At 38.0% G+C, this 72,089-nt stretch overlaps 1 protein-coding gene across 2 annotated transcripts; it reads left to right on the top strand.

The window, feature by feature from the left end:
- Positions 1 to 21,878: 21,878 nt before the first annotated feature.
- CD200 (CD200 molecule) lies at positions 21,879 to 42,429 on the top strand. 2 transcript variants are annotated; one of them, XM_059064916.2, is made up of 6 exons: positions 21,879 to 22,026; positions 25,985 to 26,066; positions 28,992 to 29,312; positions 32,199 to 32,471; positions 34,434 to 34,541; positions 40,461 to 42,429. In XM_059064916.2, exons 1-6 carry the CDS (start codon positions 22,015 to 22,017, stop codon positions 40,466 to 40,468), a joined length of 804 nt encoding a protein of 267 aa, XP_058920899.1. In that variant the 5' UTR covers positions 21,879 to 22,014; the 3' UTR covers positions 40,469 to 42,429. The 2 variants fall into 2 exon arrangements, with proteins under 2 accessions (XP_058920899.1, XP_066890752.1); XM_067034651.1 differs by lacking the exon at positions 25,985 to 26,066.
- Positions 42,430 to 72,089: the final 29,660 nt, after the last annotated feature.

Genomic DNA, 72,089 nt, shown 5'->3' with positions numbered 1-72,089 from the left:
GAGATCTTTGTTAAACATTTCTTGCATCTTCTCATTCTTTGCCTCCATTCTTTTTCTGAGATCCTGGATCATCTTCACTATCATTATTCCGAATTCTTTTTGTAGTAGGTTGCCTATCTACACTTCATTTAGTTGTTTGTCTGAGGTTTTATCTTGTTCCTTCCTCCCGTACATAGCCCTCTACCTTTCATCTTGTCTATCTTTCTGTGAATGTGGTTTTTGTTCCACAGGCTGCAGGATTGTAGTTCTTGCTTCTGCTATCTGCTCTCTGTGTCTTCTCAGCATGCTACCATCCTGTTCTGATCAACTTCCACTTCTTGCCTGGATTATGCAGCAGGCTTCTCACTAACCTCCTGCCTCCAGCCTGGAGATCTGTTTTTCATCGATATTAAAAATTTTACCACTTGTGTTTTAAGAGTGCAGGCCCTGGATTCAGACAGAACTGCACTTGCTTCCAAGTTTTGCCACCAAATCACCGTGTAGTTTTGGGCAATTTTCTTACATCTCAGAGCCCCCATTTTCCATTTTGTACCAAATAATTGTGCTCACCTAGTTGCTGTAAATTATAGGGGTGGAAAATTTGTCCCTTCTTCCCTTTTAGGTTCTTTGTCTAGTCTAATAATTAAAATGGTATGACCAATTAACAGGAGAAAAACAAGCAAAAGTTTAATATATGTATACATGGGAGAGACCCAAGAAACCCGAGTCTTTGAAAAGATTGAAGCCATCACCTTAAGTACCATCTTCAGCTTTTTAAAGAAAGGTGTTAGGGGTGGAGAGTCAGTTATGGGAGGTGACCAGAAAAAGCACAGTAAACAAGGGTAAGGTTGTTATGCAGATTTAAGTTGTTGTTTTCCCAATTGATAAGAGTTTCTAGAGATTTAGAGTCATCCCCCTCTTCCTGGTACAAATGGAGATCTCTCTTATACATGAACATGTCTCTTACAAAAGGGTAACTTCCACTTGGTTTTCAATGTTTCTCCTGTGTTTGTAGCTTCTAAAAAATATCAGCCTGAAATAATCCTTAGGTGAAAGAGACATATTTTGACATGGCAAATACTGCTACCCTACAAAATCCTTATAAAATGTTTATCACATTACTTAGAACATTAATCTTAAATACTAATTATTGTTGTAAATTTGTTTTCTAAGGTTATTACAGACTCTTTGGAAATTCCATTTAGTAATTGGATAATATTTCATCAAGTGACTATATTATATTTTGCTTAATCACTTTTAAATGGTTATATCTAAGTGGATATTTAGGTGGCTATACTTTTAAAAATTCCTGAGAGTAGCAGGATAATAATAAATATTGTCTGTCTTCAATTTGAATATATATTATTTTACAAAATGAAATGTGACAAATAATCTTACAGTATCAATTTGCATGTCAACAAAGCAATGGTAAATCAAAAGAGCATTACGGATTAAAGGTACCAAAATGTCAGTACAGTGTACAAAAAGAAGTATAGTACCAAACAACATGTTTCTGGTTTGTGTTTTTTAGATACTGCTGGTTTTTCTTATACTTGGTTGTATATAGTTGGTGCATTCATTACTGTTCCATGTATGCTATTTATCATCATCTGTATTGTTCAGAGAAAGAAAAAGTAAGTTGTATTACTACCTGTTTTGATAGAAAAGATGGATTAAATAGGTATAGTTTCAAATCTGAAGAAAAAAACCCCAAAAAACAGAAAAATTCCAAGGGCTCTGAAAGAATTCATCATGGAAAGACTCATCATGGAAAATTCCTTTGTATATCCCCAGTAATTTTTGCAGTCAAGGGTTTATCCTTATTAAAATGATATGCTACTTGGGATTGTTATAGAGGTAGACTATTAGTAATCATTCATGCTTATGGTAAATTGAGTTTGAGGTTCTTTCTTGAGGACAGATTTTGATAGGAGAGAGCATATGGACTTCAGACAACTGGTGGGAGGGTGACCTCTGGTTAGTAAAAAAGGTTGAGATTGGAAACTTGAGATAAATGTACCTGAAAAAGCCACAGTAAGATGACAGTGGTCTTACTTTACAAGACTAATATAATAAAATATCGATTCAGTTATTCAACAAATACTTCCTGAATGCCTATACATTGCTATGCATTGTTCTCAGTGTGGGAGACAGAGTCACAACTAAAACCGACAAGTTATTTGCCTTCAGAAGCTTATGTCCCAGTGAGGAGAGGCAGTCAAGGAAAGATACAAGGAAATGAGAAAATACTGGGTAGTGATAAGTACTATTAGGAAAATAAAGTAGAATGATATAATTGAAAGAGATGATGGGGCCAATTTATGTTGAGTGATCTCTTTGAGGAGGTGACTTTTAAAATGAGAAATGGGTAAAGAACAAGTTGTGAGTAAAGTTCCTGGCAAAGAGTATTCCAAACAAAAAGGAAGTGTTAGTGTATGTCCCAAGGTGGGAATGAGCTTGGTGTGTCCAAAGAAAAATGAGAAGGTCAGTGTGACTAGAACAATAATTTTGAGATTGAAGCGAGGGCCAGAACACATAAGACCCATAGGCCTGGAAAGGCATTTGGGCTTTTAAGTGTCTGCAATATAAATCCATTGAAGTAATTAAAGCAAGGGAGTAGAAGGATCCAGATTTATGAATATGGAATTTACAGAGCAGATAAAGACCAGAGGTATCAATGTGGGAATATAGAGGGGATTTTCTCCAAGGAGACAAATCATATAAAAATATTATTAAAGGCCATTGATCAAAAATATTATTAAAAAGATAATTTGAGCAGAAGCAAGAAGAACTACAATCCTGCAGCCTGTGGAACAAAAACCACATTCACAGAAAGACAGACAACATGAAAAGGCAGAGGGCTATGTACTAGATGAAAGAACAAGATAACTCCCCAGAAAAACAACTCAATGAAGTAGAGATAGGCAACCTTCCAGAAAAAGAATTCAGAATAATGATAATGAAGATGATCCAGGAGCTCAGAAAAAGAATGGAGGCAAAGAACGAGAAGATGCAAGAAATGTTTAACAAAGACCTAGAAGAATTAAAGAACAAATAGAGATGAACAATACAATAAATGAAATGAAAAATACACGAGAAGGAATAAATAGCAGAATAACTGAGGCAGAAAAACGGATAAGTGACCTGGAAAACAGAATGGTGGAATTCACTGCTGCAGAACAGAATAAAGAAAAAAGAATGAAAAGAAATGAAGACAGCCTAAGAGACCTCTGGGACAACATTAAATGCAACAACATTCACATTATAGGGGTCCCAGAAGGAGAAGAGAGAGAGAAAGGACCTGAGAAAATATTTGAAGAGATTATAGTTGAAAACTTCCCTAACATGGGAAAGGAAATAGCCACCCAAGTCGAGGAAGCACAGAGAGTCCCATACAGGATAAACCCAAGGAGAAACATGCCCAGACACATAGTAATCAAACTGGCAAAAATTAAAGACAAAGAAAAATTATTGAAAGCAGAAAGGGAAAAATGACACATAACATACAAGGGAACTGCCATAAGGTTAACAGCTGATTTTTCAGCAGAAACTCTACAAGCCAGAAGGGAGTGGCATGATATACTTAAAGCGATGAAAGGAAAGAACCTACAACCAAGATTACTGTACCCAGAAAGGATCTCATTCAGATTAGATGGAGAAATCAAAAGCTTTACAGACAAGCAAAACCTAAGAGATTTCAGCACCACCAAAACAGCTCTACAACAAATATTAAAGGAATTTCTCTAAGTGGGAATCACAAGAGGAGAAAAGGACCTACAAAAACAAACCCCAAACAATTAAGAAAATGGTCATGGGAACATAAATATCGATAACTACCCTAAACGTGCATGGATTAAATGCTCCAACTAAAAAACATAGGCTTGCTGAATGGATACAAAAACAAGACCCATCTATATGCTGTCTACAAGAGACCCACTTCAGACCTAGGGACACATTCAGACTGAAAGTGAAGGGATGGAAAAAGACATTCCATGCAAATGGAAATCAAAAGAAAGCTGGAGTAGCAATACTCATATCAGATAAAATAGACTTTAAAATGAATAGTGTTACAAGAGACAAGGAAGGACACTGCATAATGATCAAGGGGTCAATCCAAGAAGAAGATATAACAATTATAAATATATAAGCACCCCACATAGGAGCACCTCAATACATAAGACAACTGCTAACAGCTATAAAAGGGGAAATCGACAGTAACACAATCGTAGTAGGGGACGTTAACACCCCACTTTCGCCAATGGATAGATCATTGAAAATGAAAATAAATAAGGAAACACAGGCTTTAAATGATACATTACACAAGATGGACTTAATGGATATTTATAGGACATTCCATCCCAAAACAGCAGATTACACTTTCTTCTCAAGTGCTCATGGAATATTCTCCAGGATAGATCATATCTTGGGTCACTAATCAAGCTTTGGTAAATTTGAGAAAATTGAAATCATATCAAGTATCTTTTCTGACCACAATGCTATGAGACTAGATATCAATTACAGGAAAAAAGACTGTAAAAAAATACAAACAAACACATGGAGGCTAAACATTACACTACTAAATAACCAAGAGATCACTGAGGAAATCAAAAAATACCTAGAAACAAATGAAAATGAAAGCACAACGACCCAAAACCTATGGGATGCAGCAAAAACTGTTCTAAGAGAGAAGTTTATAGCAATACAATCTTACCTCAAGAAACAAGAAACATCTCAAATAAACAACCTGACCTTACACCTAAAGCAATTAGAGAAAGAAGAATAAAAAAACCCAATATTAGCAGCAGGAAGTAAATCATAAAGATCAGATCAGAAATAAATGAAAAAGAAATGAGGGAAACAATAACAAAGATCAATAAAACTAAAAGCTGGTTCTTTGAGAATATAAACAAAATAGATAAACCATTAATCAGACTCATCAAGAACAAAAGGGAGAAGACTCAAATCAATAGAATGAGAAATGAAAAAGAAGAAGTACCATCTGACACTTCAGAAATACAAAGGATCATTAGAGATGGCATGTTACTACAAGCAACTATATGCCAATAAAATGGACAACCTGGAAGAAATGGACAAATTCTTAGAAAGGTATAACCTTCCAAGACTGAACCAGGAAAAAATAGAAAATATGATCAGACCAATCCCAAGTAATGAAATTGAAACTGTGATTAAAAATCTTCCAACAAACAAAAGTCCAGGACCATTTGGGTTCACAAGTGAAGTCTATCAAACATTTAGAGAAGAGCTAACATCCATCCTTCTGAAACTCTTCCAAAATTTTGCAGAGGAAGGAAAACTCCCAAACTCATTCTATGAAGCCACCATCACCCTGATACCAAAACCAGACAAAGATACTACAAAAAAAGAAAATTACAGACAAATATCACTGATGAATATAGATGCAAAAATCCTCAACAAAATACTAGCAAATAGAATCCAACAACACATTAAAAGGATCATACACCATGATCAAGTGGAATTTATCCCAGGGATGCAAGGTTTCTTCAATATACATAAATCAATCAACGTGATACACCACATTAACACATTGAAGAATAAAAACCATATGATCATCTCAATAGATACAGAAACAGCTTTTGACAAAATTCAACACCCATTTATGATAAAAACTCTCCAGAAAGTGGGCATAGAGGGAAACTACCTCAACATAATAAAGGTCATATATGACAAACCCACAGCAAACATCATTCTCAATGGTGAAAAACTGAAAGCATTTCTTCTAAGATCAGGAACAAGACAAGGGTGTCCACTCTCACCACTATAATTCAGCACAGTTTTGGAAGACCTAGCCACAGCAATCAGAGAAGAAAAAGAAATAAAAGGAATACAAATTAGAAACAAAGAAGTAAAACTGTCATTGTTTGCAGATGGCATGATACTATACATAGAGAATCCTAAAGTTGCCACCAGAAAACTACTAGAGTTAATCAATGAATTTGGTAAAGTAGCAGGATACAAAATTAATGCACAGAAATCTCTTGCATTCCTATACACCAATGATGAAAAATCTGAAAGAGAAATTAAGGAAACACTCCCATTTACCAATGCAACAAAAAGAATAAAATACCTAGGAATAAACCTACCTAGGGAGAAAAAAGACCTGTATGCAGAAAACTATGACACTGATGAAAGAAATTAAAAATGATACCAACAGATGGAGAGATATACCATGTTCTTGGATTGGAAGAATTAATATTGTGAAAATGACTAGGCTACCCAAAGCAATCTACAGATTCAATGCAATCCCTATCAAATTATCAATGACATTTTTTACGGAGCTAGAACAAAAAACCCTTAAAATTTGTTTGGAGACACAGAAGACCGCGAATAGCCAAAGCAGTCTTGAGGGGAAAAAAACGGAGCTGGAAGAATCAGACTCCCTGACTTCAGACTGTACTACAAAGCTACAATAATCAAGACACTATGGTACTGGCACAAAAACAGAAACATAGATCAATGGAACAAGATAGAAAGCCCAGAGATAAACCCATGCACCTATGGTCAACTAATCTATGACAAAGGATGCAAGGATATGTAATGGAGAAAAAACAGTCTCTTCAATAAGTGGTGCTGGGAAAACTGGACAGCTACATGTAAAAGAATGAAATGAGAACACTCCCTAACACCATACACAAAAATAAGTTCGAAATGGATTAGAGACCGAAATGTAAGACTGGACACTATAAAACTCTTAGAGGAAAACATAGGAAGAACATTCTTTGACATAAATCACAGCGAGATCTTTTTTGACCCACCTCCTAGAGTAATGGAAATAAAAACAAAAATAAATAAATGGGACCTAATGAAACTTAAAAGCTTTTGCACAGCAAAGGAAACCATAAACAAGAAGAAAAGACAACCATCAGAATGGGAGAAAATATTTGCTAATGAATCAATGGACAAAGGATTATTCTCCAAAATATATAAACAGCTCATGCAGCTCAATATTAAAAAAACAAACAACCCAATCCAAAAATGGGCAGAATACCTAAATAGACATTTCTCTAAAGAAGACATACAGATGGCCAAGAAGCACGTGAAAAGCTGCTCAACATCACTAATTATTAGAGAAATGCAAATCAAAACTACAATGAGGTATCACCTCTAACCTAACACCAGTTAGAATGGGCATCATCAGAAAATCTACAAACAACAAATGCAGGAGAGGGTGTGGAGAAAAGGGAACCCTCTTGCACTGTTGGTGGGAATGTAAATTGATACAGCCACTATGGAGAACAGTATGGAGGTTCCTTAAAAAACTAAAAATTGAATTACCATATGATCCAGCAATCCTACTACTGGGCATATACCCAGAGAAAACCATAATTCAAAAAGACACATGCACCCCAATGTTCACTGCAGCATTATTTACAATAGCCATGTCACGGAAGCAACCTACATGCCCATTGACAGACGAATGGTTAAAGAAGATGTGGTACATATATACAATGGAATATTACTCAGCCATGAAAAGGAATGAAATTGGGTCATTTGTACTGATGTGGATGGATCTAGAGACTGTCATACGGAGTGAAGTAAGTCAGAAAGAGAAAAACAAATATCGTATGTTAGCGTATATATGTAGAATCTAGAAAGATGGTACAGATGAACTGGTTTGCAGGGTAAAAATTGAGACACAGATGTAGAGAACAAACATATGGACACCAAGGGGGGAAAGTGGTGGGAAGGTGGGGGTGGTGATGTGATGATTTGGGAGATTGGGATTGACAGGTATAGACTGATGTGTATAAAATTGATGACTAATAAGGACCTGCTGTGTAAAAAAAATAAATAAAATAAAATTCAAAGGAAAAAAGAAAAAACTATTTTGATCTCTCAAGAGAGTTTTAATCTCCCAATTTTTTAATTGATAGCATGCTCTTACAATATACTGCCATTAGGGGGAGTGTTTGGGTTGTATTCATTTTATGTATAATCTCAATCTTTATATGTCTAGGTCTGAGAATGTGCTTGAAATCCCACCCCAGCTGACACAGCCTGGCATGGACACCCTAGTGAACCACACACCTTAATGAACACAGGTAATTGGCAGATGTGTGATTTTTGCTGTCATTGTGTATACTTCAAATTTAAGACTTACCCTTCTATATTAAATCATCCATTTGGTAGCAGCAATTATTATTTTAAAAATAAGTGGAGGGCTTCCCTGGTGGCGCAGTGGTTGGGGGTCCACCTGCCGTTGCAGGGGACATGGGTTTGTGCCCCGGTCTGGGAGGATCCCACGTGCCACGGAGCAGCTGGGCCTGTGAGCCACGGCCACTGTGCCTGCACGTCCAGAGCCTGTGATCCACAATGGAAGAGGCCAAAACAGTGAGAGGCCTGCATACCACAAAAAAAAAAAAAAAAGGAAAAATTTGTTTATATATCCAATTTCATGAATTACTAATTTCAAATGATGTTATATTAATATTACTGTCTTAGAATGTTTCTATTCATTCACTGTCTATTCACCCCTCCCACTGTCACCAATTGAATGGCTACTCTGATTTGGGGTGTGTTTTTTTCTGATTATTAACAAGTATGAGCCTGTTTGGTTTTTTGTTTGTTTGTTTGTTTGCTGTACGTGGGCCTCTCACTGTTGTGGCCTCTCGCGTTGCGGAGCACAGGCTCGGGATGCGCAGGTTCAGTGGTCATGGCTCACAGGCCCAGCTGCTCCGTGGCATGTGCTATCTTCCTGGACCGGAGCACGAACCCGTGTCCCTTGCATCGGCAGGCAGACTCTCAACCACTGAGCCACCAGGGAAGCCCAGAGCCTGTTTTATATATATTTGTTATGCACTCCCCTTCTGTGAAGTTCTTGTCTACATCTTCATGTGACTTCGGGTAGGTGGACTATATTTGTAGAAATTGTAGAATATCATAGATTCTGTAAATACTAGATATTGATTTCTTCTCCCTATTTGGCATCACTCCATTAAATTTCTCAGTTATATCATTAAAAGAACAGGGGTCTTTAATGCTTTAATGTTGTTAAATCCATCGCTTTTTTACCTACTTTTGAGTTTGGGGTCTTATTTAAGAAGTCCTCATCCATCTAAATTCACAAAAATATAATCATATTTATTAGCTTTATATTTTCTATTTAGGTCTCTAAACCTTTATACATAATGTAGACTTGATAATGTAGTGTTAATTTTCATCATATAATGATCCAGATTTCCTAACATCAGCTACTATATGATCCTTTCCTTAGAGCTGTTTCCAGCTCTCTCAGGTGGAACTTTTGCTCCATTGTTTAATTTTTTTTCATGGATGCATAGTTTTTATTACTATGGTCTTGTGTTAGGTGTTAAAATGTGGTAGGGAGAGGTTTCCCTTTTTTCTTTTCTACCTTGATATTTCAATTCAGGGATACAAAAACATACACATGTATCATGAAATAAGTTTATTAAGTTCTTTAAAAAATACAGCTAGAATTTTGCTTAGTCCCACATTGAATTTATAGATTAATTTAATTTTGGAAGTTTAGTATCTTTACAGTGTAATTTACTCCACCTATAAATATGTTACCCATTTACTCAAGTCTTTCGGAATGTCTTTTAGGAAAGTTTAAAAATTTTCTCTCTGTAGGTTTTGTGGAACTTTTGCTAAGTTAATTCTTTGGTACTTTTTATTTGTGTGCTATAATTAATGGTATCATATTTTTTAAATGAAATCTTCTAGCTTGTTACTAGTGGTTTAGGAACTGTTATGGATTTTGTGACTTAACCTGTGGCTGGAAACTTTGCTAAACTCTTTATTAACTCAACGTTTTTCTGTTGATCTAATGATTTTCCACATAGATAACCATCTCCCTTGCACATAATGACATTTTTGCTTTAAAGCATTTCTGAATTTAAAAACTATGTCTAAAATTTCTCTAAGTATGATATCTGCTGCAGTGTTTGGTCTTTAAGCATATTATCAAGTTTAGGAGATGTTTCATTATTTCCAATTTCTGTGGTTTTAACATATATAGGTTGTTGAACTTAAGAAGTAATGTTTTTGTACCTGCTGAGATAGTGAGATGAACTTTCCAAAGTGGTTCACTAACATGATAAATTACATTGACAGATTTGCAAATGCTAAACCATTCTGGGAATTTTTGCTGCTTTACAAGTAAAACAGACTATACTTTGATTTTTTTGAATCATCTTTCCTTGCTTTGAAATAAAATTTCAAATTAAGGTTTTGAAATTAACACTCAAGGAAAGAGCTTAGTCATACAGTATTTCTCTTTTTAGAAACAGGTATAAGATAGAGATTTCTATTCCTTAATAGCCATCCAGATCTATGGATTTTTTGGCAGGGGAATTCTTTGATTTCAGTTATTTCCTTTCAAAATTATTGGATTATTCCATTTTAAAATTCTTATAATTTGTATAATATTATTTCTCTTTTTATCATTTTATTTTATTGTGATAAGAACATTTAATATGACCTTACCCTCTTAATAAAAATCTTAAGCCTACAATATAATATTGTTGATTATTAGTACAATGTTGTAGAGCAGATCTCTAGAACTAATTCATGTTGCTTAACTTGCGCCGACTGACTAGTAACTCTCTACTTCTCTCTCTCTCCAGCCTCTGGCAACCACCATTTCACTCTCTGATTCTCTGAATTTGACTATTTTAGATACCTCACATAAGTGGAACTGTGCAGGATCTGTCTTTTGTGACTGGTTTATTTCCCTTAGCATAATGCCCATGAGGTTCATCTATGTTGTCACATATTTCAGAATTTCTTTCTTTTTAAGGCTGAATAGTATTCTACCACATACACCATATTGTCATTATCCATTCATCTGCAGGTGAATATTTAGGTTGTTTCTACCACATTTTCATTATCCATTCATCTGCAGATGAATATTTAGGTTGTTTCTACACCTTGGCAAATGTGCATAGTGCTGCAATGAATACAGGAGTGCTAATATCTTTTTGAGATCCTGATTTCCGTTCTTTTGGATAAATAGCCAGAAGTGAGACTAGATCATATGTGGTTCTATTTAAAAATTTTAAAGAAATCTCTGTACTGTTTTCCATAGTAGCTGCACCATTTTGCATTCCCACCAATAGAAAGCAAAGGTTGTCACTTCACCACATCCTCACCAACACTTGTTGTCTTTTGTTTTTAAATAATAGCCATCCTGACAGATGTCAGGTGATATCTCATTGTGGATTGATTCATATTTCCCTGATGATTAGTGACATTGACTATTTTTTCATATACCTCTTAGGTGTTTGTATCTTTGGAGAAATATCTGTTCAAGTTCTCAGCCTATCTGTTCATTGGGTTATTAGGGGTTTTTATTGTTGTTGTTGTGTGTATTTTTTTTTTTTTTTTTGCTCTGAGTTATAGAAACTCTTTATATGTATATGTTTTGGAGATTAACCTTATCAGATATATGGTCTGCAAATTTTTTTTCTCAGGATCATGTTATCTTTTATTACTAGCACTGATTAATTTAAAAACACATTTGGAACCATGCTCTAAATAAAATGAAAACTACTTTTAGAAACTCATTAGGCCAGATGACGTGACTATAATTGGAAGAAATTAGGTGCAGAGGGTCAGGACAGTTTCCTGTGCAAGCACTTTGGAGCTGATGCAAGACTTCCAAGATTCACATGGAGGACAAACCCTGACAGTGACCAAATGTCATTGCCTATCCTGGAGCTACTTGTCTGTGTATGTGAGTAATTGTTTCCTGTTCCATATCTGGAACATACATGAATAAGTTACGGTTTTAAATGTCATTAATGACATTGAGAAACCAACATTTGCATGCTTGTGATGATTTTATGACTCTTAATGACTCCTGGAAATATTTCTCATATTCTTTAGGTTGCCCTTTCATGCTGTCATTGTTTCCTTTGTTGTGCAGAAGCTTTTTAGCTTGATATAGTTCCATCCATCTGTCTATTTTTTCTTTTGTGGCCTGTGTTTTTGGTGTCACATCCATGAAATCATGCCAAGACGAATGTCATGAAGTTTTTCCTCTATGTTTCCTTCTAGGAGTTTAACAGTTTCAAGTCTTACATTTAAGTCTTTAATTCATTTTGAGTTGATTTTTCTGTATGGTGTAACATAGGGTTCTAATTTCAGTCTTTTGCATGTGGATATCCAGTTTTCACAACATCATTTGTTCAAGAAACGATCCTTTCCCCATCATGTGTTCTTGAACCCTCCCTTGTCAAGAACCCTTGTCAAAGATCAGGCAACTATATACATTTGGATTTATTTCTGAGTTCTCTCTTCTATTCCATTGATCCATATGTCTGTCATTACCCCAGTTCCATACTGTTTTAATTAATGTAACTTTGTATTATATTCTGAAACCAGGAAGTGTTATACCTCCAGCTTCATTCTTCTTTCTCAAGATTGATTTAGCTATTGATGTTTTTTTGTGTTCGATATGAATCGTAGATTTGTTTTTTTCTATTTATGTAAAAAAATGCTATGGGAATTTTGATAGGCTTTGCATAAAAAACCCTAATTATACTCCTTAGAGACCTACAAAATGAAGAAAAAACTGAGCGCAAAGTTAGCAGAAGGAAGGAAGTTACAAAGATTAAATGAAATAGAAAATTAAAAAATAATAGAAAAAATAATATTAATAGAAAAAAATCGATAAAACTAAAAGTTGGGTTTTGAAAAGATAGAAAAATGACAAACCATTAGCTACACTAAGAAGAAAAGAAAGAAGAAAACAATAAAAATCAGAAATGAAACAAGAGACATTATGATTGATGCACAGAAATAAAAAGGATCATAAGAGACTACTGTGATATATTATATATTATATATATATAATATATTATATATTATATATTATATATATATTATATATTATATATATAATATATTATATATTATATATTATATCAAAAAATATATTATATCAAAAAACTAGATAACCTAGAAGAAATTGGTAAATTGTTAGAAACATACAACTTATCAAAACTAAATTATGAAGAAATAGAAAGTCTGAACAGACTGATAACTAGTATGCAGATTGAATCAGTAACAAAAAATGTTCCAGTAAAGAAAAGTCCAGGACTAGATGGCTTCATTACTGAATTCTACCAAACATTTAAACAGGATTTAATGCCAATGCTTCGCAAACTCTTTCAAGAAATTGAAAGGGAAGGAACAGTTCCAAATTCATTTTATTAGGCTAGATTTACCTTGATACCAAAGTCAGACAACGAAAACACAAGAACAGAAAACTACTGGACAATAGCTGTAACAAATATGTATGCAAAAGTCCTCAACAAAATATCAGGAAACTGAATTCAATGGCACATTAAAAGGCTCATATAGGCTTGGACTTGGCCAAGATGGTAGAGGAGGAAGACCCTGAGTTCACCTCCTCCCATGGGCACACCAAAATTACAACCATTTTAAGAGCAAATATCAATGAGGACAACCCAAAGACTAGCAGAAAATATCTTCTACAACTAACGATATAAAGATGGAACCACAACAAGATGGGTGGGGGAATGGAGACTCAGTATAGTCAAGACCCACACTGCCAGGTAGGAGACTTGCAAACAGGAGGATAATCACAATTGCAGAACTTCAGGAGTGAGGGGAGGAGTCCAAGTTCCATATTGAGCAACCCAGCCTGTAGGTCCTGCACCAGGAAGATGAGCACCTAGAAAATCTGGATTTGAAGGCCAGTGGGGTGTGCTTTAAGGAGAGCCAGAGGGCTGTAGGAAGTAGAGACTTCACTGTTAAAGGCTGCACACAAAAATCTCACACAACAGAGACCCAGGGCAGAAGCAGTAATTTAAAAAGGCCTGAGTCAGACCCACTTGCTAATCTTGGAGAGCTTCACGAAGAGATAGGAGGCAACTTGGTCTCACCCTGGGGATATAGATGCTGGTGGAATCTGACCCCAGCTACACCACGACATGGCCCTGCCCACCAGCAGGCCAGCACCAGTGCTGGGACTTGGCCTCACCCAACAGTGGGCAGGCACCAGCCCTGGGACTCCTAGGCCACCACAGTCAACCATACCAGAACCCAGCCCTGCCCACAAGTAGGCAAGGAGCAGCCCACCGACTCTGGGGTGCAGCAGTGGACAGACACCATCTGCAGCACCCCATGGGCTCCAGTCTGGCACACCAGTGGGCCAGCACTAGCCTCAGGACCCCCTGAGCCCAACAGCCAGCTGCAACAAGATTGAAACCCAACAATCAGTGAGTTGGCACCAGCCCTGGGACTTAGCTCCACCCACCAGTGGCCAGCAACTTCTCTACTAGGCAGTGCCTGACGACCAACCATGCTAAGGACAAGCCATGCTCATCAGAGACCCACAGTAGTCAGTCCCACACCAACAGAAGGGCCTATGCAGTCCACATAGGGGAACCCCTAGAGCATATACCTCTGCTGAACAGAGAGGACTGTGCTTCAGGGGTCTATAGGACATCTTCCTCATAAGGCCACTCCTCCAAGATCTGAAAATGTAACTACCTACCTAATATTAGGTTTACCTAATACATAGAAATAAAAGCAGAGTATCAGACAAAATGAAATAACTCAAGAATATTTTCAAAATAAAGAAGAGGTTACAACCTTAGAAGAAGAGGCGGAAAGTGGAGATAAGCAATCTACCTAATAAAGAGTTCAAGGTAATAGTCATAAAGATGATCAGTGAACTTGGAAGAAGAATGGATGAACACAGTGAGAAGTTTGACAAAGAGTTAGAAAATATAAAGAAGAACCAAACAAAGCTGAAGAATACAATAAATGAAAATTTAAAAAATACACTAGAAGGAATCAACAGTAGATTAGATGATACAAAGAATGGGTCAGAGAACTCAAAGACAGAGTGTGGAAATCACTCAAGCTGAACAGAAAAAAAGAAAAAATAATTTTTAAAATGAGGACAGTTTAAGAGACTTCTGGGACAACATCAAGTGCACTAACATTGTCATTATAAGGGGTCCTGAAGGAGAAGAGAAAAAGAGACAGAGAACATATATGAAGATATATTAGCTGAAAACTTCCCTAAGTTGAGAAAGGAAACAGACATCCAGGTCCAAGAAGAACAGAGTCCCAAATAGGATCAACCCAAAGAGGAACACACCAAGACACATTGTAATTAAAATGGCAAAAATTAAAGATAAAGAGAGACTTTTAAAAGCAGCAAGGGAAAAGTAACAAGTTATGTGCAAAGGAACTCCCATAAGACTGTCAGCTGACTTTTCAGCAGAAACTCTGCAGGCCAGAAGGGAATGTCATGATTATATTTAAAGAGATGAAAGCAAAAAAACCTACAAACAAGAATACTCTATTCAGCGAGACCGTCATTCAGATTTAATGGAGAGATCAAAAGTTTTATACACAAGCAAAAGCTAAAAGAGTTCACCACCAAACCAGCTTCATAAGAAATGTAAAAGGAATTTCTCTAAGCAGAAAAGAAAAGAACAAAAACTAGAGGTATGAAAATTATGAAAGGAAAAATCTCATTGGTAAAGGCAAGTATACAATAAAGGTAGTAAGTCAACTAATAAACTTAGTAGAAAGGTTAAAAAACAAAGGTACTAAAATCAATTATATTCACAATAAGTAGTGAAGGGATACATAAAAGAAAAAATAAATAATATAATGTCAAAACAGTAAACTTAGAGGGATGAGTAAAAATGTAAGGCTGTTAAAAAGAGTTTGAACTTAAGAGATCAGCAACTTAAAATAATCATGTATATATAAATAATCTATATATAGATTGCTATATATAAACCTCATGGTAACCACAAACCAAAAATTATGATATATACACACACAAAATGGAGAAAGAAATCCAAAAATAAAACTAAAAAGTCACCATATCACAAGAGAAGAGAGCAAAAGAAGGAACAAAAAAGGACTACAAAACAACCTGAAAACAATTAACAAAATGGCAATAAGTACATACGTATCAATAATTATGTTAAATGTAAATAGACTAAATGTGCAAATCAAAAGATATAGAGTGACAGAATGAATAAAAAAACAAGACCCATATATATGCTCTTTATAAGAGATTCACTTCAGATCCAAAGATACACTAGCCTGAAAGTAAGGGGATGGAATAAAGTATTTTTCACAGAACTAGAACAAATAATTCTAAAACTTGTACAGAAACACAAAAGACCCCATACAGCCAAATCCATCTTGAGAAAGTAGAACAAAGCTGGACGTATCACACTCCCTTATTTCAAACAGTACTATGAAGCTACAGTCATGAATGCAATATGGTACTAGCACAGAAACAGGTACATAGATTAATGGAACAGAATCAGAGCCCAGAAATGAGCCCACACTTATATGGTCAGTTAATCTATGATATAGGAGGCAAGAATATACAATAGGGAAAAGACAGACTCTTCAATAATTATGTTGGGGAAAGCTGGACAGCTATGTTCAAAAGAATCAAACTGGACTACTTTCTCACACCATATACAAAAATAAACTCCAAATGGATTAAAAATGTAAATGTAAAGCTTGAAACCATAAAACTGCTAGAAGAAAACATTGGCAGTAAACTCTTTGTCATCAGTCTTAGCAATATTTTTTTGACTCTGTCTCTTCAGGCAAGAGAAACAAACAAACAAACAAATAAACAAATGGAACTACATCAAACTAAAATTGGATATTGTAAATAATGCTGCAATGAACACAGGGGGAACTAACAAAATGGAAGGGCCATCTACTGTTTGGGAGAAGATATTTTCAGACAATATATCTGATAAGGGGTTAATATCAAAAGCATAAAAAGAACTCATATAACTCACCATCAAAAAACAAACAAGCCAATTTAAAAATGGGCATAGGACCAGAATAGACATTTTTTCCAAAGAAAACATACAGATGGCAAACAGGCACATGACATCAGGATCAATATCACTAATCATCAGGGAAATGCAACTCAAGACCACAATAAAATATCATCTCACACTTGTTAGAATGACTGTTATCAAAAAGACAACAAATAACAAGTGTTGGCAAGGATGTAGAGAAAACAGAACCCTTTTGGAAATGTAAATTGGTGCAGCCACTATGGAAAATAGTATGTAAGTTCCTCAAAAAATGGAAACTAGAACTATCATATGATCCATAAATTCTACTCCTGGTTATTTATCCAAAGAAAATGAAAACACTAATTTGAAAATATATATGCACCCCTGTGCATTGCAGCATTATTTACTATAGCCAAGATATGGAAGCAACCTAAGGTCCCACTGATAGATGAATGGAAAGCAGATTTTGTATATATATACAATGGAATACTACTCAACCATAAAACAGAATGAAATCTTGCCATTTGTGACAACATAGATGAACTTAGATGGTATTATGCTAAATGAAATGTCAGACAGAGAAATATAAATATCATATGATTTCACTTATATGTGGAATCTAAAAAACAAAACAAAGGAACAAACATAACAAAATAGAAAAAGTCATAGATAGAACAGATGGTTGCCAGAGAGGATAGAGTGGATGGATGAGAGAAATAGATGAGGGAAATTAGGAGGTACAAATTTCCAGTTGCATAATAAATAAGTCACAGGTATGAAAGGTATAGTGTAGAGAATATAGTCAATAACTATGTAATACCTTTTTATGGTCTAGGAGGTAACTAGACTTATTGTGGTGACCATTTTGTAATGTATAGAAATATTGAATCACTATGTTGTGCACTGGGAATAAACATAGTGTTGTAGGTCTATTTTACTTCAAAAACAAGCAAACAAACAAACAAGTTCATAGCAAAAGAGATCAGATTTGTGGTTACCACAGGCAGTGAATGAGGGGAGGGGGAATTGGATGAATCTGGTCAAGAGGTACAAATTTCCAGTTATAAGATAAATAAGTACTAGGGATGTCATGCACACCATGATAAATATAATTAACACTGCTCTATGTTATATATGGAAGTTGTTAAGAGAGTAAATCCTAAGAGTTCTCATCATGAGGAGAAAAATTTTTTCCTTTTTATTTTATTGTATCTATATGAGATGATGGATCTTCACTAAATTTATTGTAGTAATTATTTCATGATGTATGTAAGTCAAATCATTATTCTGTACACCATAAACTTATACATGCTGTATTCTATTATATCTCAAGAATACAGGAATAAATAAATAAATAGATAAATAAACAAAATAAAAATAAATAAGTAAAATGCTCATACACCATCTGCTATACAACACAGGGAACCCTATTCAGTAACTTGTAATAACCTATAAAGAAAAAGAATCTGAAAAAGAATATATATGTATGTATGTATAAATGAATCACTTTGTATATACCTGAAACCAACACAACATTGTAAATTAACTATACTTCAATTTTAAAAAAGTTATTGGCATATAGATGATTTACAATGTTGTGTTAGTTTCTGCTGTACAGCAAAGTGAATCAGTTATACATATACATATATCTATTCTTTTTTAGATTATTTTCCCATATAGATCATTAGAGAGTATTGAGTAGAGTTCCCTGTACTATACAGTAGGCCCTAATTAGTTCAATTTTTAAAAAATGTTAAAAAAAGAATTGTAAAGTGAAAATTATAAAATATTAATGAAAGAAATTAGAGAAGACACAACAAATGGAATGTCATTCCATGTTCATGAATTGGAAGATTTTATGTTGTTAAAATGTCAATTAAAATGGTAAAAATTCTTATGATCAATCTGTCACTTTCAGAATTTTTTAATTGATATGATTGTTTATAATACTGTCTTGTTATTTTTTTCTATTTGTTATACTAGTATTATTTCTAACTTTCATTCTATATTGTTTCTTTTTATTTTCTATTTTTCTTAGTAAATTTTGCCATAGGTTTGTTCAATCAATCTCTAGGAAAAAAATCCTTTTATGTTTATTCAATTTTGTTCCTTTTTATTGATTTTTGCCTGTAGTTTTATTGTATCTGTCCTTCTTATTTTGTTGAGTTCACTGTTTGCTTCTTTTGCTCAACATTGGTATCTGATATATATATTTCAGGTGATAAATTAGCTCTGAGTGCTCCTTTAAATTTGTCCAAGAATTTTAAACATCATTTTTTCCTTTCTTGCAAAGTGTTAAATTATATAAGCACATTTCTTCCTTTCCAAAGAATTTTTAAACAATGTTTATGCTCCATGACGGCAGGGATTTTTTTTTCCCTCTTTTGTTCACTCTTCTGCATCCCAAGTCTCTATCTTTTGTGTTTTTAACTTATTTGTATATGTCATAAGTACTAATATAATAGAACATTTTTTCCATTTTATTTTTGACTTCCACATTTCATACTGGTAACATTTTTCTCTTTTCTCCTATGCTGTCTTTCACTAGGTTAAATATTCTTTTGCTAGTTTGAATCATATTTTATGCTATTATTCTGGTGTTTTGCCTTAACTTACTAAGGACTTATATTTTTATGTTTATTTCTTAAACATACACATCTTGGCATAATTCTCACCTACCTGTCATAATCTTATTATCTAAACTCTTACCCCCTTCCATGCACATTTGAGTTATTGAATTATGAACATACAATTTGGGGGATCTTGCTTTTTCTAGGCAGTTATAAGTTTTGATGAGTTTATTTACCCTTTCTGCATATCTTTCTATGAAGCATCCTCTTGGATTAATTTTTCTTTTTTCTAGAATACTTCTTTTGAAAATATTTTCAAGGAGAGTCTTGATGTAATAAATTTTCTGAGATTTATATACTTAACAAAATCTTTTTTTATCTTGTCATTTTATAATATTTTGCTAATAAAATTTAGGACAGAGTCAGTAGATTTTTTTAAATGTCAAAATATAATCTGCAAAATATCATCTATATACTTGGGGGGGGAAGCAATAGAGAAAATTTTTAAGTAAAGTGATAGAAAAAGATAAAACTGGCAAAAACAAAAAATAATCTAACAGCCTGGTGTACATGTGTTTAGGAAAAGCCACGTATAAGAATGTTTATAACATCACTATTAAAAATAACCCCAAAATGGAAACAAACAAATGTCTAGTAACAGCAGAATAGATAAATAAATGTGGCATTTAAAGAATGGGATAGTATACAGCAGTGAGAATGAATGAACCACAACTACTTACAATAACATGGATGAATTTTTCAAATCTGTTGAGTGAAAGAACCCAGATACAAATGAGGACATACTCTATGATGCCGTTTATGCAAAGTTTATGAACAGTCAAGTCTAGTCTATGATGTTGAAAGTAAGAGTGGTGGGAAGGTGGCAGTGACAGGAAGGGTAGGCAAAGAGAGTAGGACAGTTTCTGGTGAGCTGGGAATAGTCAGTTTTTTATCTGCTTCTGGCTATGCAAGTATGTTTACTTTATGACGATTCATATTGGGTAGTTATGATGTATGCACTTTCCTCTATGAATAACACATTTAATCAAAAAATTAAATGTATTTTAAAAATATTCCTTTGTAGCAATATTTATAAAAGACAAAGTAGAATTCAAAGTTATTTTTCTTCAATATTTTGACAGTTAACTCATTGCCTTCTTGCATCCAGCACTGCCTTGTGACATTTAAAGTCACTTTGGCGACTTCCCTGGTTGCACAGTGGTTGAGAATCCGCCTGCCAATGCAGGGGACACAGGTTCGATCCCTGGTCTGGGAAGATCCCACATGCTGCGGAGCAACTAAGCCAGTGTGCTGCAACTACTGAGCCTCTGCTCTAGAGCCCGCATGCTGCAACTACCGAGCCCACGCACCACAACTACTGAAGCCCGCACACGTAGAGCCCGTGCTCCGCAAGAGAAGCCATTGCAATGAGAAGCCCGCGCACCACAATGAAGAGTAGCCCCCGCTCACGGCAACTAGAGAAAGCCTGCGTGCAGCAATGAAGACACAATGCAGCTAAAAATAATAATAATAATAATTAATTAAATAAAACACAGCTGTTTAAAAAAATAAAGTCACTGATTCTCTTTCTTGGTGTCTCTACTTGTCATTTTTGAAGCTTTAAGAATTTTCTTTCAATTTCCTTAATTTGATCTTAATTCCACTATGTCTATAAGTTGGCTTTCTTTTATGTATCCTGTTTACCACTCCATGAATATTTTAGTCCTTTCAATATGTTTGTGTTTTTCTGAAAATCAGTCATTATTTTAGTTACCACCCTGGAATATACAGCCCCATGGATCCTTAGGAAAAAGCTCTGTCCCAGCACCTTGTCATAGGGGTGGTGTTAGGAAAACAGAAAAGGCTTTAGGAATTGCACACTTCATTGATCTGTTTGTCTGTCTTTGTTTAAGAGCCAAGAGCTCCGGAAATTGTTAAAATGAGAAGAATCCTCATCATCAATACAAATGAAAGAAAACTCCTCAAATAGAGAAAAAAACCCCGTCACATCATGAAAGATCATTACAGCAGTGATGGCTTCAATATATAATTTGGTTCTGGATAAAAATAAATATACATTTGTTTTGTAAAGTGTCTATTGGTTAAATTCAGCTTCAAAATATTTGGATTTTCCGAGGTGGTAATTGTGGAAACTGTGTAACGTTTCTCAAAAATCATTTCGCACTTGCCAGCTGCACAGTGTAGATTGCCATTCCTCGAAGCGCCAACGCAGTGAAACAATTCATGTCTTCCCACCTCTCCCTGTTTCCTTTCTCTGTCTGTACAATGAAAATGGAAACGGTGTATATTTTTTTCAAACATTTTCTGTTTCCCCAGTTGCCACCTCTGAAAACTAAGAATCGTTTTGAAGACAGGAAAAGAGGAGTACCATTTATTTTATTTTATCCCCTACAAGTGAACTGGAAAAAAACTGGCCTTCACGCCTCTGTTTGGGGGGCGGGGCGGGGGTGGGGAGGAGGGGTATTTGTGTTGGAGGAGGAGTGAGGCAGCTCTCCCCAGGCGCTGGCGGGGCGCATCCTTGCTCCACAGAACTGGACGATCTCTGTCTGGTCCGGTGTGAGATCCCATCGGGCTTCCCAGCTGAAGCCCAACACCCCGCGCGGCCAGGAGCGAGGATGGAGTGGCTGGTGAGCCGGGCCAGGCGTGGGAAAGAGGGCGCAGGGTGGACGACATCGCTCCGGGGGCCCTGGGGCGGTGGCGGGCTGAGAGCGCCGGGCTGCGGCTTTCCCCAGTCTGGTTCGGAGGTGGGATTTCTGCTAGCGCTTTCCTCTCAGCTCTTATCTTGCTGAGAAGCGGATTTTGCCTTCCAAAGGGTGGTTTACAGGCCATTCCTGGCGTTCTGGTTCTCCGTCCCAGTGCGCTGGAAAAAGGATGCTGCCAGGCACGGGCTCCGGAGTCGCTTCTCCGAAGATCCTTGACATCCTCAGACAGGAACTGGGCTGGGAGGCGGGCGCTGGCGGCCGGGATAGAGGGTGCTGTATTGACTCCGTTTTGGCCCTGAAACCCGGGGTGGGGTTGCAGAATTTCAGGCTCAGGCTCTCCAGGAGAGCTGGCTCCCTCTGTGATGCTCCAGCCTCTTTCTGCATCCTCTGGGCCTTTGCCTTGGGAAGCCATAAAGGATTGGATAAATCAGGGTTAAAACCCAGGGTATCCGCGAGAGACAGACATTTTGTTTATTCAGGACCTGTGTATATGACAAAATGCAGGAAGAAGAGGATTTTCATTTACGTTGGTAATTGATAAAAATAATAAAAATTAAAATCTAAATACAAGTAATGCCTGAAGGTAATTTTTTTTTTTGTATATAGTTTATTGGCAGGATCACACAGCCAGTTATTTCACTATTTTCCTTAACAAAGGAGAATGGTGGTCTTAGAGCTAGTGTTTACTGAGTGCCAGGTGCTGTTAATCTTCACCACTACCCTTCAAAGGAGGAGTTATTACCCAATTTTACAAATAAAGAAACAGGCAGAGACGTTAAGTTTTCCAAGTCCATGTGACTGTATGTGGCAGGATCGGGATTTGGACCTAGAAATTTTCAGGGAAGAGGTACGTATAGGGGCAATGTAGATGGGCAGCGGTCAGGTAAGACCCAGGCCGCTGAACCCTGGCCCTCTGGACAAAGGTTATAAATGGACTTCTCTATTTCCATTATTGTGTGATCTGATTAATGAATTTTTTAAGCTACCTAACATATATTGGCTTTTACCATACCTTAAGCACTGTATTAAATACTTTAAATGATTAATTAATTCTCATAGTATCCCAAAGAGATAACAGCAACATTGATTTAGTGCTTATTTGTATCAGTCACTGTTCTAGGAGCTTTACATATACTATCTCATTTAGTCTTTTTAACAGAGAGAAGGTTGGTACTATTATTTTTCTCTGCATTTCAGAGAGGTAAAATGATTTGTCCTAGCTTACACATCTAGTATTGGTGCTAGCCTGAACTCAAGTCAGCCAGAGGAAATGTGTATATAATTAATAGCAAAGCTTTCTTTCTAATTCCCTTTGCCTCAATCACTGTGCTTCTGTTTCTTAAACATTGCTGGCCCCCAGTTCGTACGTGTTTTGGTGTATGTCTGCTTTCTCTCTTATCCTAAAAGACAGATTTTTACTCTGAAAGCCAAACTATTTGCATTCCTCATCACAGCCTTTGCTAGAGCCTGGATTTCCATGTGGCATGATGGTGTGGAGTTAGAATGCCAAAGAAAACTTTTTAGTTTCAGAAGCCAGAGTTTTTTTGGTTTTTTTTTAAACATCTTTATTTGAGTATAATTGCTTTACAATATTGTGTTAATTTCTGCTTTATAACAAAGTGAATCAGCTATACATATACATATATCCCCATATCTCCTCCCTCTTGCGTCTCCCTCCCTCTCACCCTCCCTATGCCACCCCTCTAGGTGGTCACAAACCACCTAGGTGATCTCCCTGTGCTATGCGGCTGCTTTCCACTAGCTATCCACCCTACGTTTGGTAGTGTATATATGTCCATGCCACTCTCTCACTTCATCACAGCTTACCCTTCCCCCTGCCTGTATCCTCAAGTCCATTCTCTAGTAGGTCTGTGTCTTTATTCCTGTCTTGCCCCTAGGTTCTTCATGACCTTTTTTGGGAGGGGGGGGATTCCATATATGTGTGTTAGCATACGGTATTTGTTTTTCTCTTTCTGACTTACTTCACTCTGTATGACAGACTCTATGTCCGTCCACCTCACTACAAATAACTCAATTTTGTTTCTTTTTATGGCTGAGTAATATGCCATTGTATATATGTGCCACATCTTCGTTATCCGTTCATCTGTTGATGGACACTCAGAAGCCAAAGTTTTGAAATAGCAGGAGCCTAAACATTTGAGGTTTTTGTTTGTTTGTTTGTTTTGCGGTACGCGGGCCTCTCACTGTTGCGGCCTCTCCTGTTGCGGAGCACAGTTTACAGACGCGCAGGCTCAGCAGCTATGGCTCACGGGCCCAGCCGCTCCGCAGCATGTGGGATCTTCCCGGACCGGGGCACGAACCCGTGTCCCCTGCATCGGTAGGTGGACTCTCAACCACTGCGCCACCAGGGAAGCCCAGCATTTGAGTTTTAAAAGCCTAAATGCTGAAAGACCAAGGACAGGCCTTCATTCCAGAAAAAGTTGATGGGAAGAATACAAGGGGATGGAGGAAGCAGCTTCTTTAACCCTAGGCTGGGAGAGCAAAGAGGGACTGACTAGTGTCGGTTTGTGTCCTGAAAAGGATGCTCTGTGCCTGGCCCCCGGGAGTAGGGAGTCCAGGAGGGTGGTGAATAGAACTTACAGGTAGGTGTTGAAATCAAAGAACAGAAAACACCTGTGCCTTGCTTTCTTGTGGGGAACTGTGGGAAGAGGCAAGCCTGCCCATCATGGCAAGGGAACTGTAGAACAGAGATGGACAGATACACGGGAGTCTAGTCAGAGAGCCTTGTAGAATTCTCCTTTGCTCAGCACAGAAGAATCCAGGAGCACAGAATCTGGAGAATCAGGAAACAAGAGAGAACATCCTGTAAGCACAAGATTTAATTGCACAAACCGATGATCAGGATGACTTGAGGGGAACACAGTGCCAGCGTGGATAGATGGTTGTAACCAAGGGTTAATGGTCCTGTCCTACGGCTTGGCATTCCCAGGACTGTGGATGCAGTGCCAGAGTTTGGGACAACTGTGAAGTGTTGGTGGGTTAAACTGACAGAGATTATGTGATATTGACTGAAATTAAGTCTCTACCTCTAGTTGGAATGGCAACATGAAATAAAAATAAAGTTCAGTTAAAGAAAAATACAGAGAAACCTATATTTCTTACACACCTCAATTATAGAAAAAAAATAGAATATAGGAAAAAATATTGGGAAAATTTACATTCCTTGCTTGTACCCCCTTACAGTGAACACACTAACGTAGACCAAAGCCAGCCATGGGGCTGCTGCAGAGTAAGGTTATTCTGTCTCCATTCCACTCTCTCATTTTATAGCAAAATTATACCCAGAATTATATTCCCTTAAATACCACCATGATTTGTAAATAGGCCAAGGATTTCTGCCAGACTCATGAAAATAAAGCAATGAAGAAAAAATAAAGCCATTACTGGTTTTTAAAAGGTAAAATTTACATAAACTGTGCAGAATTTGCAGGAAAATCTACCTCAGCAGTCACATATTCTGCCAAGTGGTTACAACCTGAGTTACATCTTTAATCTTAACAGATGTGGATTATTTGGGGAGTGAATGTTCTTCAGCATTTGCAGTCTCTATGTTTTCTGGGTATACTTATGGCAGTTTGTTTTCCCAGCAGTCTTGACAGTGGTGGCTTTGGAAGCAAGGCCTCAAATTGCTTATTGATGGCCATAATGAAGGAACCACACTGCTGCTTTTCCCTTCCCATATCCTGAGCACCCTCTGTTATTTCTTCCATTTATAGTCTCTGGTTCTGCTTCCACAAAACCAAAGGTTTCCGGTGGTTAAAACTTTAGCTGCAACATTTCCTGAAACAACGATTACATTGAAGCTTCTTTAGCTTTGTCCACATCCAAATGCCCATTTCTGTACTTTGCTTTCTGTCTTCAGGTGTTGAGGAGGCTCTTCTGTCATCTGTCTACCTTCCAACTGATTTGGTTCTTGGCTGCCATGATGTTATGCAGGGCACAAGGTAAAGATCCTCAATTCCCCTGCGTGGAATCCAGGAAACACAGTTTTTGGAGTGGAGACATTTGGCCACTCTTGTTTGTGCTGTGTTAGTTCATCTGTCTGCATGAATTATTTAAATGTGTAATTCATTTGGAGGACTGCTTTCCACATTTTTTCCAATGTTTTCAAAGACTTTAATATTAAGAAACTTTTCATAGATAAAACCAGACATGAAAAAATTCTTCCTAAATTAAGATATCATTTTTCACCTATCAAATTGAATAATGTTTAAAGTAATAATTCCTTATGTTTGTAAAGATATGGGAATGCCTAAGGGAGTGTGAATGAATATGACCTTTTGGGAAGGTAGTCTGGTAATAAGCCTTAAATTTGGGTGTGTCCCTCTTACAGAAAAATACTAAAAATAATGAAATATGGAGGTCACATAGGTTCACATAGTCTATCATATAAAACATACACCTATGCTCTCCACTCATCTGCTGAGTTTCCTACTCATGCCAGTCCCTTCTCCTCGGTTCCATAGGAGACCACACCTCACTTTGCTGCTGGCCTTTTATCACCTTCTGTGTGACGTTGTACTACATCAGCCTTCACGGGGGTAGGAAAGGGAAGTTTCATACCATGTACAACACAGGATTTACCAACCCTAAATGGAGTTTCATATATGCAGTGATGAATTGTAAGCTTTCCACTAAATTATTAGTCAAAGAGAAAAGTTACCCAAGAAGTTAAAACTCTAGTTTTGATCCCTTTTCTACTCTCTATTCTAAAAGCAGCAATTTCTTCAGATCTCTGCTCTGCAAAAACTCAACAAGCCTTTTGGAAACCCCAGTCCTAACAACCGGTATTCCCCCCAGAACTTTTCACATCTACCAAGAATACACCTCACTAAAATGGAATTATGCAACACTTGTGGGTTCCAATTTGTATTTGTTGCTATGCCCATCTTTTCATTCTTGATGTTGTTGAGTGGATATTGTTTGTTTGTTTATGCTGCCTTCTTTTTTTCTAATTACTCAAGACAATTTATCTGTGTTATTAATCTTAAAAAAAATAGCAGATTTTGGTGTTTTAAGTCAAAATTTTTTGTACCATTTTATTAATTTGTGCCTTTAACTTTATTAATTCACTCCTTTTTTCATTTCTTGGGTGGGGTGGGAATTTTGGATATCTGTGTGTATTCATTTTCTTCAATCTTTCTTGTTTCCCAATAAATTAAGTTAGGATTAAATATTTCCTTCTGAGAACTGCTTTGTAAATTTCTACAGATTTTAAGATATGGTATTCTTAATGTCATTCATAGTGATTTATGATTCTTGTTATGATTTCTGGTGTAATTAAGGAGTTAAAAGAAGCATGTACATTTCTAATTTTATTGCATTATGGACAGAGTTCAAGGTCATTTTTTTGTATACTATTTCAAGTTCAATTTTGGGGTATGTTCTACATGTTGTTTGAAAAGATTGTATGTTTTCTTTTGGGTAAAAGTTTACAAATACATGCTCATGTGCACATACTACACATACATATATAATAATTTATAAAAATTTGTTTTTGAATGTTCTATATCCTTATATTTGATTTTATTGCTTTACTTATTTTTTTAATATATGGAAGTGAAAATTCTAAGAGAACAATGAAAAACTCTCCCATTATGATTATGGATTTATGGATTTTTCTTTGTAGTTCTATTAGCTTTTTATATATTTCAGAGTTATGTTGTTAGGTGCATGAAGGTTCATGATTAGTATGTCTTATTTTGGATTCCTCCTTTTATCATTTTGAAAAATACATTTTTGTTCCTTACAGTGTTTTTGACTTCTATTCTTCCCTTTCTCTCCTTTTAAAATTCTTAGTGGACTCATGCTGAAACATTCTAGTCTTTGAATTTTTCTTTAATCCTTTCTATATCTTTATCCCTTTGTGCTACATTCTGGAAAAATTCTATGACCTGGTCTTCCTACTTACTAATTTACCCTTCAGTGATATTCATTCTGCTACGTTTGTTAAGAGTTTACATTTCTCATTTTCTGCATCTCTAGTTTCTACTGTTTACAGTGCTGGTTCCTTTTCACACTTAAGATATCACATTTATTCACATCAAAATTTATTTATTTATGATATCTTTATTCATTTGGTGAGTTCTTGGGTTTGTAGAGTTTATTATTCCTCTGTCCTTGTGTTAACTTTCTCGAATGTTTGGCTATTTGTTTTATTGAGATCTCCCATTGAGCCATCTATCATATCAATATGACTAGCCAGCATTGGAGGGGGAAGAAATTATTGCCATACCTTATATTCTGCACTGCATACAGTAAAAATGGGGGAATGTGTAGATTGTCATTTGATGGTCAAATCTCTCTGGTACTATCAGCCTCCTGGAGGACTGTCCTATATATCTCTCTATCTTGTGTTCCTATATTCACCACTGCTTCCTGAAGGCAGACATCACTACTGCTGCTCCTTCCTTTGCAGGTATGTGAGTGGAATGTATAAAGCTGCTATACCTTCTTCACTTAAACTAATCACTCTGCCTATTGTCCATTGGCCCTTTCTTATCCCTAGCTGTTACTGCTCCAGGCATAAACTCACTTGGTGATGCTTCTATCCTATTTGGCACTTTCCATCTTCAACCTCACTTCACCTAATTTCCAGCCTACAGGGATTCTTCATGTAATTTCTGGTCACTGGGAGTTTGCTTTCTTATTTTTCTACTCTGCTACTCTTAAAGACTGAACAAATATTTCAACTTATATTTCTCTAGCAACATCAGGAAGGTAGGTAAATGTTGTTTTCTTTTTTTGCATTTTTCTGTATCTTCTCTAAATTTGACTTTGAACATGCATTGTTTTTAATCAAAAAATGTATATTTGTGTATGTATTAAAATTTAAAATATAAATATTTTTTATAATTCCATGATGAAAGTGGAGACCCAAGATGTAAGAGAGTTGCTGAACACACCTGCTTCTTTAAGATGCTCTCTGCAACATCCCCAGGAAGTTTTGATTGTGACATGGCAAAAAATCAAGGCTGTAAGCCCAGAAAACATGATCACCTTTAGCCAGAACCATGGGGTTGTAGTCCAGCCTGCCTATAAGGACAAGATAAACATCACCGAGCTGGGACTCATGAACTCAACCATTACCTTCTGGAATACCACCTTGGAAGATGAAGGGTGTTACAAGTGCCTCTTCAATACCTTTGGTTCTGGAAAGATCTCAGGAATAGCCTGCCTCACTCTCTTTGGTGAGAGTCTCTGAGAATACATTGTCTCTGGCTTGAAATGTTATTTTGCAGAATGTTTGGAATGTAGTGGTAGTGCCTAGTTTTTCAGGATCCTAACCCCAGAAAGGCTCATGAGAGGACACTTGGCCTTTCATGTCTACTGTAACTGTGGTTACTGTTATTTGGAGAGTTCAAAGGACTATGTTGAATCTCTACCTGGAGTTATCTTTGCCCTGACAAATACTGTTGTCAACAAGAGTAAATTAAGGACCATAGTGAGGATAAGTTCTCCATAAGCACTAATGTGGTTCTGACCTGGCTTTGCAATTAGCAGTCATGTGACCCTAGAAGAGTCCTGTCTCTGTACCAGAGTTTATTTATCTGCATCAGAAGTGTGAAGTAGATCATCTCTAGGGTCTCTAACAGCTTTAGTATTTTTGGATCTAAGGACAAAGCCAGACTGGGCTAAGCTGGAGCCAGTTATGGGGGTCCCTCTCATTTTGTTTCAATGTAGCTGTATCAGGATTGATAAGGAGACATGCAGCAGAGGCTCTTCATTCCTGATGCCTACTAGGGATTTAACTGAATAATAAGCTGCCGCCAGCCGCGGCGAGTCCTCAAAGTGCAGCAACGATAGACGAGAGGGGGTAGGGAACTGAAAGCACCAAGGTATGGGATCAGAAGGGCACAAACAACTGATGGTTGCAAGGCAAATTTAATAACAAATCATAGCCATATATATACCCCTAAAGCAGGGACTTTGCATAGTCATTGTAAAGTAGAAACTTTGCATAACCTTTGTTCTGTGGAACTAGTCTTTCATCTTAGGCTTAGTCGCCACCATAACTGCATTAGCGGGTTTGTCTCTTGGTTTAGTCGCCACCTTATCTGCATCAGCGGATCTATCGCTTGTTCCACAAAGGCACCAATTTCCCCTCCAGGATTGCTTTTCCTAGCTTTAGAGAACAAGCAGGGACTCTCATTAACTGAGCAGGTCCCTGGAGCGATCTGGCCAAAGGCCATCTCCTTTTTTACGTTCATACCATAAAGTCCAGGATGCATACCAAGGAGAGTACAATCGGGCCCTGAGGCTTATGAGGGTCTTAATGGCGCCTTCCTCAGAGGGCAATGCTTGCCACAATAAGCATTCTTTTAAAATCCAAGAGGCTTAGTTTGACAAGATTCCTTTCTGCTTAACTGAAGCTGAAATCAAGAATTGAGAATTAAGAATAAGGGGTAACTTCGGAGGATGGCACACTTGGTGGTAGTTTTAGAAGGGAAATGACAAACTTAGGGTTATTAGGAATGTTAAAATGAGAATTCACACACACCAGGAATATTGGACAAGGGATAAGAAGAGGCTCAGTAAATAAGAATGCAAGGGAGATAAGACAACACCAAATACCAGTTTCTTTCACTTATTTTGCCTGTAATGAGTCCTCTCTGCAGGATCTTGCATCAGGCTTTCTTCTTGATTTCTATTTCTTTCATTCCTCTGTCTTCCTCTGTCTCCCTGTCTTTCTCTCTCTCTCCCCTCCTCCAATCCTTCCTTCCTCTTTCTTTTCCTTTTTTCCTCTCTTGCTCTTTTTTTCTTCCCTCCCTCCCTCTCCTTTCCTTCCTTCCTTCCTTCCACCATTTTTTCTTCCTTTTCCTTCTTGTGTCATATTTTTCTCATTTCTGTTCTGTTTCCTTTTCTTTTTCTTTTTTTGTTCATCTTTCTCCTACTCCCCCTTCTTTACTCATAATCTTTGTATTATTCTTTTGCCTGAAAAGCAGACTCCTCTGCATCTTCTAGTGAGTAATTCTGTAGTTCTTTTCCACACTGATCCTTTCCAGACACACCTTATAACTTTCATCTAAGTCATTCTTTGATACACCAGAGAACCCTGCTGCCAGTCTGGCCATGTCAACCATACTCGTCTTCCTTTACCTTATGTCTCTTCCTCCAGGGCTTATTGATGTTAGTAATCTGGGCACTCTGGACAGAGCCACAGTCCTATAGGCTCATTTCCTCCAGCCTACTGCCACCCATCCACCTCTTGAACTTCTGAACATAGACAAGCTTTCATTTATCATTGCCCTTTAATTATCTCGTGGGCTCCAAAGCCAACCACAGAAAGGCAAGTTTGCAGTTGCTCAGCAGAGATAAACTGTATATACCAAGGAAAATGAACTCATTGATCAAGGGACTTTTGAAAGGGAACAGGGTACAGCTGACCTAAAAATAATGCCCTTTTTTCATAAGCTAGTTATTTTCTGTTAACTCCATAAGGTGATCTCCACGGTCCTTGCAACTGTCATTCTGTGATTTTCTGACTACTGACTATGAATTTCTAATTGACATTTTGTATAGGTATTTCAAACAGGGACTTGCCAAGTCTGCTTCATGCATCTTGCTCCCTGGCCCAGTTCCAAACAGAAAAAGGCTTTCTCTAAGCAGCAGCCCCCCTACGGGCTCTCTGTTCTGAAACTGCCCTCGTGCTTCTGAGAACTGCAGACTGCTTGTATGGAGATGCTGACTGGTGGTCATTGTCAAACTATTTGAGAGGGGCACCCAGAAGAAGGCAGAGATATTGCATTGCCCATGGAAGAGAAAAGAATAATTAGGCTCTGCACTGTTTGGGGGAGAAGGTACCTTCTGTCCATCCAGCTAATTCTCCTAGAGGCAAACTACAGGGAAGATCGTACTTGTCACAGGGTTGTACTAGGCCAGTCTCCATCCTGCAGTTCAGAGAATTAGACCCAGGAAGAACCCAGAAGGCCCCAGTTTGGATTGGATGTGCTACCTTATCTTTCTAGCCTCCACTGCCTTTCTGTAAAGATCTTTCTCTCGTCTCTCTGAGGAGAGTGTGGGACTCACACCATGCTTAACTGATGGCAGATCATTTTTTTTTTTTTTTGTCCCAGTACAGCCCACAGTTTTCCTTCACTATAAATTATCTGAAGACCACCTAAATATCACTTGCTCTGCCAATGCTCGCCCAGCCCCTATGATCTCCTGGAAGGTCTCTGGGTCAGAGATTGAGAACAGTACTGAGATTCTCTCACACCCCAATGGGACAACGTCTGTTACCAGCATCCTCCAGATCAAAGACCCCAAGAGTCAGGTGGGGAAAGAGGTGATCTGCCGGGTACTGCACCTGGGGACTGTGACTGACTACAGGGAAACTGTGAACAAAGGTAAGAGAGAGGGCAAGATTTACCATGGTCCTGTTTGTGGACACACATCTGCAAGGTGGTGAATGCTCTGCAGAGCCTCTTGGCCTTTAGCAAAGGAGCTGATAAGGGAGAGAATGGGCTAAGTAGGGAAAGAAAAACAGAGTTGAGGAAGCCAATAAAGCTGATTTTACCTTGGCAAATGTGGTATGTTGCCCACATACTGAACGCTTTTGCTGAGATCCAGCCATTGATTTATTCTTCCGTGCTACTAACTGAGCATTGGTTATGCCAGAAATGCAACAGTGAAGACTCAGTCCCTGCACACAGGGAGCTTCTAGTCTAGGAGGGAATGCAAAAGGAGCTGGGCAATTGTAAAACTTCATGTTAAATGCTTCAATAAGAAAGCTATAGTAGGAGTTCGGGTTTTTGAGCATGAGCCACCTGTTCTTTGGCCCTGCAGTAAAGCTTTCTCTACTTAAAAAGAAAAAAGACATCTGTGGTACACCATGGGAGGCTTAAGAGGGGAGAGGGAGCATCAGCCCAATCTGGAGGGATTAGGATGTTTTCCTGGAAGAAGCCATGTCCAGGATGAAACCTGTGCATAATCTACACTGTGGGAAACTGTTCAGGATCTCTTTTGCTGCCCTGCGTTTCGATCTAAACCGCTGTCTCTGGACCTCATCAATGCAAGAGGTAAAGATTATGGGAGAGAGAATAAAGAAAGCGGTGGTTTTAGAGACAGGACACTTTAGTGATAACAGCCACAGTTTTCTTTCTGTAGTCTTGAAGCACTAACTCTGGATGAGGCACTCAGGAATAAGCCTCCTATAAAAAGATATTGCTGCTTTTTTCTGGGCGCATTGTAAACAATAAAAGCTGGAAAAGTTTAGACCTCATCGGTATGGTGGCCTCTAGTGAACATATCCTGTAGTCATTTCTGAGGTCCTTGAAAAAGCAGACGAATCAAAAAGTCAACATTTAGGTAAATTTGCTCAAGCGGTTTGCAGTATTATATTTGGACATTTGTGAAGAGATCCTCAAATTCAGCCATGGTGAAGGGTAAATTGCCCTGAAAAACAAAAATCTGAAAAGGAACATGTCTTTCCAAGAGTGCCAAAATTGACTTATATCATTTATAATGTTTATACATCATTTGTATAATGTTTGTTCATTCTGCGAACATTTACTAAAAATCTTTCATGCTTAAAGCGTTATGTTGAGCACTAGAACTAGTGAAATTAGACAAATCTGAAGGTGCTCAGTTAAAGTAGGATGTGACATATTCCATTATAAAGGTATGGAGAAGATGCTGGAGACTCCCAAATCAGGGAGTGCTTCTTCTGCCTTTGTATTACACAGTGACACTGAGGAGCTGATATTCAGGCTAAGTTGCATCTATTGACTATTGGAAAGAGATTTAATAACAAAGGCATAGATTAGAAGCAACACAATAAAAACATTGAGATGAGTTATTCCTGGGGGTTTGAATCACGACATTCATTATTCTTTTCCTTTATACTTCTCTGTATTTTTCAAAAATTCCTCAATAAACGTATTACTTTAATAGGCAGTATGGCAAAGAATATGTGCTTTGAAGGCAAACAGACCTCTGACCAAGCCTTACTACAATGATTTGGGGCTTACTTAACTTCTCCGAGCCTCAGATGTTTGTTTTTTCAATCTGTTAGATGATTATAATAAGACCTAACTCTTGGGCTATTTTGAGGATTAAATGAGGTAACACATTCAAAGCTCCTACTACCTAGTAACTACATCAAACATGTTAACGATTATTATTATTTAAATGTTATTAAAATAATGTGAGGTCATGAATATAGACCTCAGTATATATCTATGTGAGAATAATTTTCATCGAAAGCTCAGCTCTAGTAAAAACTCATCACAACTGTCTCTTTATCGCTTTTTGCCTCTACAGCTTCCACTTATGACTTGTTTTTCCTTTTCTCCCTTCAATATCCACAGGCTTTTGGTTTTCAGTTCCACTACTGTTAAGTATTGTTTCCTTGGTAATTCTTCTGGTCTTAATTTCAATCCTACTATACTGGAAACATCGTCGGAACCAAGACCGAGGTGAGTCTCCATGGGAAGTACAAAGAAGGAAAAAAATGATTGTTTAATGACAATTTGGGGGTCAAAGGAAGATATAAGTAAAGGGGTGACAACCATGTGTTTGGTTTGGTGTTTCCAGAATACATAAATGTTGATGGTATTTTAAAACACTTCAATGTCATTTTCTTGAAATTGGACATTAGTTTCTGCATTTCATTTGCCACGATGGTTTAAAGGCCAATTATTTTATAAATTGAGAGTAATGATTGATGAGAGGAAATGTGGAAAATGTTTATTCAATCACTACGGAATCATCTAATGGCAAAAGCAAGGAAGTCTTGGCATCCAGGCTGTGTTCATTCTACCCAGGACAATCTCTTCTCTTTTTACAGCATTCCACAGGTCAGCTACCCCACTTAAGAGACTGAACTTGTCTGATATGATCACTAATTGAGTAGTGCTTTCTATGTTATACCCTCACTATGGCTCAGACACTCTAGGCAACATACAGGTGATCCATACTTATAATAACTGTATCATGTCATTCTGCCCTTATACACTGTTAATTTCTCTCCATCCCCTACAACAACTATCACAGTGCCTTATGTATACCAGGTGGTCAATAAATGTTAATTAAAAGAATGAATGAGTGAATGAATGGAAGGGTAGATTTTCAAAGGGATTTGTTCAATTCCATTTTTTTTTAATTGCAAATTCAGTACCTCATAGATCCTGAGTCTTAAACACCGTGAGACAATATAAAACAAGAGATGCTATCAAACAAGAGGAGTTAGCCAGAGGGGAAGAATTAAATTTCTTTGATTTCTGAAGACAGTGCATAATTTACGAAAGCTAATGCAAAGCTGCCATTTATGTTGTATGTAATGGGAATTTCCCAAGATGAAGGGGTGGTGTGGGAGTTTTCTGCAGCTCACATGACTGACAGAGAGGGAAGAAAAAAATGTTGGCTTTGAGTGATATTTTACATTTCTATTTAAAAATATCACTCAAGTGCTACCTTTTTTCCTTTTTATTTTATGTCTCATAGACTAATATCTTTCACCTTCTAAATTTTTTGAACATTTAATTTTGCATAAGCCTTATATAAACACCTGATTAATTCTTGTGACTTTATAAGAAAAGCAACAAATCACCAGTGTCAATGACCCTTTTGCAAAAGTAGATAAAGGGATTTGTTCTGTACGGGACAGGAGATTGCAAATCAGATAATCTTATTGCACATAAACCTAAACCCATAGAACTCCTTAGCACTCTGCAAGATGTCAAAGGCAGAAGGCTGTTTGATTCCACTTTTTCCAAACATTTCACTTTTCCAGTTAGGAACTGAAGTTGACTTCCTTCCCTAAGGTCACACAGTTAGTTAACAGCAGGCCTAGGATTAGAATCCTGGTATCCTGACCTCTGACAGAATGTTCTTCCAGTTATAGTTTCCTGACTTGGAAGGTGCTGGTGTTAGGTGCATTTATTTCTGTCTGTGCTTGCTGATATTACTGTATTCTTCTGTAAAGTACAAGCAGAAAAGTATGAAGTGTTTAAATTCATTTTAAAAAGTCCCCTTGGACAAGAATCTTACAATACAACCTATTCAAGCCCAAGGTAAATTTCACTAGAAAGGGGCATTTGCAAAATAATTGTCCTTTGTTCGTGAAGTCTTGTATTTTCTGGGAAATATGATTGTTCAATGCCTTATTCAGTTGCTCAAGTGAAGCGAGTCAGCTTAAGATTATTTGGTTCCATATACTTAAATAGCTAGTAAAATCAAATGTCAATTATGCTGGAGACAGACCCTCAAGGCTGAGGGAATACTGGCTTGTTAAGACCAAAACTTAAGTAATACAAAAAGCTGGGAGAAAGGGAAGAAAATCATCAAAGATAGAGACATTTTTTATTTCTTCAAGTAACAAATTTTGATTGTCAATTTGTGGTGAAAGTGAATAGTGCCACCACATTTGCTTACCATCTTTCTTTTTTTAAATTTTTATTTTATATTGGAGTATAGTTGATTTACAATGTTGTGTTAGTTTCAGGTGTGAAGCAAAGTGATTCAGTTATACATATACATATATCTATTTTTTTTCGAATTCTTTTCCCATTTAGGCTATTACAGAATATCTTTCTTTACCCTTACTTTGTGTTTTTTTTTTTTGCTTTCTCTCTCTCTTTTACTTTCTGTTATCTTCTGAAACATAAAACTTTTGGATGGGTGGGGAAACATGATCAGTCTAAAATGATACCAAGATTCTGGACCTTGTGATCTGAAAAATGGTGATATGAACAGAAATAGAAGTGGAGAGGGGGAACTGAGTGTGACAGTGTGTGTGTGTGTGTGTGTGTGTGTGTGTGTGTGAGTGTGTGTGTGTGTGTGTGTGTGTGTGTTCAGAGTTTGTGGGGAGAGAAAGAGTAGAGATGAATTAGTTCTCGAGCTTACTGAATATGAGTAGACAAAGAGTCATCTCCTTGCAGCTGCCCAATAGTAAGACAAATCTGGTAAGTAAGAAAAGTCTGTTGAGTAAAGTTCAACTCTTTGTTAGATAAATGACCAAAAAAAGTTTATTTTAGATTAAAATCACTAATTTGTTGCTCACAAAAACATAAGCAAATTTGTAGTTTGTAGACAGAAGGGTAATCTCTAATGACAGATGTTATTTTCATAGAGAAGTCAGGCTCCCTGCAGTTTTCCTGTGATTCTGTATAATGCCAGAGAGTGTGATGTTGGGTTTTTCAACTGTAAAGCTGTACTAGTGATGAGCTAGAGGTGACTTCTCTTTGCACCATTCCTAATAGAATCATCACAATTACTTCCCATGAGACTACAGCAATACAATAATAGGTTAATAGGTTTTCAAAGAACGTTCTTTTGTTCTTTTTTTCTTTTATGAATCAGTACTTTATTACTAAATAGAAAATGGGAAGAAATTAAAATTTCCTAGGGAAATTTTCCACCATTTCATGATAGTTCTTTCTAGTAAAGCCAGTTGTTGCCCCTTCCACACATACTACAGTGAAGTAAATTTTGAGGTTGAGGATAATCTTTTATTTCTCATTAGCCAACCCACCAATGATCACAAGCTTCTCAGAAACAACAACTTCACTTTGGGGCACATCATCATAGATAATCACCTAATTTTTAGAAATCTTTATTTTTTATTTTTATTTTTATTTTTTTAACATCTTTATTGGAGTATAATTGTTTTACAATAGTGTGTTAGTTTTTCCTTTACAACAAACGGAATCAGTTATACATATACATATGTTCCCATATCTCTTCCCTCTTGCATCACCCTCTCTCCCACCCTCCCTATCCCACCCCTCTAGGTGGTCACAAAGCACAGAGGTGATCTCCCTGTGCTATGCAGCAGTTTCCCACTAGCTATCTAATTTACATTTGATAGTGTATATATGTCCCTGCCACTCTCTCACTTCGTCACAGCCCACCCTTCCCCCTCCCCATATCCTCAAGTCCATGCTCGAGTAAGTCTGTGTTTTATTCCCGTCCTACCACTAATCTCTTCATGACATTTTTTTCCCTTAGAGTCCATATATATGTGTTAGCATACGGTATTTGTTTTTCTCCTTCTGACTTACTTCACTCTGTATGACAGACTCCAGGTCTATCCACCTCATTACAAATAACTCAGTTTCAAAGAAATCTTTATTTTGAGTAGCAATCTTCTTGTGTTTGATTGGGTCAAGGCTGAACTGGAAACCAATAGAAGATTTAGACAATCATATGAAATGCATATTCCAAACCTCACTTTTCTTCAAATATCTAACTATTTCAGGTAAAAGTGGGTTTTTTAAGCCCACATTATCTATATAATTGCCTTGATTTTTTTCAGTTCGCTTCACAATAATCTAACCTTATAAATAGGTTCTTTGCAATGCTAATAATGGTAATGTTGGTAAAACACTATATCTTGGGTGGAATCATGTCACTTTCTCCTATTTTTTTTAAACATCTTTATTGGAGTATAATTGCTTTACAGTGGTGTGTTAGCTTCCACTGTATAACAAAGTGAATCAGCCATACATATACATATATCCCCATATCTCCTCCCTCTTGCATCTCCCTCCCACCTTCACTATCCCACGCCTCTAGGTGGTCACAAAGCATCAAGCTGATCTCCCTGTGCTATGTGGCTGCTTCCCACTAGCTATCTGTTTTACATTTGGTAGTGTATATATGTCCATGCCACTCTCTCACTTTGTCCCAGCTTACCCTTTCCTCTCCCCATGTCCTCGAGTCCATTCTCTATGTCTGTGTCTTTATTCCTGTCCTGCCCCTAGGTTCTTCAGAACCATTTTTTTTTAGATTCCATATATATGTGTTAGCATATAGTATTTTTTTTTCTTTCTGATTTACTTCACATACAGATTGCCAACAAACACATGAAAGGATGCTCAACATCACTAATCATTAGAGAAATGCAAATCAAAACTACAATTAGGTATCACCTCACACCAGTCAGAATGTCCATCATCAAAAAATCTACAAACAATAAATGCTGGAGAGGGTGTGGAGAAAAGGGAACCCTCTTGCACCGTTGGTGGGAATGTAAATTGATACAGCCACTATGGAGAACAGTATGGAGGTTCCTTAAAAAACTAAAAATAGAACTACCAAATGACCCAGCAATCCCACTACTGAGCATATACTCTGAAAAAAACATAATTCAAAAAGAGTCATGTACCACAATGTTCATTGCAGCTCTTTTTACAATAGCCAGGACATGGAAGCAACCTAAGTGTCCATCAACAGATGATTGGATAAAGAAGATGTGGCACATATATACAATGGAATATTACTCAACCATAAAAAGAAATGAAATTGAGTTATTTGTAGTGCGGTGGATGGACTTTCTCCTATTTTAAGCTTAGTACTACATCAAATAACAGAGGTGCTCAGTAAATAATTTGTGTTATGGAAATTGGTGATTATTTGGAAGGATAATACAAAAGATATATGTTTCCAAAAAAATGAGAATCTTTGCTTTGCTAAATAATTGTACTTACATTTCCCAGATGAAGGCTGGATGACTGGTAACCCTCACCTCTATCCTAGTGTCCTCCTAGTTCCAAGCAGAAGAAAGGGTGCTTTATATGAGAAAAGTGTGAAGCAATCTTTATTGAACTGACTAGGTTAGAATTGCTTGGAGGAATCTTGCATTCCAAGGCTACTTGTCTACAAAATTTCACCCTTGAATGGATGCAAATGCCACCCATGATATCAAAATGTTATAACAAAATCCAATCACAAAGTAGGTGGCTAACAGACCCGTAAACCTGGGCATTCTTGCCTGAGCTGTTCTGTCTTTCACGGCTGGACAGATCACTGATACTGGAAATGTTGGCACAGTTAAAACATGCAGAACTTTTCAGTTTCTGGTAAAGAATTACTTAAGATTACACGGAGAGTGAGATGTGGAAGCAAGATGATATCCTAGGTCTTTTACTTCACTGTTTACATGCCTTGTAGAGAGGCCCACATGCTCCAAGTTTAAGTGCTAGAAAGCTAATAACCTTGAAAGGACCTCTATCTGTCGACTTTGTGACCATTCACAACCCGATCTCCAGTAAGTGAGTATCCACTGGAAACAAAGCCCAAGGTCTTATAAATAAAATACATGTAGATCATTTGGAATTCTTGAACGTGTTCTTTTACTTGTAGTCTTAAGTGTATTACTGAGCAAGGAATAGAAAAATTATTATTTCCTACAATTACTCATGTCCTTTTAAAGAGAGTCACAGTTGCCTCACATCATGTTGGGTCAGGAATGTCTACTTCCTTCTCTTGACTGATGAAATATGCACAGGAGAATTCTGTGTTTATTGATCCTTCTGTTATTTATCTTCTTAAAATCTATTAGAATAGAAATTGTAAATGTTCAAAGTTACTATCTTTATCTTTCTTTTACCCAGAGCCATAGAGGAGTCACACAGAACCCTGAAAGTTATTCCCTGGTCTACTTGAATCTGACTCAGGAGGCAAGCAGGAGAAAGAGGGTAATTCTCCAAGGAGCCTAAAAGAGCAAAAGAAATTGGAGTCAAAGGCCTAAGAATTTCAAGACTTTCTACTGCCATCTAGGCTACCCAATGCTTCTGTGAGTTCCAAGAGGAAGTCATTTTACCTCTCAGGTCTGTTGTAGGACTTGATTTTGTAAAACAATGCAGTGTTGTGCTGTTGAAAGGGTACTGGACTTAGAATCAGGAGCCACCACTCAGAGGCTGACTTTGACTCCGACTGGTGGCAACTCTATGTTAATCACTATCTCAATGAGCTTCCACGTTTGCATACAGAAGAGTAAGGATTTGGACCAAATAATTTGCCATTCTGCTCCAAAAATGGTTGTAATTCCAGGAAAAAAAAAAAAGGAATAAACAAAGAGAAAAGAAATGAAAAAGGGAGAGAAGAATACAGGAAGGTAGGGACCAAAGAACTTTTCTGAGACTACCTTTTGCCTTTCTGTGGCTATTCCACCTCTTCTTCCCTTCTTCTTTGGTCCATAAGTCTATTTCCTCATCACTTGGTATCTAGTCCACTGCCTGCTTACTGTTTTGCTAATAACTGGTCTTTCTAGAACCCTCAGTTTCACTGCTATTCTTCATGTACTTCTGTGATATTTACCACAGTGGAAGTGGAACTGAATTTATTGTGAAGTAACATTGGCAACCTTAACTTTACTTACCTGTTTTTATAGCAGACTAAATATTATTAGTCTTAGCAGGTCGCATTTTTAAAAAGGCATGCATTTCTCATCCATTTGTTTAATAATATGACCCAGCCCCATTTTAGTCATTCTAAATTCAGCCTAGTATAATGAAGACATTTAGAAAATATGGCATTTAGAAAGTTTCCTGAGTAGCAGTCAGCTAATCCAAATGCTTTGTCTGTCCCAGCTTCTTTTCTCATGAGTTAACTTCTCACAATAGCAGAGGAAGCATGTATGGGTGTACAAATCCCTTTGTTGTAAACATATGTTTCTAACTAGTGGAAAAATTTTGAACTCTTAAATAATCATAGGACCAAGTTGGTGACTTTTTCAGTATCTTTTGCTTTCTTGTCTCTATCCAGTGACCTAGGAACTAAAAACTAAAACTTAAGTTGTTTCCACTGTTGAATTGAATATTTATATATTTAGTAAGGTTTTTGTATGTAATTTAATTCTGTATTATTTCGTATATTTGTCTTAATATACTGAATAATTAAAAGTGTCAACTCTAAATATTTGGTTCATGATATTCTCGTAGGGAATGTGGAAAATGTGGGCATTAATGATAATCTGTATATTTTTCCTCTGTGTGTGAAATCCTTCCCTCTATCTCTTACCCCCTAAAAGATGCTATTGACATTTATGATTTGTCACAATGTCACAGATCAGATGTTCTTGATCTGACCAGTGAAAGCTGCTTCATGTTGGTGCTTGTGTCCTTTTGATATGACCTGGTCAATTTTGGAGTACTTCCTTATATGTGCTGTTTTGATTTTGCTTTTTTGTTTGTTTGGGAATTTTTTAAAATTTAATTTTATTTATTTATTTTTATACAGCAGGCTCTTATTAGTTATCTGTTTTATACATATTAGTATACAGATGTCAATCTGATTTTACTTTTAGATACCAACCTTCGCAAATGGATTAGCTCACACAGTTTTGAATTTAGTAGGAATTATCATCCTGCTTCTGGTTTTGCTGTTTTTTCTGGTATCTCAGCTGCCAGATCAGACAGGGTAAATTAAAGCAGCAGTTCTCAAACATTTAAAGGTCTCAGGACCCCTTTACACACGTAAAAACATTACTGAGAACCCCAAAGATCTTTCTTGTAAAGTGAATTATGTCTGTTGATATTTACCATACTTGAGATTAAAACTGATAAACTTTAAAAACAAAAATCTACAAGCATGCATTTCATTAGTCATCAGAGTGATAGCAACATCACACATCAGGGAGCTTCTGGAAAGCTCCGCAGCACACTTGTGAGAGAGTGAAAATAAGGAATTGATGTGATTATGACAGTAGCTTTGACTTTGTGGAACCCCGGAAATGGTCTCAAGGACAATTTTGAGGACTGCTCACTTAACGTATAGGCAAAGAAGGAGACCATCTTATGAGATTTCATGAGTCTCTCCCAAAGGCTCTCCTTTACGAAACAGCTATCTTCACAGTGCCTAAACATTCCACCATTCCACCGTAAGTTTAGTTAGGCCATTATCTTTCTGGGAGTTCCCCTGAAAGTGCAGAGAGGCCTAGGTCTACTCCTTCTTCCTCACTAGCAATTCAACTTAAATTGGCTTATTAAATGGCTTATCATTTACCTTCCAGGGTATTGAGAGACTTGGACTTAGAATAGGTAGGTTTTGATGGGAAAGACTTGGGAGGGTCATAGAGAGCAAAGAAAGGAGGTGGAAGGTGTGACTCAGAGCACATGGCTTTGTCTGACAAGGCAGATCCCTGGGTAGCACCAGTCTTGCCCTGGGACTCCTGCACTATCACCCCTGGGAGGGGCTCACCAACTGCTCCTTACTCATCCTGAACCTTTCAATTAGGGGATTTTCTTCCGAATCTATGAATTGGAAAGCGACAGGCTTTGTATGCTTCAGCAAGGGTGGGAAAGTTGTAAACATTCGAGTCACTTTGAATAATTCAATCACAATGTTTTCTTGGCAGTAAAAATTTAGAAACTTTCCAGGGTGATGGTAAATGAGCTCAGAGACAAGGGAAACCAAAAGAAGTTTTTTGTGCTTAAATAGAACTAAAACTGAAGGTGAAGATTTGGGGAGAGCGGTTGTAATTTATTAACCACCAACATTTCATAAATACAAGTTCAAAGAGTACAAAATCCCATAGTATGACTAGGGATTATGAGGCTTTGGTTAAAATAGTTCTCTTGGGCCAACTCTCTTCTATGGTTATTTAGCTCATCAAGAAAGATTTAACTTTCTAAAAATAAAGGTTCCTAAAGTAATTCTTCACAACTGTAATGTTTTTGTTTATAATATTTGCTCTCAAAATGTTCCAGATAGGACTTCAGTCTCCCTACCACAGTCACTTAGGATAATAAACTTGAACAGCGTCACAGAGAGCTGTGATTCGATTGTAAGCAATCCAGCTTTTGCATAGACATCATATTCATTTGAGCCTTGTGAGGTCGGGAAGGTTTTTAAGCCCATCTTTATAGGTGCGAAAAATGAAGCCTTAAGGTTTTCAGTGATTTTCTTTGGGTAACACTGAAAACATGACATGGGACTAAAACTCCAACTCAGAATCCCAGACTTCCTGCCCAGTGCTCTCTCTGTTCCCTCCACTCTTACTGTCATTCTTCCCAAATCCTACTTGTCAGTATATCCTATTTGCTCTATCAATATATTTAGAATCCAACTCTTACCCCCAATCTTTCCACCTAGCGCAAACCATCATTATCTTTCTCCTAGATTGTTGACATAGTTTTCTAATTAATCTCCCTGCTTCTGCATTCTCCCCTTTTTAGTCTATTCTCACATCTGTTTTAAAATATAGGTTAAGACAAATCGTGTCATTCTTTTGCACAAAATCTCCAAGTGCTTCCCATCTTATTTAGAGGAGAAGCCAAGGTCTTTACATGGGCTCTATGGCTCTACATGATTGGGCTCCCTGATACTCTCTGAAATCACTTCCTGCTGCTCTTTCTCCTGTTCATGCTTTGCCAGCCACACTAGCCTCCTTGCTGTTTCACTAATGTTCAGACAGGTATCCACCACAGGACCTTGGCACTTACTTTTCTCCCTGCCTGGAATGTTCTTCCCAAAGGTGGCCACATAAGCCTTTTCCCCAACAAACCCTTTCTGTCTCCTTCTCCTGCTTCATTTTTCTCCCTTGCATCCATCACCATCTAGCATGCTACATGCTTTACTTGTTTATTTTATTATCTGTCTCTTTCCAATAGATTGTAACCTCTGCCCTTCATAAGGGCAGAGGTTTTTTAACCTGTTGGCTTGCTTGCTTGCTTTTCCCTAGCACCTAGTATAAGCAGTCAAGCAATATTTCTTGAACAAATCAATTTTATGCCAATACATTATGGAAGGGAGGAGTAGTTCAAACAGCTTTGTACTGGAGCATCTCTCCTGCTCTGTGGGAGAGTATGATTGAACTAGAGAGTAGAAGAGGACTTTTAGAAATTGTTGTTCATAAGGCATAGAGACAAGCATAATGGATTTAGAACCAAAAGAATGGGATTTAAGTTCCATCCCTGATATTTAGTAATGTGTTGATCTTGGACCAGTCACAATCTCTCTGAATTTACATGTCCTCAATTTTAAATTGGGTGCGCACCAAGTCTGTCTTCTGTAAAGGTTCAAGTATGAAGGGTTATAGCTCCCAGCATGTGCAAGTTTATGTGCTGAGGCATGTCTGCCCTGTGACCTCAAAACCCCCACTGAAACAACACAGGCCTCATGTCCTTCCCGGTTGCTTCTCAGTCAGCCCCACCCTTGTCCAGAAGTGGATGTGGGGTTGAGGTGGAGATAGGAGTACAGGCAGTGGGAGCTGCCTTCTGGCTGAACAGAGAGAAAACCTACTGTTCTTTGCTTCAACAGAAGCAGGGACCCTAATACATCATCCAGGATGATTTGGGCTTTCCTTGTGCTGAGGATAGGACCAAAGGAATAAAACACACAAAAGTTGGTGTCTCAGCAATTTGGCTTGCTAAGTGCTGGGCAAAGCAAACCTGGTTAGCAAGAAGGTGCTGTCTGCAAACCAGGAAGAAAGCCCTCCCAGAACCTGACCATGCCGGCACCCTATAAAACCAAAACCAAAACCAAAAAAATCCCACAAAAGTTAAAGTCCTCTCTATTGAGCATCAGCTTCTGAATACAGTTTTGCCACCTTGCTCCAGAGTATTAACAGCCACCACCTGCCATAAGAGATGGCAGAGAGCTCTCCAAACACTTAAAGAGGATGCAAAAATTGATACTGCTGAAAGCTCTCCCTAGAATTGTGTTGCTTTACCAGATTTGATATGTCACGATAGAAGGACCTTACCAGAATTTGAAAGGTTCCAGAGGATTCAACAGATACTTAGGTACTTTTCATCTAAATCATAGTAGCCTAGAGAGTGGAACACTCAACTCAAAGAGTTGGAACTCAAAAGGAGAGTTGTGTTTTTCTGGAAGTAGCTTTCACTTTCTAGTCCAACAGCAAAAGGCACTGAAGACCAGCTGCTCAGATGACGCATTTCAAATACCACATGATTCTGGATCTGTCATTGCTGTTTATGTTTAGCTTTGTATATAATTCCCTTAACTTGTACACACATTGGTTTCCCTTCTTATAAATCAAAGACAATATTGTAAATATCTCATGTAAAAATAAGTCAGACGGGCTTCCCTGGTGGCGCAGTGGTTGAGAGTCCGCTTGCCGATGCAGGGGACACGGGTTCGTGCCCCGGTCTGGGAGGATCCTGCATGCCGCGGAGCGACTGGGCCCGTGAGCCATGGCCGCTGAGCCTGCGCGTCCGGAGCCTGTGCTCCGCAACGGGAGAGGCCACAACACTGAGAGACCCGTGTACCACAAAAAAAAAAAAAAAAAAAAAAAAAAAAGTCAGATGTTGTTTTAATTAAATGCTCTTATGTAATGTATTGATTAGTAAACCCGGTGGTTCTTAGTTAAGAAATATGAGGAAGCACTAAAATTTCAGCAACAGTGACCAGTTTGATGGAAGCACACTGATACCTTCAGGGGTGGGTAGCTCTGGCCTAGGCCAGTGTTTGTGAAATATAGCTCAAAGATAGCTTAGAATTTTATTCCCCTTTTTCACTTGTCCCAGTGAGTTTCTGAGAGACCAAGCTAGTTCTGCAGCTGCCCATGCTTGGTTGGAACCACTTGGGGAAAGGAGATGCTTTTCTCCACTTTGTCTTAGAGCTAACTTTAATTTACAAATCCCTTGGAAAGAGAGAATGTATTCTCTGAGGGAACTCTAGGCCTACCAAGTTGTATTTGATTTGACTGGGTCCTACCCTCAAAGTGTCATCAGAAGCCACCATCTTATGTAAATAAAGATCAGCAACAATTCCTGACACCTCGGGAATTGACTGACACTTCTGCCCCTGGGTAAGCTGATACTTCCTGTTGCATGCCAAGAGGCATTGAAAGAGACTGAGTTAGAATCATAGAAAGTCAGAATGAAGACAGAGATAAGGAAACAGGCCTCAGAATGCCAAGTGACTCACTAAAATCATACAGGACTTTGCCAGGACACAGGAAAAAAACCAGGCAGCAGAAACTCCCAATATAGTCACAGACAAAGGACTCTTACACAACCTGCCATAATCTGGTTAGCCAAGAAAAACCATTTCCTAAGTTTAAATACATCTGCAGGCCCACAGGGCTTACTGGAATCCCAAACTTTCCTGAACTGCCTCCTCCTGCGTGAGGTTAAAGCTATTCCCGTCACTGGTTTTTGATGTAACTCCAGCTTCTTTGGCAGTGAACAGGTAAACATCTGGTTTGATAGATAGTATGTAGTTTTGATTTGATGCTTAAATTCTGGAAAATTCTTTCCCTTGACTGGAATAGTTTTGATTGTTTTCAGCAAAGGTAATTTTGAGGGGCCGTGGGTGGATCTTGATGCAAGAGAGCGAGAGAGAGATACAGCAAGCACATTCTTGATTAGGGAGGAGAAAGTTTCCAGATATATCAGATTAAAAAAAAAATTTTTTAAAGCCCCAAGAATCACTTATAAAGCTAACACTTATAAAGTCAGACTTGAATGAATTTCCACTCATCAGGTTTCAAAAGCAAAACATATTAAAGAGAACATTACAAAATTGGTGAAAAGATGAAGAGAAAGAAAAAAAGTGATTTCACAGGTTTGGGATTCGTGTTTGACTTGGTTTCTTGAATAAAGAGATGGAATAGAGGTGATGATGTCATTAGATGAAGTTTGTGATAATTGGCTTGTTTACCAATTAAATATATAATTTTCTAACCATATAGCTGTTAGAGAGAAACACTGCATTTATCTTTGCTATTTTATCAATATTCTGTTAGCTGTGTTTACGGTGATCAGAATAGCAGCATGTATCTTGCAGTGGGTAGCATTTATGAAGCACTGTTTCAGCCACCCAACTGTCCTGGGTCCTGAGAGATAGTTGCAGAGGGAGGCATGGAAAAAACTTCTTTTCCTGGAGAAATTTAAAACTTAAGGACAGACAAAATAAACCTACCTGCATGTATTTAAAAACAACTTGTGAAATTACATGAAGTACTGTCATGAATGGGTAATAAAATTTACAAATGTATTTATTATAATTCAATTTATACTTTGATTCCACATCATTACATGTGTAATGATATGATATCTTGGATATGGATGATAGAGAATAAGATTGGCCATATGTTGATCACTGTTGAAATTGAGGTTCTTTATACTCTGTACTTTTGTATATGTTTGAAAAATCTCATAAATCAAATTTTAAAAAAAAGAACTGTGTTCCAACTTTACTACTAATGGGCTACTCGAGCGAAGACTTTCCTCTGAGCAAGAATACGATTATCACCTCTATTTTCAGTCTATTCACCTCTGCCGCATTTTCATCTGGCGTCCAAATAAAATCTTTCCTCAGTCAACAACCTTGAATTCCATTACTCTAGATCTTTATCAATGGAAATATAATCCCAAATTCTCTTCTCTCAATCTTCCATCAAAGCTCAGGTGTTAAAATGGTTTTACAGGGCTTCCCTGGTGGCACAGTGGTTGAGAGTCCGCCTGCCGATGCAGGGGACGCGGGTTCGTGCCCCGGTTTGGGAGGATCCCATGTGCCACGGAGCGGCTGGGCCCGTGAGCCATGGCCGCTGAGCCTGCGCGTCCGGAGCCTGTGCTCCGCAGCGGGAGAAGCCACAACAGTGAGAGGCCCGGGTACCACACACACAAAAAAAGATTTTACAATCAGTCTCTTGACAAAAGTCATAATAGGAAAGAATTGACAGGAAGATCAGGCACTGACAATTTGGGTAATCAGGCAGGATTTACTTTTGGATTCAAAAGAAAATCAGCATGATCAGAACACATGGCAGAGAGCTTTGCAATAGTTTCTTTGACCAGTCGAGATGACTCTCTTGACCTCCAGTGCTGTATCAAAGGGTGCACTGTTGCAGATGATACAGTTGGAGTGATATTTACTTCACACCTTCTGGTAGTGTCACTGTCTTCCTCAATGACTAGAGTGTTCCTGCTCTTAGTTTAAAGTGGCTACAGGTTAAGGGCCACCCATCTAGACCAGGTATTTCATCATTTTTGGAGTTATACTCTACACAATATTATTGCAAAACTTTAAACACATATTTATAATCCCCAGATACTCCAAGCTGTTATAGCCAGCTCTGGGCACATTGTCAAACTCAGTGCTGATGAACCAGATCCAGGAGTGATGCCTTTCTACTCACTCTTGGGCTCACTTCACAGTGATCTTTAGGAGTAATTGTCTAAGGACCACATAATCTTAGTCCATTACAGAATCACATACACCTTCTGCTCTTTTTGATCAATGCTGCAAGAAGCATCTGTGGGTATTGTCAATGTATTTGCTGTTAATTATGCTGAGTTCAAAGTACGTTATACTGATTAGTATTCAAAGTAAAAACAATACTAGAAAAACTTATTTTCCTGAAGGAATTGACACACTCCCTCCTTTCTGATTTTACTATGTAAGTGACTGACTTTTTCCCCTCTTCCCTTGATTATCAAGAAGGCAACGTTCAGTTAAGAAGCTTCTTTCTGATTATGAAAATAATAAATAAATACATGTTCATTATAGAAAAATTATAAAGTACAGAAGAGTAAAAACAGGGGAAGGAGAGACATAAAAAAATTAACCCATTATTCCACCATCCAGAAGAGCCAGAGCCACTGCTAACATTCTTATAAGAGACAAATATGACACTCAATTGACGGAACTGAATCTACCATTATGGTTGATATGAATACTTACCTTTCACTTGGTTGATTTTCCAAATTTACTGCTTTTTAAGTATACATTTATATATATACACATATATATTTTGAAACTGCTTCAAGTCTCTTTGGGGAAGAGAAGGGACAAATAAAAATTATCTTTAAACTAATATTGGGGTAATATCTTGCCCAGTCTAGGTTTCCTGACATAATACCTACTCAACTGTAGGATTATAAGTATTAAATCAGATGAATCACTGGTTACACATTAAAAATTTCAAAGTAGTATAAAAGAATAATAATAACAACTAATATTTATTGAGCAGTGTGTTACTTTGGCAGGCATAGTGCTGATTGCTCTTCATATATTATGTTATTTAATATTCACAACAACCCTATGAAAGGGTATCATTATCCTATTTGACAACAACAACAAAAACAACAATTACAGCTACAACAAATATCCTGGAGGCTTGGGAAGGCTAAGTAATTTCTCCAGTTATAAACTGGCAAAATGACATAATTAGATGAAAAAAAATGTGAAGTGATATAAATTTCCCTAGAACCTAAGAATGTGATATTATTTGAAAATAGGTCTGTGCGGGCATAATTTAAGATAGGGACCTTGAGATGAGATCAACCTGGATTATCTCAGCATACCCTAAATCTAATGAAAAGTGTCTTCATAAGACACATATAGAGGAGAGGAGAAGGCAGTGTGACCATGGAAGCAGAGATCAGAATAATTTGGCAATAAGCCAAGGAATGCCTGGAGCCACCAAAAGCTAGAATAGGCAAATAACAGACTGCCCACGAAGCCTTTGGAGGAAGTGTAGCCCTGTGGGCAACCTTGATTTTGGACTTCTAGCCTCCAGAACTGTGAGCGAATCAATTATGTGGTTTTAAGCTACAAAATTTATGGTAATTTGTTATAACAGCCCTAGGAAAATAATACAAAGATCCAGAGAACAGAACTAGAACCAACTGGGAGAGAGTGAAAGGATGAACTTTCTAATTATTAGAATTGCTCAAGAGTGTGAGGGACAGAATTATAAAATTCCTGGCTTCTGGCAACTGGAGTAATGGTTCAGCAGTTGAAGGGTCAGGAGGGAGAGAGTCCATTGCATGGAATTGGGATTCTGATTTACATATTTCTGACTGTAGTTTTCTGGAATCCCTTCTCAGGAATACCTAGGTTTTATTTAGATCATCGTCCATTATCTCTGTTTGGATTAAGAATAACACAGTTAAGTCCAAACAGGAAGATTTGTTTGCAGGGCAGGAGGAAGCCAGTGTTGACTGTGCTTGGAAAATAGATTGGGAATACCTGGTAGAGCATCCTGTCTGTGCAACCATCTCCCTGAAGTTGATTCATCTGATGCTTTCTACACTTGAAGAGGCACAGACTTTCTTACAGGCAAATATGCCTTCTTTATATTATTATGACCTCTTTCTTTGGGTCACTAGCCTACCCGAAGACACAAAACTCACAGAATTGCAGTTGGCCTTAAAGTCAACTAAAACTTTTCCCCTGTCTTTGAGATAGTAAAGAATTAATACTTTGAATCCAATTAGGTTATCTGATTAGATGGCTTTTAGGAAGACACAGGTAGGAGTTTTTAACCTGGGTTTCAGGGGTATGTGATGGGATACCTCTACCATCCTCTTGAAATTGTTAGCAAAGTTTTGCTTTTTGGAAGGATTCTGGTGACCTCCATATCACTACATTCAAGGAATATTTCTTACCTCTTCTCACAGTATCTCACATTAGACTCTCTTTTTTTAAACTCTCTCTTCCATTATCATCTGTGATATTATGTGCTCTTGATTTTCCTCTTTATCTTTCCAGCCCATCCTCCTGTACCTAACCTTTTAAGTTTGCAGTTCTTGAAAGCTTGGATATAGAACCTGTCATTTTCTCACTCTGTACCCTTTCCCTGTAGGACCTCATCCATATTCATGGCTTCAACTATGATCAATACACTAACAACTCCAAAATTACTACCTTTAACCCATACCTCTCCTCTGAGCTTCAGATGAAAGTAGGCAACTGCTTACCCACATCTCTACCTTACAGGAGACTCAAATTGAACAGATCCACAACTGAACTCTGGTCTTTCCCAGACTTACCTCATCCTCCTCCAGTTTTCCCTATCACAGTAGATAGTATCATCCATCCAGGCATATCAACCAGAATCTGGCAGGCATGCTTGACACTTCTCTCTTCATCTGTCCCCATATCCAATTACTCAAAGTCCTATTACTGTTACATCCTAAAAATAAAATATACATCTCTGCATCTCCACCACTACTACCTTTATTCTAGACATTATAATCACTTGTCTGAAATATTGCCAATCCATTCCCTACGAATGTACCCAAGGAGTCTTTCTAGATTCTGATTATGACATCCCTCTGATTTACATATTCCAATGGCTTTCTATGGCTCTTAAAATATAACCTAAGATCTATAATAGGATCAGCACTTATTCTACCATTTTGCCCGACTCTCTTTGGCCAAGTTGACTGTGCCAGATACCTAATGCCATGATTATGTTGCAAACCACCATCCAATATCAGGGTGTATGACCATTTTGTATCACTCATGGATTCATCATGGTTGGCTGGACAGCTTTACAGTTCTTGGCTAGGCTTGCTCACGTGTCTGAGAATCGGTTGGCAGTCACCCAGGAAACCTTGGTTCTACTCCATATGTCTCTCATCCGCCAGCAGGCTATCCTGGGCATGTTTCTGTAGCAATTAGAGAAGGTACAAGAGAAAGCAAATGGAAGTGCACAGGCCTAGGCTTGGAACTGGCACATGTCATTTCCACCACGTTCTATTAATTGAAGCAGATTCAAGGAGTGTGAAAATAGAAGGATTGGTCACAGGGAAAATTATTTAGTTGACTTTAAGCCTAAGTGCAATTATGTGAGTTTTGTGTCCTCAGGCAGGCTAGCGACCCAAAGAAGGAGGTCATAATAATACAAAGAAGGCATATTTGCCTGTAAGAAAGTCTGTTCCTTTCCAAGTGTAGAAAGCATCAGATGAAATCAACTTCAGGGAGATGGTTGCACAGATATGATGCTCCGCCAGGTATTCCCAGTCTATTTTTTAGTAAAAGGAACTTCAAACCGATCCAGCAAAGGAGAAGATAAAAGATGAAGAGAAGACTCAGGGTCATCATTACACTCTTTCATCTTTCATTTTTTTCCTTTTGTCTCAGGGCCTTGATACATGCTCTTCAATCTGCTCTTCAATGAGTTTTCCCCACCTTAACATCACCACTCCAATCGACTGGCTAAATTCTACTGAATCTTCAGCTATCAGCTGATAAAATTGCCTTAAAAAAACCTTCCAGAACTGCCCCCTCCAAGCTAGTTCAGATATTCACACCTCTTCACTGTGCCCCATATATCCTCTCCTTGAAACAGTATTTCAACCAAAGTGAATAATTAATTGTATAAGCTGCTACTTAATGTCTGACCACCCTTCTAGAACATAAGCTCTGTGAGTGCAAGAAAGGGTATCTGTATTGTGTAATGTTGTGTCTCTAGCCCTGAACATAGTGCTTGGCACAGATTGAGTTTCCTGTAAATACCTTTCAAACATGTGATTGAATGCTGACGTCTGAGAAAAAGTTCCATAGCTTTCATTAGAATCCCAAATGGGTTTGTGATCCTCTAAAAAGTTAAGAGCCACTACCTGAAGGTGATGTGACACAGACTATGGGCAGATATATTTGGGGCATGGAAGCCTGAGGGCTTGGAGAATTTAGGGTCTGAGTTGAGTGCTCCACCGATGGCCCAGAGTCCAACATATAGCATAAGAATATCTAGGGTCTTTTTGAGGCTTTGGGGGTGAAGGTTTGGTCACAAAAAGCAAACTTCTTCTACTTCATGTTTTTGCTCCCCTCCTGGTCCCAATTTGAGCCACTTTGACAGAACTATTCTGGTAATTCCTTTGGAGTTGCCATCAGCATAAAGAGATTATAGAATCAAATTATAGAAGATAAGGCAAAACATAACAGGTACTTTTTGAGGGGTTGAGTGTTTCATTCTATATTTACTCAAAGGCTTCATGCTATTCTAAAACCATTATTTCTTTCTAAGATACTGAAAGTTATTTTTCTGGTACCTAAGCCATGAGAGAGACTTAGAAGCCCAGGATTAATTCCTAGAAAAGTGCTCATTCCTTCAGACACAAATCTTTATAAGGTGCTGTGAATTCCCTTTCCTGACCGTGCCTCCTATCAATCCCCAACTCCTAAAATCCTTCAACTCTGTTCCCTGGAACATATGACCACTCATCAGCAAACTCCCCTACATCTTCAACCTTTTTCTAAAGGTTTCCTTTTTATCTCCTGCTCTAACTGAACCTGGTGCCCTTTTGAGAACAGTGTTCCCCTGAAGTCCTCTGCTTTGGTTTTGCTTTCCTTGTACCACTGGACTGGATTATGGTGTGGGGAGGTATCTTTTTTGCTCCTTGTTGCCACTTCTAGGTCATTTTCCTTTCTGATTCCATGAAAAGCCCCTTCGTTAGGTCTCAAATCAGCAGATAATTTACTAAACTCTCCTCCTTCTTACAGTTATTACCTTCCCCAGGTCACTACCCCTCATTCCTTGAAGATTTTAATTCCTCCAAAATGACTTCTGCCATAATTGTTGATTATATCAATATGTACATAGATGATTCTTTCATTCCCTGGCTTCTTCCCCTACACTAATCTAGTTCTCACCCTTCTTCAGGCACTCACTCCTATGATCATATCCTAATCTCTGTTATTACAAAACTGCTACCCTTCATGACCTCCTTTTCACATTTCACACTTCCCACCTCCATAAGACAACCTCCTATTTTTCCTGTTTTTATCCTCAAGTACTCCAACTCCAGCTATCCTTTATCTGTCGTTCTCAAATGAGGGCAATTTTGACCTCTAACCTCTAACCCCCAGGAGATATTGGAAATGTCTGGAAATATTTATGGTTGTCACAACTAAGAGGGTGCTTCTGGAATCCACCAGATAGAGGTTGTCTGCTAAACATCAGGCAATGCACATGACAGTCCTCCACAGCAAAGGATTATGCAGTCCAAACTGTCAATAGTGCCAAGATTGAGAAACTCTGCTTCACATGACCAGGATCTACAATCCATTGATTCTACATGGTGTTATAGATTGAATTGTGTCTTCAAAAAAAAAAAAAAAAAATATATATATATATATATATATATTGAAGTCCTAACCCCTGGTTCTTCAGAATGTGAATTTACACAGAAATAGAGTCATTGAAGATACAACTAGTTATGTTAAGACGGGGTCATGCTGAAGTAGTGTGGGCCTCTAATTTAATATGATTAATATCCTTATAAAAAGAATACCATGTGAAGAAACAGAGACACAAGGAGAATTCCACATGAAGACAAAGGATTAGAGTGATGCATCTGTAAGTCATGGAATGCCAAAGATTACTAGCAAGTCATCAGAAACTAGGAAGAGAAGGGTCAAAAAAGAATTCTTCCCTACAGGTGTCAGAGAGAGCATGGCCTTGTTGACATCTTGAGTTTGGACTTCTAACCTCCAGAATTGTGAGAAAATAAGCAATTCAGTTTGTGGTACTTTATTATAGTAGTTGTAGGAAGCTAGTATGCATAGTTTCATTGAACTTTACTCCATTTATGTCCTCATTTCTTGATTTGCTCAACTTAAATAATGGTGGTTGTTAAAGCAATAAAATATACAATATTGCACAAGTGTATTTATTCCCATCAGAAAGTAAAGAGATTGAAATCTGGATATGTGTTACAGTACTCATCTAAATCATGTAATAAAATGTTGTAAGTAAATATGATAAAATTTGGGTAAGGGTGATACTGAAAAGAGGACCAGGACTTAAATGATACACTAAATTGATATACTAGTGGGTTCTCCACTGACATAGCAGAACCCTTGAAGAGACTTACCCTGTAAACCTGAGCTGAATCTTCTTGGGATGTGTTTTGTGCTGGTTTACATCTTCCAAGTTTTAATTCCTTGACCAATGACCAATAACCCCCAATCCATAGCATTGGTATCAAATCTCTGACCGAGGACTCTGAGTAAATAATTTCAGCTACTATGGTGGGCCTGAAATCATGATTCTGTGCTACTTAGTTAAGTAAATGACTTTGCAGACCTAAGACTGTACAAAAAATAAATACATAGATGATGAAAAACTAAATATGATGTTTTCTGCAAAAATTTATTTTAATGCAAATATATCAAGTTTAAAAAAATCATTTTACTGCTTTGTATATGCTTTATATTAAAGATACTTAGGAGAAACTAACATAGTAGACAAATGATTTTTACTGAAACACTTAGGGGATTTTACCCATTTATGTTTGTAGCCAATTTTCAATACTTAAGATAATCTGATTTACTAAATTTATGAGTTTAGGCTTTAAGATGCTGAAATGCTTATGAGAATCATGTAAATGTACAATTGACCACAGAACAACAAGGGGATTAGCGGAGCTGCCCGCCTCCCCTACCTCTCTTTATCCACAGTTCTGCATCCATGGGTTCAACCAGCCATGTAGTACTGTAGACTGTATTTACTGGAAAAATAATCCACATATAAGTGGACTCATGCAGTTCAAACCCGTGTTGTTCAAGGATCATCTGTATAAGTTTTTGTTATTATTAGCTTTATTATAGTTGTTTATGTGTTTAGGAAGGTTTTGTTTATGGGGTTTGCATGTCTGCTTTCTTAGTGGCTTGCAATTCCTGACGAAATCCATTATATGAAATGTTTTTTGCAATTGTGTTTAACAGTTTAAGAAGAACAGGGTTTTCAATTTATAACTGTAGAAGATGCAACATCGCTGATAACACAGGCTACTGTAAGTATTGTTTCCTACACACAAAAGCTTCTATGAGATTTAAAAAAATGCCAACTAATGTCACTCTGGGATGGATCCAAAAAATCTTTTTGATAAAAGTGACTCTGAGGCTAAAAATAAGGAATTTGAAAGAGAGCCAGAATAGAAAGAGCCTGAGCAAGAGAGAGAAACAACAGTGTTCAGAGGACGATAGAATTTCATCCTCAGTGGAGCAGAGAGAATGTATTAGGGATCCCTAGGAAGGTAGATGCCCAAACCCCTTAACTGGAAAACTATGCAAGGGGCAGCTAAAAAAACTCTCTCCAAATGGCTTCCACTTCCAACACACACACACATACTTGATATGGTAAAAATGAATCTGACTCGTTCCTTCCAGAACCCTTTGCCCTGAAGAAATTTTGGTGGGCAGTGCCTGCTTGGAAAACAAGGCTGTGATTTGTGCAGAGCCTGGTGCCTCTTCCATGACTCAAGAAACAGAGCTCAATTGTCCCTCCCTCCCCTTGCCTCACTTTTGAACATAATAAACTTGCTTGGCAGGCAGTGCTACCAAGCCAGACCTCCTCCGCTTGTAGGTACAGGATCTCCATCTGCACTGAGGTCAACACGTGGGCGTGAATGGGCAGAAACAGACAGAAAAGTAGATCAGGAGAAACATGTTTGGATGCAATAAAATATAAACCCGGTAGACGTCTGCCCTGCTGCTGACCTCCCAGGCTGCCCCAAACTCCTCCTCCTGGCAACGCCTTCTCCTACAGTGACTTCACACAGCTTCACCAGTGTTGAACAACACGGAGCTTGGCTGCTGGCAGGCATCTGCTGGGTTTCAGCTCAGGGGGTTTATCCGTATTTGCTGTTTCCTCTACCTCAAATATGAACCTTCTTTCTCTTGTCCACTCCTATACTTCCAGTGTCCAGAACCATATCTTCACATAAGAGCCACTCAGAGAACACGCATGGACTCCTAAGTGGAGAACAGGAAATGCGAGAATCCTCTTTCAATGGCTTCTTCAGCATTTTCTGCCTTAGTTCACCCAAGGGGCAGAGAAGACCTTTAAGGTTTTTCTTTCCACCTTCTACACAAGAAAGAGGCCTTTTGCCATTGTCCTTAGGGGCTCAAGAGAGAGGAACAGGCAGCTTTCTGGAAAACTCATAAAGCAAAGCTTTTTAAAGGCACAGATGAGGACTTCCCTGGTGGTCCAGTGGGTAAGACTCCATGCTCCCAACTCAGGGGGCCCGGGTTCAATTCCTGGTCAGGGAACTAGATCCTACATGCATGCCGCAACTAAGAGTCCACATGTCACAACTACGAAGTCCACATGCTGCAACTAAAAAAAAAAAAGATAACGCATGCCACAACTAAAGATCCAACGTGCCGCAACTAAGATCTGGCACAGCCAAAATAAATAAAATAAAGGCACAGATAGACTCTGTACTCAGTCCTTTTTTTTCATACTGGTGTCCTAGGTCCTGCTTGATCCCACAGAAGAGAATGCCAGGTTGGTATGCAAGAGCCTTGGACTGGCTCTGTCTCTTCTATTTACTAACTCTGTGACCTCAAGCAACTCACTGATCTTTATACATCTTTTTCCTTATAAGTAAAAGGAGTTAAAGATAATACTTGGCCCATAAGTTTGCAATGAGGAACAAAGAAGATAATGTTTGCAAAGATTTAGTTAATTTTCTCAAGAGGTGTGTGCTCAATCTATGTTAACTATATTATGGTTATTGATGATATTATTATTTATGAAATCAAGAAAAGTCTCACTTGGTGTGTTTCAGATGACGGAAGGTTTCTTAGAGGTGCTTCAGGTTCGGCAAATGTTTAATTCTATTTTTTAATAGACTTTACTTTTTACTGTTTTTAAAAAAATAGACTTTAGTTTTAGGTTCACAGTAAAATTGAGCAGAGTAAAAATGAAGTTTCCCAATACTCCTTGCACACTCCCCAGATACAGCCTCCCCCATTATCAACATCCTGCACCAGAGTGGTACATTTGTTACAATCAAAGAACCTACATTATTACCCAAAGTCTATACTACACAGTAGGGTTCACTCTTGGTGTTGTACCTTCTATGGGTTTCAACAAATGTACAGTGATGTGTATCCACTATTATAGTATCACATAGAATAGTTTCATGCCCTAAAAATCCTATGTACTCTGCCAGTTCATCTGTTCTTTCCCCCCAACCCCTGGCAATCACTAGTCCTTTATTCTCTTCATAGATTTGCCTTTCCAGAATGTCATATAGTTTAAATCATACAATGTGTTACCTTTTCATATTGACTTCTTTTACTTGGTAACATACATTTAATTTCATCTCTGTCTTTTTGTGGCTTGATAGCTCATTTCTTTCTAGCATTGCAGGATATTCCATCATCTGGATGGACCAGGGTTTGTTTTTTCATTCACCAAGGACATCATGGTTACTTCCAAGTATTGTCAATTATAAGCAAAGCTGCTATAAACATCCCTGTGCAAGTTTTCTGTGCAGACTTTTCAATTCTTTTGGGTAAATACGAAGGAGTGCAACTGCAGATCATATGATTAACAGAGTGTTCCGTTTTGTAAGGAAATGCAAAACTGTCTTCCAAAGTGGCTGTAGCATTTTACATTCACACCAGAAATGAATGAGAGTTCCTGTTGCTCTGTGTCTGTGCCCGGACTGGTATTGTTAGTGTTTGGATTCTGGCCATTCTAGTAAGTGTACAGTGGTAGCTCATTGTTTACACATGTGTTTATTTGCCACCTATGTATCTTCTTTGGTGAGTTGTCTGTTCAAGTCTTTGGCCTTTTAAAATACTGGGTTGTAGCCTGATTGTTGAGTTTTAAGAGTTTATTTTATATTTTGGGTAACCGTCCTTTTTCAGACATGCATTTTGCAAATATTTTCTCCCAGTCTGTCACTTGTCTTCTCATTCTCTTGACTGTGTCCTATGAAGAGCAGAGACTTTTTATTTTAATGAAGACCAGCTTATCAATTCTTTCTTTAGTGTATCATGCCTTTGATGTTGTTTCTAAAAAGTCATCACCATGCTCAAGATCACCTAAATTTTTCTCTTATGTTATTTTCTTGGGCTTTTTATAGTTTTGCATTTTATATTTAAATTCAATATCCATTTTGAGTTCATTTCTGTGAAGGGTATAAGATCTGTGTCTCTATTCTTTGCCCCATTGTGTTGCCTTTGCTCCTTTGTCAAAGATGAGTTGACTATATTTATGGGCCCTATTTTGGGGATCTCTATTCTGTTCCATTGTTCTATTTGTCTATTCTTTCACAAATACCACACTGTATTGATTCCTGTAGCTTTATGGTTAAGTCTTGAAGTTGGGTAATGTTGGTCTTCTGACTTGTTCTTCTCCTTCAATATTGTCTGGACTATTCTGGGTCTTTTGCCAATAAACTTTAGAAACCATTTGTTGCTGCCTACAAAATAACTTGCTGGGATTTTAATTAGGATTATGTTGAATCTATAGATTAAGTTGAGAAGCATAAACATCTTGACAATAATAAATCTATCCATGCACATGGAGTATCTCTCCATTTATTTAGTTCTTAGATTTCTTTCATCAGAGTTTTGTAGTTTTCCCCATATAGATCTTGTACATATTTTGTTAGATTTATATGTAAGTATTTCATTTTGGGAGTTAATAATGGAAATGGCATTGTGTTATTCATTTCAAATTCCAGTTGTTCATTGCTGGTATATAGGAAAGTGATTGACTTTTGTATATTAATCTTTACCTGCAACCTTGTTATAATCACTTCTTAGACCTAGGAATATTTTTGCCAATTCTGTTGAATTGTCCACATATGTCATCTGCTAACAAAAACAGTTTTATTTCTTTTCTCTCTCTCTCTCTCTCTCTCTCTCTCTCTCTCTCTATATATATATATATATATATATATATATATATATATATATATATATATATGGTCTTTCTGCATTAGCTAGGACTTCCAGTAAAATCTTGAAAAAGAGTGGTGAGAGGGGACATTCTTGCTTTGTTCCTGATCTTAGCAGGAAAGCTTCTAGTTTCTCACCAAGTATCATGTTAGCTGGATTCTGTTTTTAAGAATATATTTAAGCTATTATAAATTTAAATAAAAAATAACATTCAAGTATGTTTACATACCTAATTTTCAATAAGTCTGAACAATTAAGGCACTATATTTTTCTTCCAGGGTGACTTCTGGGCAGTCTTGGAATGAAGGCCACTTCTGCATCCCTGAAATTCTTTTAAATTTGTCATTGATTAGGAATATTTTAGGTCTGGAGTAGTTTTTTATTCCTTGGAAGACAATGCTGAGCTTCCTCATCATTCCTTCTAGAGAAGGTGCCAGCAGATTTACGGACTAAAGCTGACCCAGTCAAACTCTGATCAAACTATAGGATATTTTGACATGGAATTCAGATCTAGTTCACTAATAGCTGGTTTAAAGGTTGAGAAAGGATCATTTCCTTACTGTAGACTCTGTGCTTCCCAGTACTGAATTCAATGGCAGATATAAGTTGGGTTAAAGTGGCTCCATAATAACTTCCGTAGAGTCATATTAGTGTCTTGGGTTCTAAGGGGCATTCAAAAAAAGTATTTTATCATATGTTCAGATTGTTTTACAAAAATTCATTATGGATAGAAAAACAGAGAAATGAGCTGGTTAGTAAAATCCTCCCAAATGCCAGCAGAATGGACTCCATGACACTCCTAGACCTTCCTCATAGGAGGGTTTTTAGAGGTTTGTCTGCTCACTCCTTGCCAGCTTCAGCTTCAGCTTCAATTCCTCCCTGACCCTACAGACCCTACACTTTGGCAGGGGACAAAATAATGAGGTTTGTTTTGTTAGTTCATAAAATATGTTTTTATTTATTTAAAACTAATATATTTATTTATTTATTTTTTTGGTGCTCTCACTGTTGTGGCCTCTCCCGTTGCGGAGCGCAGGCTCCAGACGCACAGGCTCAGCGGCCATGGCTCACGGGCCCAGCCGCTCCGCGGCATGTGGGATCTTCCCGGACCGGGGCATGAACCCGTATCCCCTGCATCGGCAGGCGGATTCTCAACCACTGCGCCACCAGGGAAGCCCTAAAACTAATATATTAAGAAAGGCTTTATAAGGAATAAAGAGTAATATAATAAATATGAAATCTACCGACATGAAATTTAAGGAATAGATCATTGTCAACTACCAATGTTGTTTAAACCCTTAGGAGGGCAATCTTAGTATTTATTTCTTTTTCTAGATTGTTAGAGTTTTGTTATTTCTTCATACCTTTTGGAAATAATGAAATTTGATGTGGGAACCAGATGTCCATTTTCTGTGCCAAACAAGGACAACTGTTATATGTGTCATAATGCTTCTGATTCATTTATTCATCCATTCAATAAATGTTTATTGAGCTTCTATTATATGAGAAGTGCTTGTGTTTTACTTGGCATCCAGTGATGGTGTTTTTTAATTTTAAGTGAGATGATTCTATTCCTTGGGCCATATTGTTAGTCTTATGTTTCTTTCAATACCATTTCTGAGGGAAGCTTGATGCAACTCTGTTCTCTGAGGTAAATGGATCCTTCTCATTTTTGCCTAAACCTACATATTATACTTACATTATACTTACAGCTGTCTGCTCTGGATTTTCAAGAGCAGTTCTGTGTTCAAATTTTTGTCTTAATTTTTGGCTCATAAATGTATATGTAACTGGTTCCTTTGCACTTGTCTTTGTTGAGAACATACCCTGTATATTAATCACATAGGGAAAGTTTCCTGTAAATATTTGTTGAGTAGATTAATAACTATGTTTTAATTGGAGACAGAATTTATCAGAGGAAAAAATTATATATTGCACTTACTTTTCATCTAGATTGGAGTATTTTTAAAGGGAAAATAAGATCCTTATCACCTAAAGCTTCTATGTTTGCCCATCTCTGACTCAAAAACCTCTGTTACAACATTTCACATTGCGGTGTTTGGGTTCATATGCACACTTTTCTCTGACAAGGCAAACTGTCCCTCCACTTCTACTCCCCTTTGGAAATTTTCCCCATCCCTCAAAGGCAATTCCCCCAGGACCAGTCTCTATGTTCCTTGACTAGACATCTTTGGATAAAAAGAGAAACATTCAAGTTGTTTTCTCTCAGCTTTTGTTCTTTTGCTTCCCAACTTCTTCAAAAGAAAAACAAGAGTATGAGGGCAAGGGGACTCTTTTCCTCCAGAGTTTTTCAATATGACAAGTATATATTTTAAGTATAACAAACTGAGTTGTTTAAATAAACAACTCAGGTGTTGCATAATAGATTTTCACACCTCCAAACAACATGATTTTAGATTTGCCAGTTATAAAAGGAAAAGAAAAAAGTTCTGTATATTTTCCCTTTTTAAAAAGTCAGTCATTTCTAACTTCACTCTCCTAACTTATAGTTTTTGGTGCACATTTGGAAATTAATCATGTACTGACTCATGTGATGATATATATCATGTTACTTAATGTCTGTAGAGTTGTTTAATAGTTTATTGGTTTAGAAACATGATAAGTGTTCCAAGAAGATAGCCCAGGAATCTTGGAAGAAGGAGAGGAAATATTTGTGGGTTAACTGAAGTGTTGGAGCACTGGAATTGAGATTCCTAAGTGAAAAGGAAAGGTGTGGGAGCAAAGTTTGTTTGTGCCTCTAGGGTGGGAGCATAACCTCAGATGCCTAGAGGAGTCAGTGGAGATAAATGAAAATAGTTTAAGAAGAACAGGGAGTTGCAGGATATGCGTCAGACTTGAACTCAACTACTAGGTAGTGGGAAATAGAATGGCTAGGAAGGTAGAGAACTGCCCCTGTGGCACTGGGATAATTTTTTGTGGTGGATTGAAAATTCATATTTTTAAGTGTTAGTTCTGGTCGTATTGTTCAAATGTCCCAAAATGTCCTTTGACTGAGCCCAGGGTAATTTTTCCCAAATTTCTCAATGAAGTATCCAACCTGACTTGAAGCTCCATCCTCTCCATCTCACTTGGAATTGCTATTCTCAAGTGAAGAGTAAGGGGATTGTAATGAAGGTTGTGCCCCCTGAAATATTTCACAAGGTTCTTATCTCTATCTTGGATGCCTCAATAAAATTCCTCACGCTCTGTCTTTGTAGGCACTTTTAAGCTAGCCCTTGCCTTTCTCTTGGACTCTTGGCCTTGCATCTGATTTTCTCCCATGAAACACACTCTCACCCTATTTAAAGAATTCTTTGTTTGGACTACTTGACTCACAACTTCACTTTCTCCATTCCTTTGTGAAGCCGCATGTTCTTATCAGACTCAGTGCCAGCCTTCAGAAACCCAGCCAAGAGCAAAGCCCTCAGGTCCCTACATACTAAGGAAAGGAACTTAGACATGGATAATGTCACAAGAAAACTAAGGAAATTGAGAGAAAAAGTTACCCAAGGACAGCAAGAGCTCCGATAAAGGTGAATGAGTGGACAAAGAGCCTTCTGCACTTAGGCAGCCAGTGGGATTGGTTTTTTGTTGTTTTTTTTTTTTTTTTTTTTTTTTTGCTGTACGCGGGCCTCTCACTGTTGTGGCCTCTCCCGTTGCGGAGCACAGGCTCCGGAAGTGCAGGCTCAGCGGCCATGGCTCACGGGCCCAGCCGCTCCACAGCATGTGGGATCTTCCCGGACCGGGGCACGAACCCGTGTCCCCTGCATCGGCAGGCGAATTCTCAACCACTGAGCCACCAGGGAAGCCCAGTGGGATTGGTTTTTGCAATAGTTAGGCTCAGCTGCTCTCCAGTTAGCAACGAGGTTTCTGCAGCCACACTGCAAATTGTGCTTGAACTTCTCATTGAATGAGGCTATAAGGAAGTAAGGGCAGAGCTGAAGCATATCTCCAGGACAAAAAAAAAGCTAAAATATCAGCCACAGGGACTCTAAACCACTCTATACCTTCACTGGAAAATAGAAAGGAAATGGAGGAGGACAACTCTTGAAATCCTTAGTGGAAGGAAACCACTGTCAAAGATCACTGAGATTTTTGTTGTCCTTACTCTGAAGGTCTGCTCCCCTGGAAGAAAAGCTACAGATGTTTCCTCAACAGAACACTTTGAACATAGTAGAATAGTGCAGCTATTCTAGACTTGGAGCCAGAAAACCAAGGTTCACATTCTGTCACAAACATTGTTCCATTTCCCACAAGTCAGTTACCCCTCTAAACCTTGACTTCCCCATTAAAAAAAAAAATTCGTCTTGTACTATTGCACAAGAGGTAATGTGTATAAAAGAACCAAGTACTAAAGTACCTCCTTAATTTGAAGTTGCACTGTGACTTGATATTTTAGCACTTATGGTATTCATACTACGTATTTGTGATTTAAATGATACAGATTTGAAAGGAAATTTGCATTTTCAGTCCAAAACAGTGTGAGTACTAAAAGAGACTCCCAGCAGGATAGAAATAAGTAGTATAATAGTATGATGGGGTTTAGAGTCAAACCTCAGTGCAAATCCAAGGTCTACAATGTACTAACTACATAATGATAAATTTGACAATTTCATGCCCACATGTCCACACGTCCTCAGTGACTAATTCTTGGCATTGTTTTTCAATGGGATTAAGTGAGAAAGCATAGCAGAGCATAATGTTAGTTTTCTTTCTTTTTGCATTGATAAGGAGCAATAACAGGGAAACTGACTGGTTGGACATGAAAAAAGAGGGAGCTGAGGACACAGAAACTGCAATGTCATGTATAATAATACTTTTGTGATCAAAAAATAAAATAAAATTGGACAAAGACTGCAAATAAATTCTCAGAAAAATCTCTCCTAAAGGGCCAATCAATCAAATCTTAGCATAAGTTTGAGAGGACACACACAGGGATAAAAAAAAAAAAAAAAACCCAAAAATGTGAGTTTAGTGATAAAAGTGAAAGAATATCTCACTTTATGTGTACTTTTCCCTTTTGTGAGATGATAAAATTATAGATTATAATAACTGGTTTTACTTAATTATATAGGCACAGTGAAACAATTCTTATCAATAATTATCAATTATCATTTTTTTTTTTTTTGCGGTATGCGGGCCTCTCACTGTTGTGGCCTCTCCCGTTGCGGAGCACAGGCTCCGGACGCGCAGACCCAGCGGCCATGGCTCACGGGCTTAGTTGCTCCGCGGCATGTGGGATCTTCCCGGACCAGGGCACGAACCCGTGTCTCCTGCATCAGCAGGCGGATCCTCAACCACTGCGCCACCAGGGAAGCCCAATTATCAGTTTTTTTAAAAAAAGACTTATTTTACTTAGCAGGAGAGAATATCTGCCTTTAAATGTTGCTCCTTTGACTAGTCACTCACACCTACCTGGTATGTTAATAGAAAATTATTGCAAAAGAACGCAGCAGAGACTGAATATAGCTAACCTCTTCTCTTTAGCTATACCTCAACCTGGACTTAAAAGTGACAGACACTTGTTAGAGTCATTTGATGGTAAAGTTAGGTGAATAAGTATATTCAGGAGACTGGTTGTTGGAAATTCTAGATAGGATTAGACAAAAGTAAGTCTGGGTCTTCAGGAGTCTATTGTAAGCAAATTCAGCAAGTGTGCTTTACAGTAACCACTCTGCTATTTAGAATTCCATCTACTGCAGCTTACTTCCTCATTTCATGATAACAACCCTGAGTGAGCAGTATTTCTGAAATAATGCAAGACCCAAAACATAATAATTTTTCTTACATGATTAATGATATCCTTATATCAAAGCACTTTCATAAATTTTACTACATTTATTGTCATCTTACATATTAGGAAACTGAGGTTCAGAAATGTGACGGGATGGACTCAGTCTCATAGCTAGCTCATGGCAAAGCCAGGACTCAAATCCCCTTCTCCCAACACCAAGGACAGTGCCCTTTCCAGTGTACCTTGCCTGAAAGAGTATCAGATACACGGAAAAATTAAATTACATTTTCTTTCCCTTTCGTATGGGAGGGGACATCCTGACTCATTGGCTGAATTGATAGAATAGAAAGTGACTAATCCAAGGCAAACAGACTGACCTGGGGGCCCAAACAGAGACGTCCTTCATTCCAGACCTTTTTCTACTGCTTTATCCTTGCTCATTTATTTGTCATCCATTCCAAAGATTAAGAAACGGAAAGAAACTGTTACAACAGAAAGTTCATAAAGGGAATTATTTGTAAAACATGTGCCAAATATGATCAAATAACATTAGATTATAAACCGGTCACTTACTTCATCCATTTAATGTTTTAAACTGGTGTCAAATTCACTTGACACTTGAAAATAAATAATTGAGAGTCTGTCATTTATCTTATTTGTATACAGTTTATTAGAAATTATGCCCTTAAACATAGTCATGAGCTATGTTTTTCATTCCAAAAACCGCCAATACTTAGAACAGAGCCTGGCACACACTTGATGCTTAAAAACTATTTGTCGAATGAATGAAAGTACAAACTGTGCAATGGTAATGGGAGGCTGAGAAGGAATAATGAAAGAAAAGAGGAAAGAACTGTATATTACAGACATGACCTTCTTTCTTCTATCTGCCTTGATGGTGACAACGAAACATTACACAACTTTGGCAACAGTAGAAAGCTGATTAGGAAATTTTCTGAAATAAGATGCTTCATATCCAAGGAAATCAGAGAACAAAATTCACTGAATTTAGTTTCCTTGTGCTTTCAAGTGTTATCAGTAATGGAACTCATAAAGACATTCTAATCGTATATCAACAGCAAGGAAATTATCAACTTCTTATACAACGTTGTTCTTGAGCTATTCTAGTGCTTCTCAAACTCTTACGTGCATGAGCCACCTGGAGAACTTATGAAAATATAGCCCTTGTAGATTTGATTGAATGAGTCTACAGTGGGGCCTGAGATTCTGCATGGCTAACAGCTCCCACATGCTGCCCACACTGCTGATCCATAGATTACACTATAAATAGTGTGTGTTTTGTTAAGTTTGGGGGGGGATTCCCATATTTTCCTTATCTTCACTAAAACCTTACCATTTCACTATAAATATATACTCGATGTCAAATATAAAGGTCTGCAACGTGCCTTAGGTGAAATTTTGGATTGATCCTTCATCCTTCCTGTATCACCAGTATACTTAGGTCACCAAGTCAGACTATTGATGTGAGATATTCTGATTCATCAATCTTCTTATGACAATTTTTATCATTGAGAATGTCAAATTAACCACGTTAGGAAATCATTGACATCCCACCTGAAAATGACTGATCTTAGTTTCTTTAAGAGGTTATCCAGCCATCAAAAAAATTCTCTTTAAAGAAATTCATTTTTTTTTTTCAGTTTATTGCTATTACCTGAGGCTATGAGCTGGGTCACACCTCTGAAAATTAAGGTTAAGCAACCATTTTCAATTATGGTTGAACCATAACTTTCAATTATGGTCTCTGTAGGTTGTGAAATGTTTTGAAACAGTTTTATTGTGAAATTGAATATCATAAAGTAGTGAAATTGGCAAAAGATTTACATTATTTAAAAACTGTAGTCCAGTCAAGGTAATATTTCTGCCAACAGTTCTCAGACTTGAAAATCAAAGACACTTGGAAGACATCTTAATTCACAAATGCTGGGCCTTGCCCTCTGTTTCCGGGTGGTGCTTGATAATTTGTATTTCTAACAAATTCCAAGATGATGTTCTATACCACAGTTTCTCAACCTCAGCACTATTGAAATATTGGTATGAATAATTCTTTGTTATCCAAAGGGTAACAAACGAACCAAAGAAACCAAAAAAAAAGGACTACTGTATAGCACAGGGAACTCTGCTCAATATTCTGTAATAACCTAAATGGGAAAAGAACTTGAAAAAGAATAGATACATGTATATGTATAACTGAATCACTTTGCTGTACACCTGAAACTAACTAACACTGAAAGAAGCCCATTAACATTGAATTCAAATTTCCATTGAAACATGAAAAATGACTTTCTTTAGAAAATGTGATTCAAAGACACAAAATGAATTCCAGAAGTCTCAAATAGTGAAGACTGATAGAGGGCTGAAGAAGAGAAGAGGGTAGATTTTCTTCAGACAAATTCTATACTCCCTTCCTCTGGCTCTCATCCCTAACACCCTTACTCCAAGCCCTGCCAGGCCCTGCAGTTCCCTAGTCTCCCTCTCCATCTTCCTTTTGCTCTTCCTACCCCATCTCCACTTAAAAAAAAAAAAAAAAAAAAAAAAAAAAAAAAAAAAGAAGACTGAGACAGGCCTGAGTAAGATGACATCTGAAGTGGGAGGATGTCTTCTCTAAGGAAGGGGAGGTTTTAGAACATGGGCAGTACAAGGCTATAAGAAAGACAAGTAAAATTCCTGCAGAACAGGGCCAGGGCAGAGGAGAACTCTGGGAGCTCAGCATAGGATGCTAATACTGATGCTCTGAGGGACCAGCTACATCAGAGACAAAACTCAGAAGATGCCCTGGGGCTAAAGGAATTGATGTTGAAGGAAGCAGCAGAGCTAGCAAGAATGGTAACTTACCTTCACTTATAAGGTTACATTTTGTTTGATATTTTGTAATACATACATAAATTTTTGCATTTGAAATGTATTATATTTAGCTTTGTGGGTTTTTAAAATTTTATGAGTTCTGATCTCATTTTAAAATAAAACTCCTGGGGGCTTCCCTGGGCTTCCCTGGTGGCTCAGTGGTTGGGAGTCTGCCTGCCGATGCAGGGGCCATGGGTTCGTGCCCCGGTACAGGAGGATCCCGCGTGCCGCGGAGCGGCTGGGCCCGTGAGCCATGGCCGCTGAGCCTGCGCATCCGGAGCCTGTGCTCCGCAACGGGAGAGGCCGCAACAGTGAGAGGCCCGCGTACCGCTAAATAAATAAATAAATAAATTAATTAATTAAATAAAATAAAACTCCTGGATGTGGAAATAGTGAAACAGATCCCTAAATACCGGCATTGTAAGTTTTCTCCAGTACTGTGCTCACTTATTCAACACGTCTGAAACTGAAGTCATACTTGACCTCCCAGCACTTCCTCTCCATCAGAATCCACAGTAAAAGGAATCTCCATTCCTTCCTAGATATTCAAACCCTGGGTATTATCACTGATGCCTCCTTCTCACTCAGTCTCCAAATCCAACTTGCTACCAAGTCTCAAAAGTTCTACCTGTTAAATATTTCTGGAATCCACCTCCACTTCTCCATTTTCTGCTGGCAACGTTCTTGCTCACCTAGATGACTTCCAGAGGCTTAAGATTTGTCTCCCTCCACCCCTTCTTTTCCTGCCAGTTAATTACCCATACACGAGCTAGGGATTTTCTGAATCCCATCTCAGGCCTTACATTATTGTTAGAATAGAATCCTCACATGAGGGGTACATTTTTGCTAGTCAGTTTGCTGGTCAGTCAGACTCCATTCCCTATCCGTCCCTGAAACATAACTCCAATTTTTATGTGTTTTTGAGGAAGGTGATCCCACCCATAATCTAAGTTGTCTTAAAGGGTGAGCCTTTGTTGGTTTCATCCAATCAGCACGTAGCATTTGTCTGGTTCAGGAAACACATACCAACTTGAGAAAAGAGACTGCAGGAGGTGTTTATTGGATTCTTAGGGAAAAGCAGCATTCTACTCTTCTAAGAGAGAATTGGGTGAGATTTCATTTTTGTTTTTTAATCTTTTCCTGATGTGAATAAAGAAACACAGAACCTCTAGGAAAACTGGCAGCTATCATATGCAAAAAATGGAACCATAGTTACATTAACACTGTAAGACATCTGCAGGAAGCAGAGAGGGGGACAGGTGATAAATTAGTTCCTTTTGTCCATATTTGAGTTGCTGGATATACCCTTGCCTGAAGCTCAGTTTACCACTAGAATTTTCTATTATGAGAGCCAGTAATTTTTTTCTTTTTTTATGACTTAAGTCCATGTGAATTTCTTTCTGGCCTCTCCCAGCCTCTTTAGTCTCATCTTATCCCTCTAAATGAATCTCTCTGGGCCACATGGCCTTCTTTCAGCAGTTTGACCACATTGAGGGTTTATCAAAGAGTTTCCTATGTATTGTTCCTTCTGCCTGAAACATATTTTACCCCTGTGCCATTATCAATGTATTGCCTCTCAGCTCCAAATTCACCTTGTTGCCTGATCTGTAAAAATAGATCTGGGACCTTTATGTATTTTCCTTTTGGCAGCTGACATGATGTTAAGCCTTATCAGTTGAGGGCACTGGAGAGATACTGTAGGAACTGCCGCCAGCCGCGGCGGGTCCTCAAAGTGCAGCAACAATCGACGAGAGGGGGTAGGGAACTGAAAGCACCAAGGTATGGGATCCGAAGGGCACAAACAACTGATGGTTGCAAGGCAAATTTAATAGCAAAGCATAGCCATATATATACCCCTAAAGCAGGGACTTTGCATAGACATTTTGAAGCAGGGACTTTGCATAGACATTGTAAAGCAGGCACTTTGCATAGACATTTTTCTATAGAACTGGGCTTCTGTCTCAGCTAGTCGCCATCATATCTGCATCAGCGGGTTTATTGCTTGTTCCACAAAGGCACCAACTTCCCCTCCAGGGTTGCTTTTCCTAGCTTTAGGGAACCACCAGGGACTCCCAGTAACTGAGCAGGTCTCTGGAGGGATCTGGCCAAAGGCCATCTCCTTTTTTACGTTCATACCATAAAGTCCAGGATGCATACCAAGGAGAGTACAATGGGGCCCTGAGGCTTATGAGGGTCTTAATGGCGCCTTCCTCAGAGGGCAATGCTCGCCACAAGGAACAAGAAGTTTCCTTCCCTTTCCAGTGTCTCATTTGCCAGGCTCCTGGAGAGCACGATTTCTTCTTCAGTGCTTGGACCATATAGTTTTCATCAGCGCGAGATGCCTGCATGACACAGCTTTCTCCAGCATTTGGCCATATGTTTTCTTTAATTCTTGACTAGAGCAGTGGCTCAGATAGTGTGGGCCTGTTCCCTGGCTTAGGTCATTGTTTTTTGTACTCTCAGCCCCATGTGTGCACATGCTGGCCCTGAGCTGCCCTAGCCTGAGCTGTACATGGGAGTGTACTGGGTTCATATAAAGGAATCCTCTCCATTCCAATGGTACCCTCAACTCCCACTGTGTGCCCCACCCTTTCTTCATGGTTGCCTACCAGTCTGCCTGCCTGTTCCCTGCCCGGAGATTGTGAACCAGCTCTGGCCCAGGCCATCTGGCAATCTTCTCCACCCTCCAGTGTTCTACAACCACATCTCTTTCAGCAACTTCTTTCAGTGAAAGCTGAACCTTCCTTGCAAATTTGTCCTTCCTTAGGTATGCTACCCAGCCCTAAGGTACCTTTTTAGAGTTCTCTTTCTATGTACATAGTGAGTCTCCTATCTTAGCTTGATAATTTTTATATTAAAGTTCTCCTGTTTAAATTACTGTCACCTGGTGGGACGCATGACGATGCACTCCCTTTTCCTATGGCTGCTCATATTCCTGATCTCATTTCCTCCAGCAAACTTCCCTTAACCTCCAGACTAAGTTAGATACTCATATTAATTAGCTCCCATTGCATACCACAGAATTTTTGGTTTATAATGCTTACAAATGTAATTAATGTTTGTGTGATTATTTGCTTAATATCTTAATTACTATCCTGGAAAGTCAGTGAAGAAAGGGAAAATGTCTTTCTTGGATTCCTAACATCTAACACAATGCCTGGTACAACATAGCAGGCTTTCAGAATACTGATTTTTTTTTTACCGTATATTATGTATGTATGTGAATTTTATGAAAAGC

This window comes from Kogia breviceps, chromosome 5 (assembly GCF_026419965.1).
Source record: "Kogia breviceps isolate mKogBre1 chromosome 5, mKogBre1 haplotype 1, whole genome shotgun sequence".
In the NCBI taxonomy this organism is placed as follows: Eukaryota; Metazoa; Chordata; class Mammalia; order Artiodactyla; family Physeteridae; genus Kogia; species Kogia breviceps.
This window is presented reverse-complemented; position numbering and strand designations above follow the sequence as displayed.

Excerpts from the sequence above, each read along its gene's own strand:
- CD200 (XM_059064916.2), top strand. Across the intron at positions 29,313-32,198 it reads AGCCTGCCTCACTCTCTTTG|TACAGCCCACAGTTTTCCTT; the intron begins GTGAGAGTCTCT and ends TTTTTGTCCCAG. Across the intron at positions 32,472-34,433 it reads CAGGGAAACTGTGAACAAAG|GCTTTTGGTTTTCAGTTCCA; the intron begins GTAAGAGAGAGG and ends CAATATCCACAG.